The sequence below is a fragment of the Miscanthus floridulus genome, chromosome 8 (genome assembly GCF_019320115.1).
Source record: "Miscanthus floridulus cultivar M001 chromosome 8, ASM1932011v1, whole genome shotgun sequence".
NCBI classification, from domain to species: domain Eukaryota; kingdom Viridiplantae; phylum Streptophyta; class Magnoliopsida; order Poales; family Poaceae; genus Miscanthus; species Miscanthus floridulus.
In genome coordinates, this window is record NC_089587.1 from 83,993,791 (window position 1) to 84,065,879 (window position 72,089).

The 72,089-nt window shown below is 43.9% G+C and overlaps 2 protein-coding genes across 13 annotated transcripts; both read left to right on the forward strand.

Annotated features, from left to right (window-relative positions):
- The first annotated feature begins 36,211 nt into the window (after nt 1–36,211).
- Nucleotides 36,212–52,014, forward strand: LOC136472798 (uncharacterized). Of its 11 annotated transcripts, none has more exons than XR_010762425.1 (6): nt 36,212–36,491; nt 36,570–36,689; nt 36,811–36,878; nt 37,290–37,440; nt 38,455–38,554; nt 39,528–39,710. XR_010762425.1 is itself a non-coding variant. In XM_066470504.1 (4 exons), the coding sequence occupies exons 1-4, from the start codon at nt 36,352–36,354 to the stop codon at nt 38,492–38,494; spliced, it is 363 nt and encodes a 120-aa protein (XP_066326601.1). In that variant the 5' UTR covers nt 36,212–36,351; the 3' UTR covers nt 38,495–39,510. The 11 variants fall into 11 exon arrangements, 1 of the variants encoding a protein (XP_066326601.1); XR_010762422.1 differs by having other exon boundaries at nt 36,570–36,684; nt 36,769–36,878; XR_010762420.1 differs by having other exon boundaries at nt 36,570–36,684.
- A 7,975-nt stretch (nt 52,015–59,989) lies between these two features.
- On the forward strand, nt 59,990–68,725 carry LOC136476851 (wall-associated receptor kinase 3-like). Of its 2 annotated transcripts, XM_066474818.1 has the most exons (4): nt 59,990–61,298; nt 61,631–62,071; nt 66,972–67,124; nt 67,193–68,725. In XM_066474818.1, exons 1-4 carry the CDS (start codon nt 60,344–60,346, stop codon nt 68,437–68,439), a joined length of 2,796 nt encoding a protein of 931 aa, XP_066330915.1. In that variant the 5' UTR covers nt 59,990–60,343; the 3' UTR covers nt 68,440–68,725. The 2 variants fall into 2 exon arrangements, with proteins under 2 accessions (XP_066330915.1, XP_066330916.1); XM_066474819.1 differs by lacking the exon at nt 61,631–62,071 and having other exon boundaries at nt 59,991–61,298.
- Nucleotides 68,726–72,089: the final 3,364 nt, after the last annotated feature.

A 72,089-nucleotide genomic window follows, 5' to 3' on the forward strand; every position in this document is an offset into this window, starting at 1 on the left:
GACATAGTTTTAGAAAGTCTATGAGATTCAAGAAGTTGTGACTAGTGTTTGATAAAAATTTCTCAAATGGGAAAATGAGCTATGTAACAATTGTAGATCTTGCTGAGATGATCAAACTTGGTATTCAGAGTTTTTTCATCTGAGGTCATTTAGTGTCTCATTTGAGCAAGTTTGACCAAGTCAAAGTTGGTCAAATAAAAAAACAACACTTTGACTCTAGTATTATGAACTCTAAATGACTTCAAATTGAAAAGTTTTGAATACCAAGTTTGTTAAACTCAAAAAGATCTACAATTGTTGTTTTGGTCAACTTTCCATTTGAGAAAGTTTGGATGGTACAAATTTATGATTTTTAAATTTCAACGCCTACAAACTAGTTTTCGGGACCCTAGATTGTCTCAAATTGAAAAGTTTTGAATACCAAGTTTGTTAAGCTCATCAATATCTACAATCCTTATATAGGCCATTTTTTCATTTGAGAAAGCTTGAACAAAATGTAGTTCAAATTTCACAAGTGTGTGACATAGTTTTAGAAAGTCTATATGAGATTCAAGAAGTTGTGACTAGTGTTTGATAAAAATTTCTCAAATAGGAAAATGAGCTATGTAACAATTGTAGATCTTGCTGAGATGATCAAACTTGGTATTCAGAGTTTTTTCATCTGAGGTCATTTAGTGTCTCATTTGAGCAAGTTTGACCAAGTCAAATTTGGTCAAATGAAAAAACAACACTTTGACTCTAGTATTATGAACTCTAAATGACTTCAAATTGAAAAGTTTTGAATACCAAGTTTGTTAAACTCAAAAAGATCTACAATTGTTGTTTTGGTCAACTTTCCATTTGAGAAAGTTTGGACGGTTCAAATTTGTGATTTTTAAATTTCAACGCCTACAAACTAGTTTTCGGGACCCTAGATTGTCTCAAATTGAAAAGTTTTGAATACCAAGTTTGTTAAGCTCATCAATATCTACAATCCTTATATAGGCCATTTTTTCATTTGAGAAAGCTTGAACAAAATGTAGTTCAAATTTCACAAGTGTGTGACATAGTTTTAGAAAGTCTATATGAGATTCAAGAAGTTGTGACTAGTGTTTGATAAAAATTTCTCAAATGGGAAAATGAGCTATGTAACAATTGTAGATCTTGCTGAGATGATCAAACTTGGTATTCAGAGTTTTTTCATCTGAGGTCATTTAGTGTCTCATTTGAGCAAGTTTGACCAAGTCAAATTTGATCAAATGAAAAAACAACACTTTGACTCTAGTATTATGAACTCTAAATGACTTCAAATTGAAAAGTTTTGAATACCAAGTTTGTTAAACTCAAAAAGATCTACAATTGTTGTTTTGGTCAACTTTCCATTTGAGAAAGTTTGGACGGTTCAAATTTGTGATTTTTAAATTTCAACGCCTACAAACTAGTTTTCGGAACCCTAGATTGTCTCAAATTGAAAAGTTTTGAATACCAAGTTTGTTAAGCTCATCAATATCTACAATCCATATATAGGACATTTTTTCATTTGATAAAGCTTGAATAAAATGTAGTTCAAATTTCACAAGTGTGTGACATAGTTTTAGAAAGTCTATATAAGATTCAAGAAGTTGTGACTAGTGTTTGATAAAAATTTCTCAAATGGGAAAATAAGCTATGTAACAATTGTAGATCTTGCTGAGATGATCAAACTTGGTATTCAGAGTTTTTTCATCTGAGGTCATTTAGTGTCTTATTTGAGCAAGTTTGACCAAGTCAAATTTGGTCAAATGAAAAAACAACACTTTGACTCTAGTATTATGAACTCTAAATGACTTCAAATTAAAAAGTTTTGAATACCAAGTTTGTTAAACTCAAAAAGATCTACAATTGTTGTTTTGGTCAACTTTCCATTTGAGAAAGTTTGGATGGTACAAATTTATGATTTTTAAATTTCAACGCCTACAAACTAGTTTTCGGGACCCTAGATTGTCTCAAATTGAAAAGTTTTGAATACCAAGTTTGTTAAGCTCATCAATATATACAATCCTTATATAGGCTATTTTTTCATTTGAGAAAGCTTGAATAAAATGTAGTTTAAATTTCACAAGTGTGTGACATAGTTTTAGAAAGTCTATATGAGATTCAAGAAGTTGTGACTAATGTTTGATAAAAATTTCTCAAATGGGAAAATGAGCTATGTAACAATTATAGATCTTGCTGAGATGATCAAACTTGGTATTCAGAGTTTTTTCATCTGAGGTCATTTAGTGTCTCATTTGAGCAAGTTTGACCAAGTCAAATTTGGTCAAATGGAAAAAACAACACTTTGACTCTAGTATTATGAACTCTAAATTACTTCAAATTGAAAAGTTTTGAATACCAAATTTGTTAAACTCAAAAAGATCTACAATTGTTGTTTTGGTCAACTTTCCATTTGAGAAAGTTTGGATGGTACAAATTTATGATTTTTAAATTTCAACGCCTACAAACTAGTTTTCGGGACCCTAGATTGTCTCAAATTGAAAAGTTTTGAATACCAAGTTTGTTAAGCTCATCAATATATACAATCCTTATATAGGCCATTTTTTCATTTGAGAAAGCTGTAAAACAAAAAATACTATATTTTCTTTATTTTTATAGGTTCAACAAAAATTTCCTATCAATTTTGGTCAAAAACCGAGACAAAATTGAAACATTGACGTTACAATAATGGGATAATAAATTTCCTATCGAATAATATTAGTTTTATTAATTTTAACTTATAAATATATTTTTGCATTAACAAAATACTTAGTATTAGTAACATTTATATTCTATATTCATAAAAGAAATAAAAAACTTTAGGTTACAAAATTTTCCTATTTACAATAAATAATTAGTTAATCAATAGTATTTTTAAAATAAATATTGCAAAGTATTGAAGTTGCTATGGAATTAATTGATTAACCTAGTATTAAACAAAATCAAAATCCCAGGCCTTTCCAATTACGCTGGCGGGTTGCCAAAATTTTCAGGCCTTCAGTCCCGGCCCAACCAAGAATCGGGACTAAAGGGTTGGCGGCAATTTCGGTGCCCGCCCAAAAATACCTTTAGTCCCGGCTGGTAACACTAGCCGGGACTAAAGGTCCAACCCTTTAGTCCCGGTTGGTCTTACCAGCCGGGACTAAATGTCCTTTAGTCCCGGCTGGTGTTACCAGCCGGGACTAAAGGGTCCCAGCCTATATATATCGAACGTCTGTTCTGTTTATCTTCGATCTCGCCTCCGTCGCTCAGCCCCGCCCGGCCGCGCCATCCGCCGTCGTTGAGCTCATCTGTGCCGCGCCGCCGTTGTCTACCCCCGCCCGGCCACGCCATTCTCCCGGCCCGCAACGCCGCATCCTGTCTCCGCCGCCGCACCCGACCACACCCTCCATCGCCGACGCTTCCCACGCGCCCACCGTATGGCCTCCGTCGAGTACTCTGCTTGATCTGCTGCATGCTCTCGATCGGCCATGCTTTTTAGATTTTTTTACAAAGTCTCGGCTGTATGTTAGATTAAAATGTATTAAATTTTAATTAGTAGTTTATTATTGTTAGTTTTTTAGTTATTTCTTAGGTGGTTTTTGATATATTAGATTAAATGTATTAAAATTTAATTAGTATTTTATTTAGATAGTTTTTTTAGATAGTTTTTTATTATAGTTTTTGATATATGTTAGATTAAAATGTATTATCTATTACTAGTTTATCTAATTTCATGTTAAATTTATTTAATTGGATTTAGTAATTATATATTCTATATATCTCTCTATATATATTATATCTAGAGAGATTCTATATGTATACATATGTACTTAATTATTTCTATATGTATATATACATGTACTTATTTTCATGTGTTGAGAGAGAGAGAAAATTGTATCTAGAGAGACATTCTATGTGTATCACATGCATATCTAGAGATATAGACATATGCACTTATTTCTATGTGTTGAGAGAGAGAGAAAATATATTGTATCATTATATGTGTATATATATACATGTACTTATTTCCATATTTTTGGATCGAAAGTGTTTTTGATTCGATTCCAAAGCCTATACCTTATTATTGTTTATCCTTATGAAATATTATGTGTTATTATATTTAATTGGATTTAGTAATTCTATATGTGTTATCACATGTACTTATGTTATGTACCATAGTAATTCTATCTATGTGTTATCTTGAAGATACAAATGGCTGCTCCGGATGATAACTTGAGTGATGACATAATGGCGGATATTATCAACGCCGGCACCAATGTGGATGTAGATGACACGAGTCAGTACTTTGCTGATTATGAGGATATCCTAAATATGCCGGTGGTTGAAGATCAACAAATTGTCGCGCAAGAAAATACTGGCGAGGTATATTCGATTATCTATCATCTCTTATAGATGCATGCGTACGTATATTTGTTGTTAATCATTGTGTTTCTACTCATGTAGCCGGTCTCTGGATCTACATCAACCACCGACAAAAGTAGGAAAGTCCGAGGGCCAAAAAAGCCATTAGAGGGCCGTTTCATAATATCAGAATTCGACACCGACACCGGCAAACCATTGGGACCACATGCTCAGACATATGTCAATCAATGTGGGTTCATTGTAAGGGATAGGATCCTAGTTAGTGCTCGTGAATGGAAGCAGAAGATATCCGCTCCTAATGTTAGTTTTGTATCTGATCGTGACAAGAACCTAGCTTGGAGAGATATCACTCAGCATTTCACATTACAAGCAGATGATGCTTTGAAGGAGCTAGTGAGGGATTGGACAATGAAGAAGATGGCAACATTGTTCCAGAGTTGGAAGAAGACATTGTATAAAAAGTTTATCTTGAAGAATGCTACGCCAAATTTCAATGCTAAGGCATTTGTCAAGTTGGAGTCCTATTGGGATGCCTTCGTAGAATACAAGACATCTCAAGATAGTGAAGAACGTGTGATGAGGAATCGGTAGAATGCCCGATAGAAGCAATACCATCATCGCATGGGATCAGGTGGTTATAGGAGTGATATTCCCAAGTGGCAGAACCTAGAAGCAGAGATTACTGCCAAGGGAATCATACCTGAAACAATAGAGAAGAACTGGCCTCAACGCGCGAAGAATTGGTTCTACGCTCATGGGGGAAGCCTAGACCCAGACACTGGCAAGCTAATTTTTGGCCAAAAAATTGAGAGAGCAACACAGAGACTAGCTCATGCTAGGGAAGAAGCTGATAGTGGTGTTTTCAAGCCCAACAGAGAAAAGGATGAATTGACATATGCCCTAGAGAATCCCGAACACAGTGGTCGAATAAGAGGCTATGGGGCGGTTCCGTGGCTACACGCATTCCTAGCAGATAAGGATACCTACAGAAGCCGCCAGAGAAAGAAGGATGAGGAGGCAGAACGAATTCATGCATTGGAGCAATTTGTTGATGAGTCACGACAAGCATTGCTTGAATCACGTGAACGAGAAAAATCTCTTGAGGCAAGAATGCAGGAGGAGATCAAGAGGCAAGTGCAGCTAGCAATGAGTCAAATGCAATCGCAATCAACGCCGGGAGTCACCATTAGCCCCGTTGGTCAGATGAAAAGCAGTTATGCTTCTACGGAGCTGCCAATTATTCAAGACGACGCTGGGTTGCGCTTCCCTGTTGATGACATTACCGAGCCTCTAACAACATGTGAGCTGCACATTCCATATGGTAATAATGCATCAATCATGGTGGCTGTCGGGGTTGTATCTCCAATAGACCGAACGAAGACACCAAGAATCCATTGGTTAGTTATTCAACCTGGATATGCTAGCGTCTAGGTCGATAGAGTGCTCAAAGGTTACAGCAATGTTCCTCTTGACATTGAAGGCGGTGATGGGGAGAAGACACTAGGAGAAGCAGAGAAGACATTTATTCAATGGCGCAAACGCTTCATCATCATTCCTGGGGCGCCACCGCTTCCCCTACCTCACCCTAGGTACGAATGAAAGTGAATGAAATATTATTTTTCATTAATTTTCTATTGGCTTCAAAAATAATTGACACACAACTTGTTTTTGTAGCAGGGTCTCCCCCAGCCTAGCCTAATCATGCATTCCCCATCTCATCACAGCGTTGCGGGGGGCGAGATGACTTCATCCCCACGGCGATCGCCAACTCCTACACCAGCCCCATCGCCTCCACAACGATCTCCAACTCCTACACCGGCCCCACTGCCTCCACAACGATCTCCAACGCCTCCACGCCGATCTCCACCAACACCGGCCACATCGCCTCCACGCCGGTCTCCAACACCGCCCCCACCCCCTCCACAGCGACGCACTACAAAGACGTCTAAGGTCCCGGTGGCAAAGAAGACCCCGAGAAAAAGAGTTATTTCTCAAGAAATACTTCCTGAAAAGACTGATGAGCAAATAGCAGCTGAAGAAGACAAAAAAGTGAAAGATTTTTTTATAGATACCAAAAACAAGAGTCAAGCGAAGCTTAAGGAGAAGCCGTACTTTTACGTACCACAAGAGGTGCTGAGGCAGAAGGTCGATGCTCACAAGAAAAAGATGATTGAACTTCGTAAGCCTTCGCCACTATCAGACTATGACCGCTCCCTCGTGAAGTCACATGATGCAGGTAAGAAAAGGAAAAGAGCATTAGGGAAGGATGTCCCACAGCTCGAACAACAGAAGCAACCAATGCAAAATCTTGTTGTTGCTAATAAATATGGTTTCAACATAGAAGTCTATCGACCAGACAACTTTAGAGAAGTGTCGGTTCAAGCCCTTAATGCTTTTTTAAAGATACTGGTTTAACCTTGGATCAATTGACGGGCAAAGCTCCAATCCAGAACCTGGAAGTTGATACCTGGAAGACTTATAAATATGGCAAAAGTCTGTACAACCCTGCGGCTCTGAATGAATTGGGTACGCAAATGTACTTGCTCAACAAGTGGTACATGCAGGCGTATGGCAGGGGTGAGCAGTGGATCTTTGTTAGATTTAGAGACCATCATTACTTCCGTGGCGATGACATCTTACATATTAGTTTCGAAGAATTGCATCAACTATTCCACTTGGACGCTCTGGACAAATCAATCATTAGCTCCTTTTGTTTGTAAGTGATTCTTACTTTTATTTAATAAACTCACTTCCATGCGTACGTGTATATAATTATCCTCACATGTAACTTATATTTATATACAGATTTCAGATGTCAGAGCTCCAAAGAATACAAGACACCAGTGTTGGCTTCATTGATCCTTATATCGTATTCAAAACCGGTATTATTGTAAGGAGCGGTGGGTATCTGAAGCACAGGAGAATATCATGATGTTCTTCGTGAAGCAGCACGACAAGACAACAATACTTTTCCCGTATAACTTTGAGTAAGTGTTAATAATAATATAGTCTACACATTTTATGTAATATCAATACAACTTATATGCATGTACGTGTGTGTATAAACCAATGCAGGTTTCACTGGATACTCATTGTTATTGAGTTAAACTCAAGTCGGTTAGTAATCTTTGACTCATTGAGAAAAGAGTGGGCACTATACCAAGATATGATAGACATTATCCAGGGGTAATTTCGATCTCTCGCGCACAACTATTATTGAATAGACTTTGCCATAATTTATTAACGATCGTACATTATTGGTCGCACAGGGTTTGGAAAGAGTTTATTCGGCAACATCGCAAGGATTGCAAGGCACCACTTAATGTAGTTGAAATACCAGTAAGTTATACTATATATACTTCCCCACGTGTTTAATTACTATATCATACTTCAATTTACGTGTGAGATGATGAGAATAATCTTCTTCTCGTACAGTGGTGTTTGCGGCAGGAACCAGGTAATAACTTGTGTGGATACTATATTTGTGAATTTATCACTGTACACATAAGAAGAACTCCTAAAGATGTCCTCAGAGTACGTATATATCAATTTTTATTTATTTTTAAATGAATATATATATATATATATATATATGTATTAATACTTTTCCTTTTATTTCAAATGCAAGACTGAATGGTTGAAACGAAGGGTCATGCAAAAAGACCATCTGAAAGCAGTTCAAGAGTCAATAGCAGGATATCTTCTAGAAAAAATGCTAAATCCCAACGACGAGTTCTACTTTGATCCTAAGGAATAAATGATGTAAATTAAATGTTTATTGATATCGTTATTTTTGAGAACAAGATTATGAAAGTGTTGTATATATACATATATATATCTATAATATATATAGGTTCATACTTTATTCGAATATAATAATGCTCGAGATGAGAATTAGATGTAATTATATGCGTGCGTGTATTTATATTAGCAGCGTAGAATACGTACATAAAAACATATTATATATTAAACAAATACGTGTAACTGAACTGAAAACAAATTAAAAAAAAAGAAAAAGAAAAGGAACCTTTAGTCCCGGTTGGGGTTACCAACCCAGACTAAAGGGTGCGGCCACGTTTGCTCGTCTGGAGGGCCTTTAGTCCCGGTTGGTAACACCAACCGGGACTAAATGTCCCTCTTTAGTCCTGGCTCGATGACCCGGGACTAAAGGTGGCACCTTTAGTCCTGGGATCGTTGTCCCGGCGCGGTAACCGGGATTAAAGGCCATTACCGCCCGGGACAACAAGTCCATTCTGTAGTAGTGGATGAAAGAATTCAAGATATAACTAGAAGCTGCATTGATATTCATTGAGGGCTACCGGCTTTAAATTATAAATGCTCATAGCCAATAAGATCATCTCATGACTGACGAAAATAATGGCAATATACCCACCATTAACTTAACATTATATTTAATGCTTCCGTAATTAACTTGGCATCGGATCCAATTGAATAACATGCAGTCAATACTTATCGGCATCTCAAAGTACTATCACCAATTTTCCAAAAATGGAATCTTGCAACTTCTACTGCTGGGAATTCTGTTAACAGCAGCCCTGGCAATATATTTTCAGAAGACATTGGTTAATATTCTTGCATGATTGATCACATTGGCCGTGCGTACGCCAAACTGTAAATAGCCGATGCGCTGATATTAGCTGGCATCTCTTTAGACCACCTTTGTAGAAGTATCGGCTGCCTAGATGATTGTTGTGGACTTCTGCTGCCGATATTCGCCAAGCCGATATCCCTCTTCAGGCTTTTAAGAACAATCCAATTACTCCACTAAAACGCTTTCTACTCAAACCTTTCACATAAGCTGCTTGCTCTGTGTTGATTTTTGTCAAGTCTTGTTGACCCTTGTTGAGAGATTTATGATGTCCCAACCGATGCTTTCTACTCAAGCCGATATCCCAGGATGGCCTTTTGCCATCCCATGCTTGTTGCACAGTGAGACCCTCTAGCTTGTTCTTCGAGGTGCATTTCGGTGATGATATACTCGTGTGGTCACCGTACTTGCCAAGACTAGTTCTGAAATCTGAATCCCTTGTTAGTTTCTTCTGTATTGGTAGCTTTATCAACAGTAGCCGATGAAACTAAGCCAATAGCCGATTCTTCTCCTGAACAGCCGATTCCTTGTACCAAAATTATAACAATTATTAATCTGATTTTTTTTATGGACGAATTGACGTGCCGCTCCTGGACCTTTATCTCTATACTGAAGATCAACAATATGAAGTCCTCGATGCCTAGAAGAGAATAGCCAATAAGTCATTCAACAAAGATATTTCTAAGTAAAGAAAAACCAATCAGCTTTGGACGAATGATGCAAAACAAATGACATTTAGAAGTTGAAGGAGGCCAAGTTGATGAAGCAGCATGAAGTCATTCGCCAATAAATTTATTGGCTCTTTTTCTATCCGATCTGATCACAACATGGAAATCGACTCTCTGCGGCTGCATCGACTTGGCAAGCAAGGCTTTGGACACTAGCCGATTCCACTTTCAGATAGCCAATCTTCATCATTAAGCTTCCATAAATATCACTTTTTTACACTGCTTTCCCAGTGAAAGATTCCATCTAGGAGTTTCTCCAACATGTGCCTGAGCTCTTCCATATATAATTTGACATACTTCTGTGTATTTTCCATCGGCTGCTTCTGCCTCTGAAGCCGATACCCAACAGCTCAGGTTAATATTCATATTTCTTATACGGCTACCAGATCAATGTTATTTAAATATGTTCCGAGCACTTTCCAATATATGTAGCCGATACTATCTTTTTCCATGATCCATTAGTGAATGCCGGCTCCTGATGGCGAACTTCTTCAATCCACACGCTGACGCAGCAAGAAAAAACTCTGATCTCCACCGCTTTGGATATCTCTTCGCCTCGGGGTAGCAAAAGTGATAAATTCTAGTAAAATCTTTCCCCGTGCTTGACGTAGATTCCAGCAGCACATCCCGAATCTTATTGAGGCTCCCGAGCAGCAGCACGTGGCCTGGAGGTGGCAAAGTTGATATCTTGCTTTCCTTGGCCCGGCGCACAAAATCTTGAGTTTTTGACACATATGTATGCTTGGTTGTTACTCTTCATTGCTTCTCTTGGCTGATCCTTGCTGAAACATAAGCCGATCAACATTTTTTCAACACCAACGTCGGCAGTAGTAGTCTTTTCTGGTGCAATCAGCTCATCATGGCTAATGAAGTATCTTGGTGAATGGCCGAATCAGTAGTATTATCGGCCTCTTATTCCTCGACAAAGATTTTAATAATAATAAATCTGTCGGCTCAATATTTCTTTGGACAATTTCTTCCAAGCCGAGTGCTGACATCCTAGAAAAAAATAAGCTGACATATTAGGCAATGAAAATTAGTCTGAGCTTTGAAAATGTAATTGTCCGCAACTTCAGAAATAAATTTGCAATCTTCTGTCTTCACACTTGGATTTGTCGAATAATCTAATTTATCATGGTGAATCACCCAATACTTCCAACAATATCGGCTCCTACTTTTAATGTCAAAGTTCCTTTAGAACACATTTGCTTGTTCCCTAAAGTCACGTGGTGACTGAGCCGATACGTGGAGACAACTGAATTTGCTTCTCCTTTAATTTGGTGTAGCATGATGGCAATGCAGCACCTTGGTACCCATCCATGTGATGCTGCTTGATCATTTATCCAGCTATCTCTGTATGCTTTAGCCGAACAGTACAATAATTCTTTGAGCGGTGGGGTGCAGGAGCAGCAGCTTTTGGTCTTCTTGAGCTTTTCATCTAGAGTGTCAACGTGTTGACTCATGCCACGACCAGCCCTATGCAGATGACACATACAGCAAGATTGGCTTGCAAGCTTCGTGTGGTGGCAAATCTTGGTACTATGGATGATGTTCTCATAATAGATCCGAAAGCTCATCTCAAACAATAAACTGAATTAATTAATCCCATTGACTTCTGATCAAATAATGTGGTCCCATCGGGCGTACCAAAAAGTGTGTTGACACAAAAATGTGGTAATGTGATCAATACACAACAAGACGAATGATCTTGACAGAGTGAACCCGAAGATCTGCTTAGCTTCAATACAAGAACGGTCGGTTTCAGGACCAAAGGCGTGCCAGTTAATTTGACCTTATAATTGATAAGGAGAGAATAATCAGTAGTTTAAGGTGGAACATGTCGGTGTTGCACCAGACAGTTCCAATATGTGGCCAAATAGCCGATTGATATGGCCATCGACTACAGAGTCGACATCCAGCAATACAGCAATATAAGAAAACATTATCGGCTAAATAGAACATGATCAGTATAAAACATTGAGCTGATAGGTTTGATGAAAAGAGTATAACACGCGAACAATCGACTGTTTATCATAAATGAATCCATAAACAATCTGAATCTAATCTATTATCATCAACAGTGAGGTTTGACCGGATCGATGCAACTATGATAATAATAACAAACTAAAGCCAAAGAATCTATAAAACCATCTATATGTCAACAAATTCATGAAAATATGCTATATGTGTGAGAGCATAGGCAATCGGCTAAAACAACCGATGTAGGCATAGCAAACAAACAGAGTACATATCTCGATCATGAACAAAACCACTAATCAATAATTTCTAATCTAAAGTCTTACAAGTGAGGTTCGACCGGATCGATGCAGCTATGGTAGTGTCATTAGATTAGATCGCATTAACTAGTGAGTTTATTCAAGATTGAAACATATCTTCGGATGCATACTATGTTTGATTGGAATAGAGATAAAACAGCCGATCTAGCGGAATTAAGTCATCAATTATGAGATTTAAAGTGTGACTAGATCAAAGGACGACCAATTAAGATGATATGATGCCGATCTATCTCTATCTCAATCAAGTGATTTGTTATAATTAATAAAACATTAATTATAACAAGATCGATAACTGGTGAATCAACCAAAAACAGCAAGGAAAATCTTACTAATCTTAGCAGATTTGATAACTGGTGATATTGTATTAAACAACAAGTTATTTAACACAAGATCGATAACTTTGATCTATATTATGATTCGTAAGAGATCAATCAACTGATGCAGTCTTACAAACAACGATACAGATCGATAACTAACTTATATTATGGCTCATAAAAGATCAATAAGCTGATGCAGCTTTACATGCACAATACAAGTCATGACGGTACTCACAAGCAAGCTGGAGGTCGATCAGTCAATGTAGTCCTATTTGCTGAAGAACTCACCGAAAAGCTATAATACTCCTACTCCTAACGGTTAGAGTGAAGCCGAAAAAGTAAAGACTGATTTTGATTGATGTGTGTATGTCTCGTTACAATGGCCAAGGTAAATATTTATATCCTAGACTAATGACTCATGACAAGCCTTGTATGTAACTTCCCTGACAAAATAACTAGACGAAAAGAAATACTAAAATACATGGACTCTAATTTTCTTTTTGTAGAATCCTTGATAATAAAGCTTCTTCCTTGGCGGACGTGTCTTCTCTTGTTTAATTCAACCGGCAACGATCATGTATGCAAACATACCACCTTGCCGAGCACGTATATGAATATGACACCTAGCCGGCCATGTGCATGCACATACATGGTATACATGATACGTGTCCTTGCTTCCTTGTGTGCGCCTGGACGTCGTGCTTATCCCAAATAATATTCCTTTCCTTCCATGCATGGACTCCATTACTTGCAGTATATATCCATGAAATAAATAGGAATAACCATGGCCAAATATGTTAACTGGTCGTACTTGTATGCCTCCTCCTAATAGCTGAACATGCAAGTCTGCATATGCATGTATATCTCCTTTGCTTTAATCGTGAAGTTGGTCTTTGTTTCGGTTACGACGAAGTAGCTAACCTTCCATCTGCATATACACATGTAGGCACCACGTGTCTTAATTAATCAAGCAGGCCTCCCTTCTTTCCCTTGGACACATGAACTCCGATCTGCATGTATCTTTATCTATCTATATCTTCTCTTCACACACGTGCAAACCAACTCATGATCTGCTCCATCTCGTTAAGATATCTTGGACGTGAGGTTTCTCCCAGATTAAATAATATTTTCTGGCCGAATCACAAATATCCCTAAATTAGGAGATTTTCTTATTTTGACACTATCGGCCGATTCCCTCCTTTCGGGAAAGCTTACCAAATTTTGGTGTCAACACCTGCCCACTGGTCTACACTATGCTTTCCTAAATGGTGATAAAAACACTCCTGTAATCATTAGCGATAAGCTTTCTGATGAGGAGACATCCAGACCCATTGCCATTTTAGAGAAACATAGGTCGGTCTTCGGGTATTCCTTACAAGACCTCAAGGGGATTAGCCCAACTCTCTATACCCATCGCATTCCGATTAACCCTGAGAGTACACCATCTAGAGAGCCTTAGCGTAGGCTGAACAATGCGATGCGGGAAGTCATGAAGAACGAAGTCCTCAAACTTCTTCACACCGGGATTATTTATCCTGTACCACATAGCTACTGGGTTAGTCCCGTCCAAGTGGTTTCAAAGAAAGGAGGCATGACGGTCGTTGAAAACAATAAAAATGAGTTAATTCCACAACGTACCATCACAGGGTGGAGAATGTGCATTGATTACCGGAAACTCAACGCGGCAACATAGAAAGACCACTTTCCACAGCCTTTCATTGATGAAATGTTAGAGCGGTTGGTGAAGCATTCTTTCTTCTGTTTCCTCGATGGGTATTCGGGGTATCATTAGATTCCCATCCACCCCGATGATCAGAGCAAGGCGACATTTACATGCCCGTATGGAACATACGCTTATCGTAGAATGTCGTTCGGGTTGTGTAATGCGCCCACGTCTTTTCAACGATGCATGATGTCTATTTTCTCAGACATGATTAATGAAATCATGGAGGTTTTCATGGACAATTTTTTGTTCTATGGCAAAACCTTTGATCATTGTCTGGAAAATTTAGACAATGTCTTGCAGAGATGCCAAGAGAAGGACCTGGTACTTAATTGGGAAAAGTGCCACTTCATGGTCCGTGAATTCATCGTTCTTGGGCACCTTGTGTCCGAGAGGGGGATAGAGGTAGATAAGGCCAAGATAGAAGTTGTCGAGCAGCTACCACCCCCCGTGAATGTCAAAGGGATCCGTAGCTTCCTAGGTCATGCAGGGTTCTATAGGCGGTTTATCAAAGATTTTTCACAAATCGCTAGACCCCTCATGAATCTGTTAGCTAAAGATGCACCTTTTGAGTTCACAGATGAGTGCTTATCTGCTTTTCACACTCTCAAGAAAGCACTCATCTCAGCACCAGTCATCCAACCACCCGATTGATCGTTGCCGTTCGAGATCATGTGTGATGCTAGTGACTATGCTGTTGGTGCGGTCCTTGGCCAAACCAAAGATCAGAAGCATCACGCAATTGCATACGCTAGCAAAACACTGACGGGATCACAACTTAACTACGCTACCACAAAAAAAGAACTCTTAGCAGCCGTTTTTGCTATCGACAAGTTTAGGTCTTACTTAGTGGGTGCAAAAGTTATCATTTATACTGATTATGCTGCACTTAAATATTTGCTCACTAATAAAGATGCTAAACCTAGGTTAATAAGATGGGTTCTCTTACTCCAAGAATTTGACCTTGAGATAAAAGATAAAACGGGAGTAGAGAACACTATCGCCGATCATCTATCACGTTTGCAAGTCACTAACATGCAGGAACTCCCAATAAATGACTTCCTACGCGACGACATGCTACTCAAGGTGACGAACACAAACCCATGGTATGTAAACATCGTGAACTTCATGGTTTCATGATATGTACCACTGGGCGAAAACAAAAGGAAGCTGCAAGCAGAAAGCAGACGTCACCTTTGGGATGACCCATACCTATACAGAGTATGCTCTAACTGCCTATTGAGGAGATGTGCGCCAATGGCAGAAGGATTGCAAATCATTGAGAAATGCCATGCACCACTACAAATCTTCTATTTTCTTCGATGTTTGGGGCATTGACTTCATGGGGCCATTCCAAAAGTCCCATGCCAGGCGAGTACATCCTCATCGCCGTTGATACGTGTCAAAATGGATGGAAGCTTTACCCTGCAGAGCTGCTGACGCCAGGCATGCAAGGAAGATGTTTCATGAAGTGATCTTCCCTCGCTTTGGAACACCACGAATGGTGATAAGCGATGGAGGATCTCACTTCATTGACAAAACCTTTAGAACCTTCTTGAAAGAGCTTGGGGCAAAGCACAACATTGCCACCCCATACCATCTTCAAACAAGCGGTCAGGCAGAAACTTCAAATAAATAGATCAAGAATATCCTACAGAAACAAGCTGGGATACATTGATTCATGAATCACCATTTCTCTGAGACGGTACTGATTTGGCTATGGTCTATCACCGTAGTAAGAACTAGAATATGAAAGATGGTAAAATGGTTCTGATTGCGTACCACCTGCTTGAAAGTAGCATAGGTGCTTACATAGAATGTTTAGTTAAGGAACTAACGATGACTGCTAATAAAATTGAATATAAGGATGCACATTTAGTAATGCTTCCACAGGTGCAATAACCCACAAGCCAAATAAGCCTTACATATACTTGGAGTCTTTTATTTTCCTCCTATCGGGTAAGTCTTGCTGACTACAATCGAGTACTCAAGGTTTTATTCCCCCTATTACCTATTGCAGGTGACCGATGGATGGTAGATGACTTTTGTGTGTGGAAACCTCCTGGTGGGCTCAGCGAGGATTTCCTTCTGTTGCTGACATAGAGTTTAATCAAATTGTCACAAAATGTTTTTGCAAAGGAAAAGACTTACCGTCTGTTACCATTCCATATATATAAATGTTCCTCATGTTAGCGCTTAAACTTGTCGTTATATACATTTCCTCTGAAAGCTTTGATAACATTATTATATTCCGCTATTATAATCAATTGAGGTAATATTCTGCTATGGTAATTAAGTGATGTAAGAAATGGCTAAATATGTTGTAAGCTTTATTCTCTCATTTATGATCCTGATAGAAAATTATGGATTTTTGAGTTCTCCCCTTGAGGTGTGCTCGATGGAACGACACGATTTAATGCACTCTCTTGGGTAGTTCGTGTCTAATGGAAGACAAGTACTCTTGAGATGGCATTAGATTAGGCGGTTTTGCCACAATAAACCACCCCCATGGTCTCTCCTCTCCTCACACCAAGCTACAAGCTTTCTTCTCTCCCTCCACTTAGCACTCAAAGCTCTAAGCTCAGCAATGGCTGGCCACGCTCTCACCTTGTACAAGGGCTCTTGCTCCACCTACAACCTTGATGGCATTCTGGCATCCATTAACTTAGTGCCCGAGAGCTCCTTTGTGAGGGAAGCAGCACGGCTCATCACCGAGGCACCGCTCGCTATCATAGCACCACCTAGCTATGCCATGAGCGGTGGCTCAAGTCTCAAGACCATGGTTCATTCCAAGGTGCCCCAAGGTGGCACCAAGGAGAAGAAGGTGATGCCAACACGCCCAACCACCAGTGCCCTCGGCCTCAAGCAGAAGGTTTCCGACGTTAGCAGACCCAACAAGCGCCCTGTTGTAATGCCTTCGGGCAATACGGTCTCTCATGCTAGTTCATCCTTTCAAACCGCTAGGCCTAGCCTCTCCTATACCATTGTAGGAGTGCGCAAAACCAAAGGAGGGTATGGCAAGGCTCTCATGCGCAAACCGGCTAAAAAGTTGGTGAGCAAGCCGGCTCCATCAGGGAAAGAGTCGAAATCCTCGGGTGCACCCCTCAGGTTCACGAGGATGATGAAGCCTCAAATTAGGGGTCAGCCCGCTGGTTTTTTCAGCAATAGTGAGGATGACCAGCCATCCAAAAGCCCTATGCTCCCTCACTTAGCTCTAGCAGCAAAAGCCTGTGCGAGAGTGTTAGAAAGGCTAATGATCGTCTCGCCGAGAGTCTGCTGAAAATCAAGGACCTCGACGATGAGATCAATGAGCTCTGATGCGGCTTTGGAGAGAAGGTTGCTAGGGTAGCGAAGGTGGCAGGAGTAGAGCATGCTTTGAATCAGCCTTTCTAGGCCACTCCCACTGCAACAATAAATTAGACACATTTTCTTTATATTTCAAGTCTTTCATTCCTATCATTTGAATTCCATCATGTAATGCGCCTAGATTTTATTATTGAATAAAGTTTTATTGTTAGAAATATTTTGTTGCACTTGTTTTCTTGTTCTTTTTGTTATCATAATAAAAACAGGAATGAAAACAAGTGTGGGGGAGGAACCACACTCACCTCCGACTCAGTTGCACAAAAGACGGTCAAATTCAAACTCGGTTTGTGTAACTCTCTTTCTCTCATTCCATACTTAAATAAGAAGCTTTAAAATTGAATAAATTTTAAAAATAAACTAAAAAGAATATGCTCCATCTCCATGTCTTCCTATGATTAAGAAGTTTGCATACTTTTTATTCCTTGCTAAAATTCCTAAAAACTTGTGAACACTTATTATAGGGAACCCATTTTATCTAAGTAATTGACAAATGAGATATAGTAGGATGACATGACTCTTGCTTATTTCTCGCAAAGTACTTGGGATTTATTTTATAAATCAAAAAGCATGTTCCTTGAATGACATTCAAATACCTACCAAGGCCATATATGATCTTGCATGACAAAACCTTCCATATATGCCTCTTACTTTGTGTTGAGTTCGGTCAAGTTTTGTGACCTAGTTGAGAGATATTTCATGCTCCCAAGATCAAAACTCACATACACACCACAAATAAATAGCTATTCCTACACTAGGAATACGCTAAAACATGTTTTCCATCACCACCAACATAAATACTCTATGCTCTAAAATATGATCTCTCTAGCATATTTTTAGAAAGAGACAGCAAGGCTATGCAAAAAGATTGAAAAAGAATGGGACACATGAAGGTCTCAAAGTATAGAAAAGAGGTAAGGACACAATGAAGGTCCTAGAAGCATTGAAAAAAATGATGAGCACATGAAGGCCCATAAAGAGAAAATAAGCTAGCCATGTCTCGAAATAAAAAGCTAGAAAAAGAGATCATATCCAATAGAGGAGTATAATTCCACCAAAAATTCCACACACTGTTTTGATCTAAGAGTATGATGCTTCTCTCTGATGCGGTCCGAGATTTGACTTTACAACAAATGCAAGGTAAGTGTGCCTCACAATTTTCATCCCTACCCAAAGCTCCAAATAAGCTTTTTAGAAGTAGGAAGATCAAAAGAGTAGGCAAAACTTCAAAATATGCCTTGGTGAGGAATCACTTACAAAATTTGAGTGACCCGAGAGAATCATTCAAGGAACAAATAGCTATCTTTATGTTTTTAAAAACATACAAAAACCCAAGTTTCTGAGCAGGGATAGAGTAAGAAGATTTCATTCCAAGCTATTCCATTTTTTAATTGCCCAAGATATTTTGGTAGACACTTGGAAGTTCACAGGTTCAGGTGAAGCTCGGAATAACCTGTATGCAAATTTTCATATCAAGGAGATGAACCCGCTTAGTCCTTAGAACTTTACTTGAGGACGAGCAAAGGACTAAGTGTGGGAGAGCTTGTTGGCGGTCCTTAACTCACTTTTCTACCGCCAACATTGAAACAAAATGAAACAAATATGAATGACAAAACTTAGAATTAGTTCCAACTCACATTTTCCATGAGTTTTGGTATATACATGTTTTGCAGGACAATATGTGAAAATACACTAAAATGCATAATCAACAAGGCGTATTCATGTAAAACAGAAGCAAAGCCCAACCAAACTACAGAGCTAGGCCAGAACACTAGCGTAGGACCCATCCAGGCCTAGCTAGTAACCCACCAGAGCAAGGCGGTGGTGACTGGGCTGGCCCAGGGTGCGGCCGCACCCATGGTGTGGCCGCACCGCCCCCAGCTCCGCCCGGTCCCACCTTGCTCTGGTGGTGCATTAAATGCTAGGGGAGGCAGTTGCATGTGGCACTTTCCTAAAATACAAGCAAACTGACCTCCTCCAAGCCTATATAAGGAGCCCCTTCCTCACAATCAAGGGGATCATACACATTTGGAGAAGAAGAAGGGCTACACTCATTCCATTAGCTTCTAGCTGGACTAGTTAGGGAGTGAGAGAGGGAAAGAGTTAGAGGAATAGTGGAGTAGCAGTGCCCTCTACTTCTTGTACTCGGTGAGCCTTGTACATTGGGTGGATGGAGTGCCAGACTTGTTGGCTCCCCTCTACACTTGTACCTCTACAAACGTCATGCTACTTGGAGTAAGACATTTGTGTTCTACTTTTGGTTTTGGTCCCTTAAGAAAAGTTATCATTGTTACTACTTACTTGCAGGTTCGCCATCCATCCTCATGGCGGGTGCTCTAGTAGAGGACTCCTAATAAAGATAGAAGTTCCTAGCCAACGCTAGAGTTGTAGCGGTTAGCGTAGACGTGGTGTCTAAGCTACATGTTACCTTCGTTTGCCTTGTATCCCACGGTTGAGGGGTAGGCGGTAGGTGGTGATAGCCCTGTCCATCCCTTGTAATCCCCCATGTTTGGGTATGGCATAGAGCTAGAGGCCGACATCACTTGGCAGACCAAGTGCGATCCGGTGCTCGAAGTGAGTCTGTAGTAGCGAAGTTATCTTCACTTAAGGTTTCTGCCCTTAGAAGAACCTCACTACCCAAGTTACCCTTCATCTTGTTCTCCTAGGTAAACTAGCCAAGCGACTACTTACACCTCCATTCCTCGTGGAAATACGATACCCTGAATACCACAGGGTGAAGGGCTACAATGGTACTTCCGTGCGCTTGCGGACTTTTCTGCTTACGCTAAGAAGCACCAACAATCATCAGGTGCATAGCGCGCTAACTTCATGAATTTCTGAATGTACTGATTCACTTTCATCGGTCCTTGTCTTAGGGAACGAAATTCTTCAACCTTTATCTCCATAATTCCTTCGGGGATGTGATATTCATGAAATGCTTCCACAAATTCATGCCATGTGATAGCGTCTAGCTCATTAGTTGCATCTTGATAATTTTCACACCATTCACTGGCTGCTCCTACCAGTTGATGGGTGGCTAAATTAACCTTCTCTTCATTAGTGGCTTGTATTGCATTTAACTTTTTGGTAATGGCGTGCAACCAATCATCTGCTGAAAGGGGGTCTTCTTCTGCACTATCGAAAGTTGGCGAGTGAAGTCTCATAAAAGCTACCATTTTTCCTTGTCCATTTCCATTATCTGGTCTCCTTGTAAGATTTTCCAATAATCGTGTCTATCGATCCATAACTTCTACTAATGTCGGTGGGGGTGGCGATGGTTCTTCTCCTTGTACCGGATCATTTCTAATATTCTACTCAACTTCATCTTCACCTTCTTCATGAACTTCTTCTATAATTGGGATACTATTTTCCTATGGTTGCTCATGCCCATGCCTTTGATTGTGATGCCCATGATTGACTCTGTTTTGCCTTCCTCAAGGGGGTGGTGCAACTTGTTCCTCTATTTCATGAACCTATCTTCCGGCGGCCCTTAAATCGGCCAGGTCACAATCGCGTAATTAGGACGCTCACCCTAAGAGATCTAACCGATCAGTGGGCAATCGGTACAACATGCCACCTAGTGGTCGGGACCTCAAACCCGAGCTAGATGCGAATTGGAGGCATTGGGATGCCCGATCAGCGCTCAACACCAATCAGGCTCAACATTATGGCACCAATCCCTGAGTATCGATCACCGACTATCGTGCATTCGCTCCAAACCTTTAGAGGGTGGTCTGGCCCCCGAAGTTCAAGCCTAGCTCGATTGAGAAGTACGACGACACTACCAACCCCAAAGAGTGGATCTAGATCTACTCCATGGTTATCGAGGCAGCGTATGGTGATGATTATGTCAAAGACAATCACCTCCTGACTGTCATGTAGGGCTCTGCCCGAACTTGGTTGATGAATCTACCTGAAGGAACCATTCAATCCTAGGCTCATCTTTGCCAAATGTTTGAGGCCAACTTCCATGCCACATACACCCATCCCGGTCAGGAGGATGATCTATTTGCATGCGTCTAGAAACCCAATGAATCTCTTCGGGATTTCATTTGACGGTTCAGTGATATCTACAACAAAATCCCTGACATGGTCGAATATCGGGTGATCATAGCCTTCAAGCAGGCCTACAAGGATGAGAAGACCACTGAGAAGTTAGCATCTAAAAACCCTAAAACGGTGGTAGAGCTCTACAAGATCATCGAGGCAATGGCCAAGGCGGCTGATGCCTGAGCCCGAGTGCATGAACAACTTGATGTCTCCCGATCAGCGGAGAAGAAGGGCAAGGACAAGAAGCGCAAGAATGAAGACGCCGAAGTCCTCACCACCAAAAAAGGGGAAAGCTCTGCCTCAATGCCAAGGTAAGTCCGATGACCTTCCTGTTTATTGTCCTATACATCGATCTACCATGCACTCCTTCATGGAGTGCTCCATGTATAAGAAGCAGAAGCAGGAAGAAGAGAAGCAGCGCAGGGCCGAAGCACCCATACATCAGCAAAGGCAAAATTAGAACATTCATGCGGTAGAAGATGAAGAAGAATTCATCCTTCCTAAGAACAAGATACTCACCATCTACGGTGGCACGGCCACCTCAGCTTCTAAGACCAAGCTAAAATAGGTCCAGTGACACGTAAATAGTACCCAACAATCGGAAAAGGAGGCTCAAGTGGTCAGAAGTCCCTATCTTATACGATATCAGAGATCATCCCCTGAATCTGTATGATGGTCCACTGCTCCCATTGGTAATCAAACCATATATCGGGAATTACAAGGTCGGGTGAACCTTAATCGATAGTGGCAGTGCACTCAATTTGCTCTTCACAAACACCTACGACAACCTCGCATTGCCCATGAAGGCTCTTATTCTATTCTAGGAATGCTTCTACGGGATAATGCCAAGCATGTCAGCTTACCCCCCTTAGAAGAATTGACCTCCAGGTTACCCTTCAAGAAGGCGAGAACCTAAGGTCCGAGTTCCTCACTTTTGAGGTAGCAGATTTTGAGTCTGCACAAAATTGCATTTTGGGACAACCGTTCCTAAAGAAATTCATGGTTGTCGCCCACTTTGCTTACTTGGTGCTCAAAGTACCCGGGCCTCATGGCCCCATCATTATATACGGTGACCAAAAGGGTGTGTTGCTTGTGACATGAAGACTCTTGACTTAATAAAGCAGTTTAGGCTAGTTCCAGTAGACCAAGCTGAGCTGCCATCAAAGCAACAAAAGACAGCAAACCCGACTATCATGACAATGCCAGTAGCAACTCTACCTGTGCCTGTCGTGACAATGCCGCTTCTTGCGGCTGCAACCAAACAGCCAGCTCTCGAGAGCTCTAAAGCAGCAGAAGCCAGACTCAAGGCTCCGACTCTGCTAGAGACCCAGGCTCTGATGCTTCCATAGCCTAAAGCTCTAACACTGCCCCAAACTCAGGCTTTGGCACTCCCATAGCCTCAGACTCCAGGGGTCAATATGGAAGCCTCCAATCAAGTGGTAGTCGTAGACAAACCTGATGACATTCCTCAACCCAAGGAAGACACAACTGGGGACCAGACTACCAAACCTATCACTGTTGATCCAACAAACCCAATAAGGTCACCCATATCAGGACCAACCTTTCTCCTCAATAGGAACTCGAGCTCATTGCTTTCCTCCAGGCGAATAAGGATGTGTTCACTTGGGAACCATCAGATATGCCTAGGATCCCTAGAGAGGTAATGGAGCACAAATTGGGTCTACCAGCTGGCGCCCGACCAATCAAACAAAAACAAAGACGCTACACACCCAAGAAGCAAGCCACCATACGAGATGAAATCAACCGACTATGGAAGGCCAGTTTCATACGAGAGGTCCCTTTCCCGGAGTGGCTAGCCAATCCTGTCATGGTCAAGAAGTCGAATGGCACATGGCGGATGTGTGTGGACTATACTGATCTGAATAAAGCATGCCCTAAGGATGAATATCCCCTTCTGAGGATAGATCAAATTGTAGATTCAACCTCCGGATGCAAATTGCTATGTTTTCTAGATGCCTATTCAGGGTATCACCAAATTAGCATGTGCATAGATAATGAGGAAAAAACTGCATTTGCAACTCCTTTCAGTGTGTATTGTTATATTAAGATGCCTTTTGGCCTTAAGAATGTTGGTTCTACATATCAAAAGTGTGTTCATATTGTTCTTGAAGGCCAAATTGGCCGCAATGTGGAAGCATATATTGATGATATTGCTGATCTAGAAGAAACTTTTAATAACTTACGTAAGACAAGATGATGCTAAATCTTGATAAATGTTCTTTTGGCATTTCCTCGGGTATGCTACTTAGGTATTTAGTGTCTCATCGAGGCATCAAAGCTAACCCAAAAAAGGTCAAGGCTATCGATGACATGCAGTCTCCACGCAACAAGAAAGAAGTCCAAAAGCTAGCTAGCATGATGGTAGCCCTAAGTCGATTCGTATCCAAGTCAGGCAAACAAGGTATGTTGTTTTATAAATTATTAAAGAAGCATGATGGTTTTTTTTTGGAGTGAGCAGGCCGAAGAAGCGTTTCAAGCGTTCAAGCAATACATGAAACAATTACCTATACTTGTTCATCCCAAAGATGGCGAAACCATGCTCCTTTATGTAGCAGCAACTCCAACAGTTGTCAGCGCGGTCCTAGTGGTCGAGCGTCAAGCCGAGAAGTCAGCAAAACAACACCCTGTGTATTTTGTGAGCGAAGTACTACATGATGCCTGATCTAGGTACCCGAATATCCAAAAATTACTCTATGCTGTATTGATGTCTTCTCAAAAGCTTAAGCATTATTTCTTAAGTCACAAGATCAAAGTGATTTCTTCATACCCACTCGGTACCATTGTTCAAAATCAAGACACCATTGGTAGAATCGCTCAATGGTTGGTCGAGTTAGGCCAATACGATATAGAGTTTGTGCCTAGGACTATGATCAAATTGCAGGCTCTAGCAGATTTTGTTGCAGAATGGACAAATCCCGAACCCGAGGAGGCGGCCCAAAACCTCGAGCATTGGCTAATGTACTAAGATGGAGCAAAATGCAAGAATGGCGTAGGGGCTGGGGTCATCCTAATATCTCCAAAAGGGGATGCCATGAGGTACACAATTCAAATTGATTTCAATGATCGTACTCCAACTAACAACATTGCCGAATATGAGGGCCTGTTAACTGGTTTGTGAATCGCCATATCCTTGGGTGTCCAATGACTACTTGTGAAAGGGGATTCAGAAGTAGTCGCTAAACTGACCAGTAAGGACTATCAAACAACAAACAAGAACATGGCCGCATATTTACAGGCATACAAATGACTGGAATCTAAATTTGATGGACTCGAGGTCCAATTTATCCCAAGAAAACTACACTCGGATGCTAACACGCTCGCTAGCCGGGTAGCTGAACAACAGCACCTGTCGGGAGATGTTCTAGTTGAAGTGTTAACAAACCCCTCTATCCCAATGTCAAAGTCGGGTCCAAACCCCATGCTTGATCTGTCAAGCGATGATGCAATACTCAGCAAATTCCTTGGAAGTCTATGCTAGTCGATACAGCTCGTGCTGCCGCTCTAGTTGGAAATGGGGAGAACTGGATGGATCCAATTCGGGTGTACCTCACAAACCAGGCTACTCTGGTCGATGATACGAATATAGAACGAACCAGCCACAAATGGTGGACGGTACCCTCTACAAGCGAGGGCGAAATGGGATTCTTCTCAAGTGTATCACCTAGGCCGAGGGCATTAGTTTGCTCCATAGCATCCATGGAGGAATCTATGGGTCCCATGCCTCTCACAGAACGCTGGTCGGGAAAAGCCTTTCGATAAGGGTTTTACTGGCCTACAGCGCTTGAAGACGCCACTGAGTTGGTTAGAACGTGTGAAGCTTGTCAGTTTTTCAAACGACAGATTCACCAGCCTGCTCAAGCGTTAAATACAATCCCCTTGTCTTGGCCATTTGCCACATGGGGTATCAACATCCTGGGTCCTTTTCCAAGAGCCCAGGGTGGTTACAGATTTCTGATTGTAGCGATCGATACTTTCACAAAATGGGTTGAAGCCAAGCCAGTAGGCCGAATAACCAAACAAAATACAGTCAAAATTTTACGGAGCATTGTAATGCATTTTGGCGTACCGCACCGAATACTCTTGGATAATGGTACACAATTTACAAGCAAAAAGTTTGATTTTTTTGTGAAAGACATGCTATTAAGCATTATCGGTCCTCAGTCTACCACCCGATGACCAATGGTCAAGTAGAGCGTGCTAACAGCATAATTCTGCAAGGGATCAAGACCTGTATTTTTTACAAGCTTAGCACCTACGATAAAAGATGGATCGAAGAACTCCCCACAGTTTTATGGGCAGTGCGTACTACAGCTAACCGGGCCACGGGTGAAACCCCATTTTTCCTTGTGTATGGGGCCGAAGCTGTCCTTCCCCCAAAGTCCGACTACACTCGCCCCGAGTAGCGATGTTTTCCGAAGAAGAGCAAGTTGACCGTCGTTATTTTGACCTAGAACTCCTCGAAGAGAAGCGTGATATAGCCGCAATTTCAAGTAGAGAAATATCAGGAAGACCTTTGGAAATATCACAGCCAGCGTGTACGCGGCCGGGCACTTAGCATTAGTGATCTGGTCCTCAAACGAGACCAGCGCACAAAGGATAAAACTAAGCTGACACCCTCTTGGCAGGATCCATACATTGTAGTTGATATAGCCCGACCAGGCGCATACCGAATAGCAGAGATAGATAGGGATATGCTCCTGAATACATGGAACATGGATCAGCTACAACGCTTTTATGCATAATAAACTGCGTTCCTCGTGTTTTGTTTCTCAGCATACTACCCAGATAAGTATATTATTTCTGATTTAATTCTATTTCTCTGTTAGTAGTAATTTTTGCCGAGCATACACGCTTGGGGGCTGGGGCTGGGGCAGTCAAATTCCAATATTTTTTTCAACTAGTCTTCTACTCTTTATTTGCATAAGTTACTCATATACAAATGAAGAGTCGGGGGCTATCATACTACTATTCACTAATCTACAAAAATTCTCAATCACGCTTAGCCTAAATCATGCAAACGGCATCAACTTATAGTACACAAACCGCTCGAGTTTAGCTACCGTAAGTCTTAATGTTCGCATAATGAAGGATTCAAATAGCAAAAGAAAGAAGAATTATGTGAGATTAACAAAGTGGTTTAATATACTACATCTTACAACGTTGCATGGACAGGTAAATGTTTTCATTTTCTCATCACAAATTAACGGGTTCAGCTTTGTCAGCCTACTCAAGTGTCAAATATCGTTCGATAGCTGTAATGTAAGTTATTCACAAGGAAAACTATCACCTTTTTTATTCCCAGAATAGAATTGGCGATCCGGTGCCCTGTGAATAATTTACATTTAAGATATTCTTATGCCCGAGTTATGATTAAAGCTCCAACCCGACTAAGACGTTCAGGGTGTGAGTAAACTCAGTACTTAGGACGACACTGCTAAAAGTTATCCCGACTTTGGATTGTGCCCACGTGCAAAGTGCGTTACGACTTTGCTCACGGCGACTCGAACATGGAACGGTTTAAAAGATGCGGATAAAAGCAAAATAAGCACCTATATCGGGAACTAGTCATTTCATTAATATAATTCATTAACGTGGATTTACAAATGATTAAACTTGGACCCTAATCTAAGATAAGCAGGAGCAGGCACTTCCACCGATTGTCACCAAGCTCCTCAGAGGGCTGGCTGACAAGATGCGAGTAGCCTAGCTCCTCGACAGCGACACGCCGCCCGCGGGCTTGTCCTTCTCCTCCTCCTCATCGCCGTCCTCCTCGGCGACCTCTTCCTCACTGCCGCTGCTGAGGATCGCCAGGCAACCGTCTCCTAGGATGCCGATGGCCTCGCGGTTCAGCTCGACAAAGAGCCGCCTCGCGATCTCCTCATCACGGCTCATGTCCGGCGAGCCAGCGGCGCAAGGAGCGGAGGGGCCGGGGGATGTTGAGGGCGGCCGAGGCGACGGAGACGGGAGCGGTGGGACTAGGAACCACCGACAGAGCCGAGTCTTCTGGCTTGTCCTCGTTGGAGAGCTCAATCACCACCTCCGGTGCTAACGGCACCGGCTGGGTCTAGGGCCCGGCCGGAGATCCCAGCGGCGCAATTTCATCAACCCCAGCTTCTCCTCTTGGGACCGCAGGGGCTAGAGCCATGGGATGCACGGTGATGAGATCCTAACCAGGGCCGGTCCTAAGATTTTTTAGACCTAGAACAAAACTAAAACTTTGGGCCTTTTTATATATTTATATAAACACATAATACTACTACTAGTACTATTCATTGGTAGTATATATACACACATATACGAAATGTAGTTATCTAAATGCAAAGATATACATATAAAATATTTTATACACATTAAATTACCTTAAAATTTTCTATTCGCTTAAGAAACTTATGAAGAGCCCCTCTTTGTGATTGTATCAAATCATCTATTCTCTTTTTCTTCTTTCTATTACTTTCTTGATCGATAACATGGTACTATTCAAATTTAGAATAACAATTAGTTAAAGATTAAACAATTATATAAAGAGAAAATTCACTATTAGGGATCGTTGTCACAGGACAGGGATTCGTACCTGGTTGCTGTCGCATTTGCCCAATACGGTAAGAGATCACGAGCGGACACTTGTCGTCGGCAATTTTCCACTAAAGCAAAGCAAGAAAAAGATTTTTATTCTTTGACAGTCACATCAGGCAAGGATTACACGAACAGATGCAGATTGGTGTGTGGTGGAGCGGTGATGCACCTAGTTGGAGAGTAGGCCTAAGGGTGCATAGATCCAGGCCTAGACCTACATGATAAGGCAACAAGCAGCAGTTGCCGCTGCCGCCGCCGATGCAGACACACAGTAGAAGATGAAGCGTATAGTCACGAGGACCGATGAGGAGACGAGTCGATGTGCCTGCACGGTTGCACCCTACCGTCCTGCGTACGTATGGGCTGAGATACGCATCATATGCTAAATAGTATTGTACTACCTAGGGAGGGGCCTACTGGGTCTTTGGGCCTAGGATGGTTGCATCTCTCGCCCTGCCCCAAGGCCGGGCCTGATCCTAATATATGAGTATGTTAAGCCTCGGGTCCAATGGTTCCCGAATGAAGAAGACCCATCGACCAACCCCTTCAGGATCGCCCGGGGGCTCAGGGGCTAGGCCCATCGGGCACACTCGCGTGCACCCTCTGGCAAGGAGACCGGCCAAGCCTGACTCAGCAGTAGCTTCCGCCTAGGGCTCGGGGGCTTCCTCGAGCCTTGGGCTCCCGATCAATGGCAAGTCCTGGGCACAAGAAGACAAGCCCTAGGCCACCAATGCCCAGGGGCTCCCTGGCGTCATTCCCTAGGCATGCCCCTGCTGGCTGCTCCTTCGACAGGGTCACGTCCAGGGCGTGACATAAGAAGACAAAGCTTTCCGTGGCCTCTGGGGCTCGAGGGCTTCTGGGCCCGCACGTCAGCCCCTAGAGCCAACCTTCTTCACCACCAAGAAGACTCCAAATGGTCTCACCCGGGGGAGGTCGGTCCAAGACAACACCCTCTGACACGCAGAGTGTCAGAACAGAGCAGCCAAATGATGCACATGCTTCTTCAGCTCCAAGACACCTTGACAGTCCACGGTGCACCGCTGCAAGCCCCTCCTAGACTCTGGCGCAAGCAGACCATAGACTAGAACCCCAAACCGCCTTGTACCCGACCTATCTCGTTATATAAGGGATAAGGTCGGACCTAGAGGGGAGAGGATCCTAGTTCGATCATCAGACACTCCATTCCATTCCATCTACCTCCGCTCTGCACCGAGAGCAAGGCAACCCAGAGAGGGGCACCGAGAGCCTCTCCTCCGCCACAACCCATTGTCTCCTTCCTCTCCGACGAGGGGGAGACTCCACCGGTGGGAGGCAACCTTAGGATTAGCACCGAGCTAACCCCCTACTACATCTTCTTTCTTTACACTCTGTTGTACCCCCCCAGATTTTGGGTGCTCTTGAGTATAAAGATTATCAGCTGTTGGATGTAGGGACCGAATTGGCCCGAACTAGGATAAACTGTTGCATCTTCTCTATGTGATTCTTGTGTTCTTGAGTCCACCCGAGCCACCGGAGACCCTATACTCTGACACCGAGTCGAACAACATTCTTGCCACGGTTTCAACCCCACGACAGCTGGCGCGCCAGGTAGGGGGCAGCATCAAGTGCTATTCTGTCTCTACGGTGGCCGGAGCCACCCGCCTTGTCACCAGAGCAAGCGGCGCCACCCCAGACAACGGTGTGCACTTCCCCGGTGAGTTCACTGTCACTGCCAGTGCCTATGCTCTGTGCTAGGTTCTCCGCTTCGGGAGCCTAATCTACATCACCGATTGCCATGACGAGCTTTGTCTACTTCATGGGGCTGTGCCGGTGGGCAGCGAGTCCTCGGCGTCACCTCCTCCTATAGGGCCCTCAGAGCGAGTCTCGAGGTCCTAGCCCAATAGATCTGGCATAGCTTGGGCATAGATCCCACTATGTCATACCGCCGCCGGATGTTCTACATGCTGGCTAACATTCATCACCAGGTCACCGCAAGCGAGGCGCTCCTGCCGCCCATTCACTTCTAGTACAACCTCTCGGATTTGCCCTCAGGAGTCTAGAGCGTGGCAGAATCCTTCTAGATGGAGTTACAGCACCTCATCATCTGTGAGGCTCCCCAAAGTCCCATCCTCTTCGATGTGGTAGGGGCCGATGCCCCCTCGCTATGCGCCTTCTTCATGACCCTCCAAGGAAGCAATCTAGAGCACCACTCCGGTGACGCCGAGTATGATATGATGCCTTGTGAATGGCATCGCGTCAACGACAAGGCTCCCATTGAGGCAGCACAAGGACTCGCATTACCGAAACGAAGTCCCAACTACCACGTGGACCGTACCCAGGAGGGGTGGCCCGATAGCAAGCAGGGCAGGAATGCTAGGAAACCCCCACGATTGAGCACAAGCTTTGAAAGCAGAAGCTTGAACAACAACACCACATGGGCCCCCCCACGGGCAGCGACAACGACTACACCGAGGCCCCCATGGGCCTAAGTCGACAGACAGAGAAGAAAAGGCAACGATGACACCTGGTCCGTCCAGCTCCTAGAGCACGTCCGATGCACCCAGCAATAGCAACACCTTGGCATGTCCTTCCACCCAGGCGCCTGGTCCCCAAGAGGGGCCAGCCCAGTCAAGGGAAGCCCTAGCCCTTCCCCATTATGGAAGACCCTCGCCATGCTAATCCCTCAGAGTGCCAAGGTCTGATCCAAACCAGGACACCCCTGCCTCTACCTCCCGTCAAGCATCCAAGAGAACGGCAGGAAGCTACATAACTCTTCCTCTTTATTTCCTACATTTCATTTCCTAGGCTAAATATTAAGCTTGCTTCCTATTTTCCACTTTCCCCCTCCTTCCGGAAAGCACAAAGTGCTGTCCGTGCACCGCTCACCTAGCCAACTCGGCCTCCTTCTCTTGGTCTATTTGCGTCCCTCAGCTCCCCGACCTAGCACCCATGCCTGTGCACCATCGAAAGGGGTCATGAACCCTAGCCACCCATGGCACGGCCAAGGATCTTGAGGGAAATGAGGACCCAAATACCGACCAAAAGGGGAGTGCGCACCGATGGCACCCTAGAAGCAGAAAAATAGGGGCGGTAAAGAAACGATAAATAAATGAACTTAATATTTACAAAAGACATTAGATTGTTTTGGGGACTTCACCCCATTGTTCATCCATAGAGCACATGCTTGTTGATCCTTCTTCCTTCATAGGCATGGGCAGGGAGGCACAGCGCGCGACCATCACCTTTCATGGTACGACGAGGGACCATGGAGGACCACGTCTAGCAGAGCAATCCTCAGAACGATGTTGGCGGCTTCTTCCAGCTAGGGCATGAGGAGCGCCATGTTGGTGTCATCAGTGTTCCTAGGGAGACCCTCCACCACCTCATGAACATCCACTAGGTCAGGGAAGTGGAATTGTACCATGGCCAATGCGAAGGCCGCCCCCCTGTCGGATGCCATCCTCCATGGCCTCATGGAAGCACATCGGCACAGCACAGAGGTGCTCGTTCACCTCCCTGGTGTTGTCATGCACACCTCGTGGGAAGAGGGCGCGGCAAGCACCTAGGGCCATGACACGAAGCTCCCTCGACTCCTTGTCTCGATACTCGAGGAGGGCTCGCAGCCTGCCCTCCTCCTCCTAGGACCTCTAAAGCTGCTCCGCCAAGCGGTGGACCTCTTCCCTCGCCCCTACACCAACAAAGATGAGAGGCATCAAGGCTGAACGCCGTAAGCGCAGCCTGTGGGCCGGGATCAGCGGAAAGCGAGAAGGGAAGGGAACGACCCATACCTTCGAGCTCCTCCCTCAAACGGGCTGCCTCCGCTTATGCCACGTCATGAATGTTATCTACCCTCTCCATCACCAGCCGCTCCTCCTCGACCTCCCTCCGAGTGTCCTCGGTGGCCTCGAGGGCATCCTCCCGCTCCTTCTGTAGCACCTCGACCGCTGCCACTAGGAGAGTGATCGAGGCATTACGGGAAAGCACTCCCACTGATGGAGCGCGCCCAAATGATCCTATCACCAATGGAGAAGGCGGCAGTAGGTGAGCTCGATGTCGGGTAGGCTCAATGCTGCTCGAAGAACCAACCTCGATGAACATCCTCCTAGGGAATCCCCTGTGCGTAGCAAAAACAACAACATCAGAAGCAACGACAAGGATGAAGAAATGCGAAGACAACTTGTACCTATTCCTCCGAGGAGACGATCGGAGGGGTGGGCTCCGTCCATGTCCGATGGAACTCCTCCGGCACCTTCGGGACCCACCGCCGACCTCTGCCATGTGGATCGCCGGAGCTGGGATCACCACCGGAGCCAGAACCGCCGCCGGAGCCCGAACCACCGCCGGGAGAGGACCAAAGATTAACGCGGGCGGCGCTAGGGGCCCTGATGGGGGCACCGCCATCCACGTCCACTACACCTCAGAAGGCGGAGCCGGGGCTCTGACACCATCGCAGTGAACGGATGACCAGCCGGAGGAGGAGGATTGGCGCTGAAGGGGGAGGGCCGACACCTGCCCTCGGGTAGTTCACGCTGATGGCCTTGAGCATCAGCACCCAAAGCAGTGAGTCTGAGATGGGGTAAGGGAACTCCATCATTGGGTCGGAGATTCCTTGGTGTAGCCATAGCAGATGCGCCCGCTCCCTCAGCGGGAGGATCCAGCGATGGAGGAACGTGTGCACCACCACCGGCCCGGTCAGCCCCTACGCTCTCAGGGCCTTGATAGCCCTTATGAGAGGAGGGACATCCATGGCCTCTTCTACCAAGGGGTACAGCCACCACGACACTAGACTGATGCCTCCTGGCCTTACCGCCATGAAGGAAGGCAGCACCGGGGCCGTGTTGGGGAGCTAGAACTAGTTCTCCCACTAGTTCGCTTGACCGTCGAGTCCCGACGGATGAGCAAGGGTGAGGTACTGGCCAGCAGCATGCGGATGCACCTCCCATCACCAAGAACGTGCCGCTAGGGAATGACGGCACCACCTGGAACACCCACCTCTAGAGCATGAAATGGGGACAGATCCCTAGGAATGCCTCGCACAGCATGATGAAGGTCACGATGTGGAGGATCCCCTCCAGCGTTAGGTCGTGAAGCCAGAGGCCGTAGAACAACAGAAGGCCCTACACAAAGGGGTGCAGGGGAAGGCCGAGCCCCAGTCGGTGGAAGGTGGTGAAGGAGATGATCTCCCCGTTCCCAAGTGTGGGCGCCAGTTCACCAATGCCAAGGGGGTGCCAGCCAACCACCAGAACCTCCTCCGGTGCCAACACATTCTCCTCCATCCTCCTGATCTCCACCTCGGTGACCCTGGACGGTCTCCATTCCACCATGGGGATGAAGGCAGGGGCAATGGGTTAGCAAGCAAATGCACGGGAGCGGTAGGAAGTAGAGGTCGCAGGAAGAGGAAAGGTTTTGCCAGAAGCAGAAGGTAACTGCCCCTCTCCACCTTTCCATCTCCGCTTTTGTACTCCGAGAGCAGTGGCAACCACGCCTCAATGATCCCATGCATGATCGTGCTATGCGGCAGCAGTTGCCAGACCCAAGGCAGAGGCGAACCACAGCCTCCCTATTGGCCTGACCTTGTTGGGCTGAACCACGCGCCGCCCACTTCACGCACGCCTCCTGGTGGGACTTGAGGGGATCCACCTCGTCTTAGGCCCACCGGCTATCGTCGATGGCTCAGATCCATGCGCACCAAGTGTCGTGGCTCCTCCTCCACTAGATGGTGCTCCACCATGTGACCCTGACATCCCAACTCCCAAATGAGATGGGAAGGCACAGCGGCGCGTGCGCGTCATAACTACTCCACCAGGCATGATAGCCCAGATGCCATCAAACCGCATGCGCAAGGCATTAGCAGATGGGATGCGCCCAGAAGCCGCCCCCTTTGCTGGCAAGGAGGCCACACAATGGCCTTAGGGGCTGCGCCGACACTACAGACAGAGTAGCCTGACCCCCCAATCAACGGGCGCTCGGGTGGTGCATCCCCTAAAAACCAACCAACTCACCAGAGTTGGGTCAGGAGCCACTGAGTAGTGGGCCCAACAAGGGCCTCCGTCTGAGCCTCAGCGTGCACCCACTTTCCCCATCTATGTCTGTAGAGGGTTGGCCCCAGAAGGCTGGCTTGAGAGGATCGGGACCTGTTATTGCAGCCCTCAGAAGGGCGTCGAGCTTCGGATGATCAGATGGCCTCGAGCCAGAGCCCAGTACTCTTGATCACCCGGCCCACGGTAGGTTCCAATCAGAAAGGAGAGCGCCCCAAGGCCTACAGTCGGTGACTCCTAGATGAGTCTGCTGAGCTCTCACTCAAGTCGAAGACCCATGCGACATGGACTCGTGAAGGGATAAACATCATCTTTGCTCGGTCTCGATAGCCGAGCACCATCCATCACACTGGAGAAGAAGGCCCCAAGCAGGGCACAGCACTCTCGCCAGCGGAAGCCGTCCCCACCAAGGAGGGTTCGGTCACCAGAAGATCGAATTCAGCCCTTCGTCGCCATTGCGCCAGGTGAGGCCACGAAGGGCTCGGGGGCTCCTAATGAGATCCTAACATATGGGTATGATAAGCCTTGGCTCCAATGGTTCCCGAACGAAGAAGACCCCCGACCAACCCCTTCAGGATCGCCCGCGGGCTCGGGGGCTATGCCCATCGGGCACGCTCGCGCACAAGCTCTAGCAAGGAGACCAGCTTCCGCCTGGGGCTCAGGGGCTTCCCCGAGCCTTGGGCTCCCGATCTACAGCATGACCAAGCTCGGTCCTTAACTCCTGCCCAGCTAACGATGCCAGCCAAGGCCCGGGCACAAGCAGACAAGCTCCAGGCCACTGATGCCCGGGGGCTCCCTGGCGCCGCTCCCTAGGCGTGCCCCTGCCAACTACTCCTTCGACAGGGTCCTGTCCGGATGTCACACCCCAAAATTTCCATTTTGCGATGTGACTAGAGAGCACTAAAAATAAAACAAAAGGTTTTTACTATTTGATAAAATTTTCCAACTTTATTTTAGTTGTTGATATTTTAGATAGTGGAAAAATGTGAGTTTCTAAAATTTTTGGAATACAATTGAATTGTATGTTGCATTTCATGCTATTGCTAATGTATTATGGTTGAAAAATGAATTTAATTGTTTTCAAGATACGCTTAGGATTTGATCCCAACCTTATCTTTCCAAACATTATGTCGAATCTCTAAAACCCTAATCAAGTCTTTTGTCAACATCCTACAAAACCATAGCCTGACCCATTATCTCTTTCTCTTCTTCTCTCGAGCTCTCAGTCCATTTGGTGTCCATGAGTTCTTTGGGCCAAACTTTTCTCCTCTCTTATCCGTTCATACAAATGGATCTCAAATTGAGTTGAAGTCCGGACTTTCACCTAGCCCATCATGGAAGCCCGCACTTCATCTTTCTTTCACTAATAGACCAAACACAATCCATGCTTTGCTATCTCCCGTCTCATGCAAAATTCACAATCTTATCCCACATCACAAACAGCTCGGCACCTCCTCCTTTCGCTAATAGATCAAAGATAGGCATCCTTTCTTGCTTGGGCCAACTCCAAACCAGCCCAAACCGCCTCTCACCTCTCTCCCATGCCATCTCCTCTTTTTCCACCGGCCCTCCCCTTCCTTACCTGCAGAAACAACTACATTAGTTCTCCGCTTAATCACATGGTGCCATCTCTCCCTAAATTTCCTCTTTACTCCATCGGATTCCACCTTCTCTCAAATATAGGAGTAAAGGACAGACATGCATCTTCACGTGCTTTTGCCCCACGCCAATCTCTTATCCTCATGCAAAAATATGTGCACCTATTCATTCCTCTCTTAATCGCCTAGACACACCATGCTCCTTTACTCCATTAGTTTCTCTCTTGCTCTTCAATTGCATGAAGAAAATAGCCATGGCCCTCCCTCTTCTTCATTTCATCAGGACGCCCTCTCTTCCTCCTTGCACAAGCTCCCTTCTCTCATGCAGAAAAAACAGCCCTTAATGTTTATTATTCCTCCTTAATCCCCTCCCTAATTGTATGAGTAAAGGGCAGAAGTACTCCACCCTCTCCCTTCGGTTTCTGCATGTATACATGCAACAGAGGTGCACCTATCTTCTCTTCCCTCCCTCACGTGAGTAGACCAGCTCCTCTCCTCCTTATTATGACGCCTTCTCCCCATTCCATCATGCAAAACAGCAGCATTTGTTCTCTCCTTTAATCCCTTGCCCACCTCTCTCAAATACAGTGCACCTGGACACCTCTTCTCCCTCCCCTAATCACACCCACTCCCCGTTCCTTCTCATTCTGCATACACACAACAGAAGGACTCCCCAACTGCTCCACTCCCACCTCCATGGACGCCCCCTCCTCTTCCTCTACCTCCCTCTCCCACCTCCCCATCAAATTGGAGTGCCCTCGCTGTGATGAATCCGTTTTGCTGCTGCACGTCTCGTTCCATGGACGGAATTCTGGAACCCTTCGCATCATGCTGCGGTAAGGGTCATGGTCTTCTCTGTTCTTCACTGAGAAACTCATGTTCATCATGTCCCTTCTCTGTTGTGACATCTCAAGGAAAACCATGGTGCTGCAGCGCTTCATGGAGGTCACCCCGGTGTGCGTTGCCGTCTCCCCGACCTGCAGCAGAACCCCGCCGACCACCATCGCCGCTGCTTCTGTACAAAACATGGTGAGGTCGTCCATCTCTCTTCCCTCTCTGATCTTTCTGCTCAAGCCCCTTTCATCCATCGCTTTGATCTTTCATGTGGCTTAGATCATCTATGAAGTGGAATTGGCGCTGTCCCGTTGATTGCAGACCCTGTCATCACCCATCGTCGATGCGAGCCATCGTCAACTTCATCTCCTGCTACAGCTAACCCTGATGTGAGGACCACCATCATGTTCCCCATCGTGTTTATATGTTACTCATTGTAGAACACGTGCTATAATTTAGGCGTGGTCGAATTCTGGCGAAGTTTCCTCACAATCATGTCTCTGTCCCTTGCGGACAGCAGCGCTGTTGCCAATTGGCATGCATGTTCCTTGAGATCCTGCCCTCCAATCATCAAATCCTTTGACTGCAGCATATCTACCATCCTTGAACACACCTATGTAAGACGGTTTTGTCATAGGAGTTGAGACACTAGAGATATCATCATTTTCGTGAACGCTACCCCTGCTGTCCAGGCAGCTAGGCTGCCCTGAATTGTATTGGCGTTCCCCAATAATCCAGAAGTCCAATCCTCAAACCCTTCAAGCATCACGTGCCTCTTATCCTTGCATATGTTTCTGCAGGCTGGTTTATCCATAGCAGCAGCAGTGGCCGAGATATCGATTCCATAGTAGCTGCTACCACCAGCTGTTCCGTGTATGCGGCACCACCACCTCTGTCTCTCTTGTTGTTGCTACCGCTGTTGGTTTTATCCTCACCACCATGAACCCCAATGTGAGCATCCAACATCTCCTTCTATCTTATATGTTGATCGCTATTGCAATTTATGCACCATAGACCATGATTTCGTTGATTTCAGTGATGTTTCCCTTTTGAGCATGTTGCTGTCCCATGCAAACAGCCACTGCATGGCCGGTTGGCATGCATATTCCTGGCAATCCACACCTCCCTTTGTCAATTCCTTTGAACCACATGAGTATCATATACTTGCACACGTCCCTACAAAATTGTTTGGCTAGAGAACGCAAGACAAAAGAGATATAACGGTTTTTGTGCTTGCTACCCCTGCAGCCTCGCAGGCAGACTGCTACTAGTTAACATGTGCATTCCCGCTGTTTCATCACCCCAGTGGCCATGCCCTTCAACCACAATATGTATAATATCTCTCCACATGTCTACAAAATATGGATCGGCCATATGATCTTTAACATTGGAGATATTAATGTTCTTATGCTTGCTGCCCTTGTCCAGTTACGTCAGTCCTTTATGAACTAATCATCAACTTATCAACCCAACCTATGCAAGCCAAAATCAAATCTCCTAAACCACATCATCACCACTGAAGCACAACATTCCAGTTATCGATTTTGATGCCTCACCTCAGTTTAGTCATCATTATACCATCTCACTCTTGCATAGTCAATGCCATGTATATGTGTTCCCTCTCTCATCAAGCTTTCATAGTCATCTCGTGTGATCTAGCTCTTTAATATTCATATGCTCACTTCATGCTTCATAATGTCCTACCCATCTTGTATACAATCCTCTAATCATTTGCCGTTCATCAATAAATCCTTATGTTCTCTAAATCTTTCAAGTTAGCCCACATACATCATGTCGGTTCTATCCCTATCATTTATCAAACCTTCTAGCTTTTACCTTCGATCTTTCATGTCTTTTAATCATAGCTCCGTTTAGTTGTTTTTGCGCTCAGTGATCGTAGTTCTAAGTCCTACGTGTTTAAAACTTCTATATCTTGTTTTATAATGATTGATGTATTGTTTCTAGGTTTGCCTATGATGCCTGTGATGGTTGCTTCTATCGTTAGAAGAAGCTATGCAAGGATGATCCAGAAAAGTTGGAAAGTTGGATGGCAAGCTTTTGGAAGGCAAGTGTAACATGAGGACCCTTGTTACCTAATAACTATATATTCGTCTTTCATGTGCATGTGTCTAATATGATGAACCCCTAAGGACATTACCTAGCATCTTTGTACCTTGATTCCTTGTTACCTTTGGGTTATGCATATGTGTAGTTCTGCTTAGCTTGCAATCACCAAATGTTACAATTTTAATATTGATTAATGATTTATGGAATCAATGTTAAAATGATGCTTTTTAGCAACATGGGGGCTAGAGCATTGGGCCTTTTTGGGTGCTCTAGTCTGCCCATAAGGAATGAATCTTAAAGTGGCAACCTAGGACTTACAGTACAACCGCAAGAACTACATGGCTCTGGTCTTAGCCTAGTATCTTGATCTGTTCTAGTTCGTCAGCAGCTTATCGAAAGGGCAAGAGGGGGGTGCCAGCTCTGGTATAGCTCTTGTCCTGGCATGGTGTGTGCTGGGCTGTGGTCATAAGTGTGCCACTCTCAGAGGAGAGCATCTATATCTGCCTGGTCAATCCGAAACCTTAGCGGCTGCTACTTATTAGAACGACTGGTGAAAAGCTTCGTAGTGATCCCTATCGACTTACCTTGAAAGTGGGTCAAGAGGTTGGCCGCCTCGGGCAAAGAGCAATCACGACTCATGGTGAAAGTGTACAAACTCTGCAGAGTTGTTTTAAAACTGATATATCAGTCGTGCTTACGGACACAAGCGGCCTGGATCCTTTTCGAGATAGATGGTTCTATGGATGGTTTGGGTGATGATTAATCTTGATCTTAATTATACTTTTCACTTGGGAGCTTAAGCATAACCTAGAAACATAGGTTTAATAAATAAAATATGACCAACTAAAAGTGCTTACCGTAGTTCAACCGTGTCCAACCTTTTGAGTCTTGCATCCCCTCATGTTATACTTGTTGAGTATGGTGCGCTCACAGTTGCTTTACAATCAATAAAAATCCCGGATGGGTACCAGATGGTGGTTCAAGCGATGAGTTTACCAAAGGAGTTCCAAGAGTACTAGGCGAGTGCTCCCCCAGTCAACCATCCCTGCGGAGTATGGAGTCCCAAAGAGAAGATTAAGAATAGTTTCCGCTATGCTTTGTAATAGTTGTAAGTCTTATTGTAACTATGTTTCGATATATAATAATGCATTATTCTTGATATTCTCCATATTTGTCGCTATATATGTCATGTGGACATCCTGGGCACACATATAGTTAGCGCTTGGTATTGTTTGGAAAACCGGGTGTGACACCGGGGCGTGACACAAGAAGATAAAGCTTCCTGTGGCCTCCGGGGGCTCAAGGGCTTCCGGGCCCGCACATCAGCCCCTAGAGCCGACCTCCTTCGCCACCAAGAAGACTCCAGAAGGTCTCACCCAAGGGAGGCCGGTCCAAGCCGACAACCTCTGACACGTAGAGTTTCAGAACAGAGCAGCCGGATGATGCCTAGGCTTCTTCGGCGCCAAGACACCTCGATGGTCCATGGCGCACTACTGCAAGCCCCTCCTAGACTCCGGCACACGTAGACCATAGACTAAAACCCCCCAAACCACCTTATACTTGACCTATCTCGTTATATAAGGGATAAGGTCGGATCTAAAGAGGAGAAGATCCTAGTTTGATCACCAAACACTCCATTCCATTCCATCTACCTCCGCTCTGCACTGAGAGCAAGGCAACCAGGAGAGGGGCACCGAGATCCTCTCCTCCACCGCATCCCACCATCTCCTTCCTCTCTGACAAGGGGGAGACTCCACCGGCGATGAGGCAACCTTAGGATTAGCACCGAGCTAACCCCCTACCAAATCTTCTTCCTTTACACTCTATTGTAACCCCGTAGATTTTGGGTGCTTTTGAGTATAAGGATCATCAGCTGCTGGACGTAGAGACCGAATTGGCCCAAACCAGGATAAATCGTTGCATCTTCTCTACGTGATTCTTGTGTTCCTGAGTCCACCCGAGCCACCAGAGACCCCCGTACTCTAACACTGACTCAAACAACATGCTTGCCACGGTTTCGACCACGTGACACACGGCCAGCGGCAATGCCGCTGCTGGTGTTGGGGATCCAGAAGATGTCAGAGATGTAGGCATAGACGGTGGAGGTGACGACAAACTGCTCAGAGATGCCACCGTGGCCGATTGGCCGGGCGACTACGTGAGCAGCAGGTGCGGCACTTTGTGGGGACGTTTGCGGCCGGCGGTCTTCTTCCTCATCTTTGCTATGGGATTTGGGAATGGATGTTGCAGATTCACCATGAGTAGGCCTGATTAAATAGGACCAAGCCACCTTTCTAGGAATTTCAACCGCCGTCTCAATTAAAAAGGAATTAAATCTCCACCATGCGCATGGGAAACTAAGCCGATGCAGCGCTTCGACTGACAAATGACTACGCACCACCTAGCTTGTGTGTGAAATGGGATTGACAAGACAGGACGACCCAGGGATGGCACTAGAACAAGCTCATCTCCCAATAGCGCACTTTTATCGGTTCGCACGTAATCGGGACTTAAGTCGCTAGTGGAAACCCAGGTTACCTCACGGTACTCGAGCAACAATCCACCCGGCTAAGACGATCCTAACTACTTGTAGGCGATCAAGTTATGTTTGACAGACAAGCTTGGGGGCTTATGTCGATGCTATAACCCCAGGTACTTTGACTTCCATATTGCCGACTACCGACTCCGGATCAAAGACGACCCGAAGGCCCACGATGACCCAATTCAAGGAAGGATATCTCCGGATTGCGCCAAGACTCTGACTAGGGCACGACTCCTTAGCTTTTAGGGCAAGTTGAACATGGATATAAATAGCTAGCAACATCCCTCGTTGTAATCATCCAATCTCTCATAGGCATAACTACATTGTAACAACAATCTCGCCGAATACAAGCAATACAAGAGTAGCAACTAGACGTAAGGCTTTTACTCACTTCCCAAGGGGCCGAACCAATATAAATCTCGTCTCCATCTGTGATTATTCTTCACACCAAGCGGGGTTCCCCAAGAACTAAATATCTACTGGTAAAAAACACCGACACATAGTGTGGGTGCTGTGGGTCGTAGACTGGTATTCCACTTCATGTGCCTATGGTTGTAGATCGTATGGTCTAGTTTCTTCCCTTCTTCATCTTCTTTACACACTTCCAGATGTGCGGATCCTGTAAGAGTGTGTCCATTTCCTGGTGACTTTCAGTCAACTTGCGCCTTAGAATTACCCTTTCTTGATTTGCTAGATATAACTCCATGGTGGTGTGGCGTAACTCGTCTCTAATCTCTGTGACCTTGGTGATCCATCCTGCTAATTCCTTCTATTGATTCTCATAGATGGTGTCGAGTGCATGCATGTATCTGACATTGAATACTTACTCTGGTGCTTGGGGGGTGATTTTTCCCAAATCCCGAACCTTTCCACACCACATGGGAGTGGTCTGGTTCGGCACAGGAAAGAATCTGGTCGGAGTGTGCTCAATATCTTCTTTGAATATTTGACAAAATTCTACAAGAGCCTGGCGTGCTGCTTTTTGGGTTGTATCATGATATTCTCATCCAAATACTATGATATACCGGGGCTGGAATGCGGGACATGATGGATGCTTTGGGATATGCAGGTGTATTTCACAATTGAGTACACCCTCCTCATCGTACTCACGACAGTAGTACATGGGAGGCTTAGTGTATCCCAAGTGCTGGAGTGTCTCCCATAGGAGCGGTGGAAATCCACAAATGATCAAGCAGTCTGAACATTCCCATTCGTCGTCCATTGCTGCAAAATTTCACCACATGGGTTAGAAACATTTTACAACATAAAAGAAGCAATAATAGGAAAAGTTCATTCATTATAGTATTACCAGGTGGGGTGTTATTAATCCTACTATAACTACTGTTATTATACGCGTTCCAAACCTAGGGCTTCGTCCTATGATCAAGCTCAGCTCTGATACCACTCTATCAGCCCCTCATTTCTAAGAGTCCTAGGTGTATCTATACTTGCGCCAGGATCATGCACAAGTATGCACAAAATCAATAGAATTGGTACACAGCTGAAAAGAAAGGTTCCAAGCTTTATTGATATCTAAAAAGGGTTCTACAATAGTAGCCCTAAGGGCATAGTCATAGGCTTACAGGGCTAGCAGAAAACTAATACCATGGAGCGGCACTTATTCATGGTGGTCTCTAGTATGATGATATTCTACAGCGTAGCGATAACCTATTCCATAGGCAAGCTTGAGCGTGGTTGAAACCCTAGCTTCGATGTCATCTCCTACAATTAGACTCTTCGCATAACTCCTAATCTTTGAGGCGTGCTTCCTCATTGTAGTCTTGGTCTTCCTTAGTGCTGAAGTCTGTGAGTCAACAACGGGTGAGTACTTACGTACTTAGCAAGCCCTAACCATAGGGTGGAAATAGAGGCGTGGTGGTGGTTATAATTAAGGGTTGGGTCCTAGTGGACTATTACCATTCCAACTAGTCCCCGGGTTAGAGTCAAGTTACATTACCAGTTTCATTACACATAAAATTAAGCTAATCATAGTATCCCATCCTAGCATCTGCCCATTCCAAGGATGTGGCTATTCGAATAGATTTAAATAACTCTGTAGAGGTGTACACATTTCCCCACATGATAGGCACAATCCCTTCCATGATCAGTGGTTGAAATAGGATGAACGAGACCCCGTACCCACTTGGGTGCTACCCTAGACTTCCATATAACTCTACCGTGGCTTCTCAGGGGTTGGAAAACACACTAAACTTAGGAGGATACCTTATCGTCCCATCTCATAATCCCAGATGATACCACATCATCCCTTCAAATATCTCGGACGATACCACATCATCCCAACATAATAGTGCCGATGATACCAAATCATCAAAATAAACAATAATAAAAATGGGCTCGAACGTGGCCAAGGTCAAGGGGTTTAACATGTAAGATCACATAGCAACCACGCCAACCAGACCACGGAAGATCACATAGCATCCGTGTTGGCTCCTGATATTCTACTGCCAACACTGGCCTCCTAGTAGATATTATACTTCTATCTAATGGGGTGTGAGATCAAATCTACCCATATAGACATGTGGCTATACGTAACATCTTACTAGGCGAGAGGGGCTACGAACTGGTCCTTATGTGACCGAGGCGAGCATCTCCTGGGAATCCTATCTAGGCATCCCCGCCAAGATAACTTCTCCCGCATAAGCTATCCCCACTCACCCCCTGTCGGTGTTTAGTTTTAGGTTTACCAAGTTTTAAGTTCCATTAATTATTATCCCTAAATTTATCTATATTGTGGAGCTCATAAATCAACAAGATAACCATTTATCTTAATTCAACATTAATCATTTCACCATAACCGAGCTCATAATCCAAGATAATAATTAAGCAAGTTATTCATTTAGTGATAGTTAAGCAAGATGGTAGAGGGAGGGGGGAGCTAGGACTTGCCTTCGCTGTTGGCTACTTCTGGCATGTTCTCGTAGTCGGGGTCTTCGCTCTCCTGGTAGTCACCGTCGTCTATCGGCGTAGCTATTGAATAAGACTACCGCCGGACACAAAATAAAAGAGGAAAAGCAAACATAGAACAATATGGTGGTACTAGAATGAATGCATAGTGCCAGATTTTAGATGAATTCTAGAAGTGGTTTCACCTAAAAAGGAGATAGGATGGAAAAGTTATGTATTTTATAAGTTTATTCTATAGCTAATTAACTAGATGGAATTTTACATGTATTTTCTGGTGCATGAAAATAGGTGTAAACTATATGATTATATTCCCTAATACATCTAGTTTATTTACAAATTTTCTAGGATTTTTTCTAAGCTAGGAAAGTGGATTTATAGCCTTCTATGTACATTAACCGGGTGTAGCTAGTATTTTCCTAAGCGTACCCAGTGCTATGTGTGCATGGCGTGTGTGTGTGTGTGTGATTGTCACACCCCAAAATTCATGTTTTGGGATGTGACTAGAAAACTCTAAAAACAAAACAAAAGATTTTACTATTTTCTAAAATTTTCCAACTTTAGTTAAGTTGTTGACATCTTAGATAGCGGAAAAACGTGAGTTTCTAAAAATTTTGGGAATACAATTTAACTGTATGTTGCATTTCTTGTTGTTGCATAATGTCTTATGGTTGAAAATGAATTTCAATGTTTCCAAATGCGCTTAGGGTTTGATGTCAAACTTGTTTTCCAAAATCCCAACCCAAACATCATTGTATCTACTCCTAGTCATCACATGTCTAATCTTTCCTTCCTCTTCCATTCTTTTACCGTACTCTAAACCAATCTTAATTTGGTATAAAGTTTGATCTTTGTTCTTTCTTTTTCTTTGTTGTTTTGTTTTCTAACCCAAATTCATCTCAATTTGGGTTATGCCGACCCACTCTCTCTTTCTATCATGAATAATAGCAGCCCCACTTGCTCTTTTTCGCTAATGGACTTAGTCCTCTCTCTTCCTCTTGTTTTGGGTCAAGCATAACACAACCCAACACCAATCTCTCCTTCTCCCACTCCTTGGTCGAGCCCTCTCTCTTTCTCCAGTGAAAACATGCGCCATCTCCTATAACAGAACCGTCCAATTTATAAGAGCACAAGTACAATAGCAATTACCGAAGTGATCAAACCATCATACTTGAACCCATATAAACCCGGTAGTCCGATAAAATCACGAGGGATCTCAAACAAACCAATGTACAAACCAAGATCGTCCAAAATTCAACACAACCAGTCACATGTTACAATAGGTTCACAAATAGTTTTCATACATCGGAGTTTCAACAGTGTTATTACAACTCAAATTTAGAAGTAGCGGAAGCAACATAGTTTTGAAACAACATCACGATAGTTCAAATACATAGCCAGTTTAGGATCATCTCCAACAAAAGAACATAGAGGAGATGATATAGAATGACCATGCCCTTGGTCTTACTCTCCATCAATAGTAGGAGTTATGCAGTGCTTGCAATAACCATGGTACATCACGTCATCTGCAACAAATGGGAATAAACCCTGAGTACGAGAATGTACTCAGCTAGACTTACCCTTCATAAACCAAAATAATAAGACACCAAGGAGTATGCATGGCTTTAAGAGGTGGAGTTAGCTTGACAACATTTTGCATAAAAGCTTAAGTAATATAACTTGGAGATTTAGTACCTCTAGCATCAATTTGGATACCTATTCAATTAAGCATCTCTAGATTAGTACCTATACTAGAGCAATCACTTGATTAAGCTAACAAGCATTAGTAACCATATCCAGTATAAGAGTAATTTGAGCATCATCATAACCATCAAGTTTCAATTAGTGCTTCTACGTTGCCGTTGCTCAGTCAAATTCTCACTATCCGAGAGAGACGGTGATTCGAATCAATTTCTACCCAGCTAGGGAAATTATTCCTAACACAAACTGAGGCACACCCCATGAAGGTAGCCTTAGGTCACCTTTGGTACAATTCAGGACTAACTCACGGGTCTGATCAGCGCCGCACCCTCAGAGATTCTACTAATCTACCAGGAAGATCGGGACACGGTCCCACCCTTAGACTCACACCATTGGCTCTCTACACATCCTTACTACCTCTAGTGTGCGCACTTTCACTTATCGGAGACTGGCCTAAATTGAGCAACTCGGCTTCACAGTCGTATCATCGGATCCAGCCAACTAAGTGCTAGGCATGCATTCAACATGACATGAGGACGTACAGCGAATCGATCCTTAACCGACAATGATGGGGATAAATAGGCACCCAAGACCTCCATGCTTTGTTGCTTCTTTATCACGATCCCACCTGGTCTCCATTATTCATTAACACATGGTTATATTCCACGCTAGCACATATAGCCAACCGTGATTAGTTATCCGCCTATATTATGCAGGTGACAGGTAATCACCCAGCTTCTACCAACTAAGCATGGCTAAGCACATATTCAATCATGAACCTATATAGGATACAAGATATATATATATATATGTATATATATATATATATGGACAAGGAAGATGTATGCAGCAAGTGGTTCCAATCAACTCCTAGTACTTAATGCATCAACATAAAAGGACTCAAGTTGATAGTTCGAAAACATAGGAGGCTTAAAATGCTCCAGGGCTTGCCTTTCACAAAGGTTGAGAGCTGGTCATCTGGGCACTCGGGCAGCTATTCACCATCGGGTTTGCCTTCTCCTGGGATCACCTATTGCTGCACTTCCTGATGCTCTTCCTGGGGATCGGCTTCGTACTCCAACACGGTAATTTCTTCCATCGCATCTATTGCATGCATATGCAAAAAGTGAGAATCATGAATGCATAAGAAGGGTCACGGATGATATGTCATGATAATGCGCATGGTTAAATGATGACTATCATATTAGGTCATTAGGATGATAACAAGGTTAAATTCTTATTTACTGAGTAGGTGCATATCTCTTCTCTAGAAATTTCAAGAATCCACACTAAGTCTATTTCTGGACCACAACACAACAGCTACAAGTTTAGACCATAATTGGAGTTCTACTCAACCAAATGCTATGATCCTACACTTTCTAGAAATCTTATAAAATTGTCTACAACTTTCATTTAATCACCAAAAGCTGATTCAACTACTATCCAAGCCAAAATAGGTAAACTTCCCAGGTCTCTCCAGAAATTCCAGAGAGTAAGTATTTTGGAAGACCAAATTCTAACAGCTATAACTCTCAAACTACTTGGCCTATTACCCTAAAATTTTTAAACAAGCTAGATAAAGAAATTCCCTACAACTTTGTTATTAACCATTTTTACAACAAACTACATTTTACCTATGCAAAACACCTAGAAATAGAATCTATCCAAAACAACTTCTATAATTGAATTTTAGAGCCATAATATTTTACTGCATACAAGAAATCAAAATTGGGCACAATCAAAGGTACCAACCGTTCATAGGCATCATACACACTCTAGAAAATATGATGGTCAAGCCCAAATAAATTATTTAAATACCTTTATTAATTTATTTGGACACTAAGGTGAAATAATAAAAATATATCAAAATTGCACAATAACTTCTGACAAAATTACAGTGATTCATATATGATCCCCATAGTCTATTGTACAAATTTCATGCCATTTGGATAAGTACAACACCCTCCACATAAATGACAAGTTATAAGGGCCAATTTTAGTGAAAATAGTTATCCCTATTGAAAGTGTCAAATAATCGATTTCATATTTTTCTTAGCTTCCCTAAAACCCACTAACACTGTACAAAAATTTGCATGGCAATATGTTACTTATTTTTATCCTTATGAATTTCCTCAAAAAACACAATTTATTAAAATATAAATTGCAAGACCCTACTCCAATCAAGTTTACTACAAGTTCAACATTTTTTCGAACTAGAGCAAGTCAACATAAGATTAGCAAAATTGAAATCACAATTTTATCAGTTTCCTAGCTCAAGTTATGCATTTTACAAGATTACAAACAATTTAAAAGCACTTATCTTGCTCCATTTAATTCTCCTATAAAAACATGCCAAACAGTAAGTTTCATATTTTTATCAAATACTACACTTCATGATGAATCCAACAAAATTTGGTTCACTCCATTTGGACACTCCTAGCTCTAGATATGAATTTTTGAAGTTGGTATTCAAATCTATGAAAAATAAGAAAATCAAAGCAAACACAGTGACTGACAAATGGGGCCCACTTATCAGCAGGACCCACGCATCAGCAAACCAGAACAAAGGCGGCGTTTGACCGGCGACAGCTCGTCGATGGCGAGGTCTCTGGTGGTAGCATCACCATGGTTGCACTCCCCGCACTCCCTCGCACCCAGTGGTGCCCCTCGTTGGACTGGCGGTGCACTAGACCACCCTCGTCGGTGGCAATGGCGGACAGCAGAGGGGGTGTCGCGGGACACCGGTGTTCTCCGGCCATCACGGGCTCTGGTGAGGTGTGCTACGGCTTCGTGGAATCCTAGCAAAGCTATCTCAGGTGGTTAGGGTTCCGGTGAGGCGGCGGTGAGCTACGACCACGTGTATGCCGCGGCAGCGGTGCACAGAGCACGGTGGTGCTCTTGGTGTTCTGGCTAGACAACGGCGAGAGGCAGATCTCCATCATGCCATCCGCTAGGTCTAGGTTTACTCAACCTAATGCGCATGAAAGAGAAGGGAGGCGATGGATCAGCTCGGCAATGGCGAGATCGAGTGCCATGGCGGCCACGGCGAAAGCGATGGTGCGTTCCCACAAGACCAAGCAGTAGCATCTAACCTAGTTCTTGCCTAAGCACAAGGATCACAAGGAGACTCTAGACCAAAGAAGAGAAGGACAGGAGGTGCGATGCAACGGTGTGACCACGGTAAGCTGAGCGTGCGGTAGAGCTCTAACGAGATCGTGGTGACGGCGATGCAAAATACACGATTACCAAGGCTCAGCAAGTGGGACAAGCGGGTCGAGGTGGAAGAGGTGACTACAGCGGAGCTACTGGCGAGCTGAATTAGATGGTGGTGCAGCAATGACAGCATGCGAGCGGTTGGAGCATGGTGGTAGCAATGACGAGCGCGGTCGCTTCGGTGCGGCGTGGAGAAGAGGGAAGCGAGCGAGTTACGAAATGGGAGTAGCAGCAGCACGTCGTTGGGTTCCTCTACTTCAGAACGGCGTTGCGGGGCCAATGGTAGAGTATAGGCGCCACACGGTGGGCGCGCACTATGCATGATCTGCCATGACCGACGCCAGTTTGAATCAGGTCAGCCGATTCAGTTCCCCTCTTGGCCCAACTGACAGCATGAGTTTGCAATCAAATAACTCCAAATCTGTGGCAATTCAGCAAAAACTATAAGAATCAAAGTTGTAGAGCTACATGAGTACTCCAACTTTGCTTAAATGAGTTTTGTCTAGATCAGCCTAGTGAATGAGCTACAGCACGTCAAACACAGGTACATTGAAACTGTAAACCAATTCTAGACTTAGAAAAAATTTCAAGTGCTAGAACAGTATTTTATTGCTACTTGAGAGCTGTTTTTGAGCATGCTACTCACTGAATTAGGTCTTGACCCAAAAATAAAAGTTGTTACTCTAGTCAAGTACTACAACTTTGCTTAAGGGTGCACTGCCATGCAAGCACCTTATGCTATAGTTCAACTTAGGTCAAACATACAACTTGAAAATGGTAAGTTACACTTTACCAGGCCAAATTGGTTCAAGTCATGAATACCAAAGTTGTTCCATATGACATTATAAACATGTTTAGGGTAACCCAAAGGTCCCACAAGCATATTATACATTGGTCACATGTAAACCCTAGCATATGTAAAGCATTTAGTGACAACCCATGTTATATAAGCAATCATAGAGATACAATTTGAGATGCTCATGCTCATGAATGATCAATGATGCTTGTGCTCATGTAATACCAATGCCAAATGCATGCTTAACACTAGGGTGTTACACCTCTTCTCTGATCATGCATGGAATCAGCACCATAACTCCCTTCAATTTCTCTATTGAATAGTGCAAGTTAAAGATAAGTAGCAGCCAGCATATTCCCTCCCTATACCGCATTCTCCTCTTCCTCTCATGCAAAAATAGCCTCATCTAATGCCTACTCTCTTAACTCCCTAGCCTTGCATGCATCTCTTCAATTTCTCTTTAATCCTCTCTTGATAGCATCCCTTTACAGCAATGTTTCCTCTACTCTCCCTCACGCACAACCAGATGGATGTCTACTCTCCACTCTTCCTCTCTTCTCCCATGGTGCCTCCTCTCTCTCATCCAAAATAACAGCAACAATTAGTTTTTCCCTTAATCACCTTGTCTCACATCTCCCTTAATCCCCCCCTTTACTCAATCAGGTTCCACATCCTCTCAAATAAATAACTAAAGGACAGCCATGTCTCTTCTCTTCCTCCTCCCATTCCGCCATGGACGCCTCTCCCTTCTCCTTGTGCAGAAATATATGCACACATTCATTCTTCTGTTTATTTCCTAGACCCACCTCTCTTATCTCTATTGCATTACTCCATCTTCAATTGCATGCATGCACATAACAGCTAACCACATTTCCTCCTCCCTCTCTCACGCACAAGAAGATGGACACCACTTCACTTCATCTCCCTCTTTGCTCTCCTATAAATAGGAAAGCCACTGCTGCTGCAATTCCATTCTGCTACTGTAGTGATCATCCCCAAGACCGAGCAAGCTATCTACGAAGACCACCACCGCTAATCTCACCTATAGTAATGTCGCTCCTCTTCCCCTATGTCTCTGTGCAGTGCCTTCTTCATCCCTCACCCCTTTCTTGATCTCTCTCTTGCAACACAGGAAGGCCCCAAATTGAAGGATCGCAGCCCGTTTGTCGACATCCCACCGGAGCACACAAGCTGTCAACGGCGATCCCCATGGTCACTTCATCCCATGCCCCAGGCCATGGTGAGGTCACCCTCCCTTTTCCCCTCTGATCTAGCTTTCTATGACCCTCTTATCCATATCTTGATCTCTCATGTGGTGCATGATACTCAACGGTCAGTGGCCCTATCGTCACCCGTTGCTGCTACCGACTACCGTCAACCGGATCACCAGCTGTTGCAATTCCCCAATGTGAGAACCCACACATTCCCCTCTGCCTCATATGTTGTTGTCTATTGCAATTCAAACTTTATAGTTCATGATTCGGTCAACTTTGATGAAGTTTCCACATGATCATGCCACTGTCCCTCGCTAGCAGCCACCGCATGGCTTGTTGTCATGCATGCTCCTAGAAATCCACAATTTAGTTTCTCAATCCCTTTAACACACACGTGCATAATATACTTATGCACGCCTCTAGAAAATTTCGTGTCCATAAGTTACAAGAAGACAGAGATATCATCATTTTCGTCTGGCTGCCCTGGCCCTGCCGTGTCACAGCAGTGCTGCTGCCAGTTAGCGGCTGCTACTTATTAGAACAACTAGTGAAAGGCTTCATAGTGATCCCTGCTAACTTACCTTGGAAGTGAGTCAAGAGGTTGGCCGCCTTGGGAAATGGGCAATCATGACTTGTGGTGAAAGTGTACAAACTCTGCAGAGTTGTTTTAAAACTGATATATCAGCCATGCTCATGGACACGAGCGGCCTAGTTCCTTTTCGAGATAGATGGTTTGATGGATGGTTTGGGTGATGATTAATCTTGATGTTAATTATACTTTCACCTTGGAAGCTTAATCATAACCTAGCAACATAGGTTTCATAAATAAAATATGGCCAACTAAAAGTGTTTACTGTAGTTCAGCCGTGTCTAGCCTTTTGAGCCTTGCATCCCCTCATGTTATACTTGTTGAGTATGGTCCGCTCACACTTGCTTTACAATCAACAAAAATCCCCAATGGGTACCAGATGGTGGATCATGTGATGAGTATACCAAAGGAGTTCTAGGAGTACTAGGAGAGTGCTCCCCTAGTCAACCGTCCCTATGGAGTATGGAGACCCGAAGAGAAGATGTAGAATAGTTTCCGCTATGCCTTGTAATAGATGTAAGTCATGTTGTAACTATGTTTCGATATGTAATAAAGCATTGTCTTTGATAATCTCCATATTTGTCACTATATGTGTCGTGTGGACATCCTGGGCACACATATAGTTAGCGCCTAGTATTCTTTGGAAAACCGGTTGTGACAATGATAGGTGGGCCAGCCGGCCAGTCAGCAGCTGACGGCGGCGGCGGCGTTATGGCCTCGAGCCCACACGACAGAGAGAAAGGGGAAGGGAGGGGATCGGATGGGGACGAAACGGTGATGGCAACACCGTTGCCTTCTGTAGGATCTCTGGTACGCCTAGAGGGGGGTGAATAGGCCTGTAAAAATTCTACTCAAATCAAAGTCAAATTCACCCATGGCACTGCCGCTCTGTGAGCGTGGCACTACCGCACCTACAGGAGAGATTAGTTCACTGTTCAAAATCTTCCCAACAAAATTTAGATTGGGTAAATTTCTTAGCTTCCTGTAGAGTAGTAGATCACATATCGACAGCTGAAAGTGGTGGGAACACCACACACAAGTAGATTGGCCTCAATCCTAGAAATCACCTCAACAACAACAAGAAAACAAGTGTAGCAACACAAGCACAAGATGACACAAGGATTTATCCTATGGTTCATCTCACCACCAAGGCTTGCCTAAGTCCACGTTGTTGAGGTATACCACTAAGGTGTTAGGGCTGTGCAACCCTACCTCGTTCTCAAGTCAAGAGAGTGAACTCTTGAGATAAGGGGTGATTTTACTTGCTGCAAGAGGTGGTTACAAACCTCCCAGGGCTGCCACACAAGTTGGCAAGCTCCACAGGCGACGCTCTAGCCAGCTAGGAGCCAAGGTCCAAGAGTAACAAACATAACCGCCAGCTAAAACGTGAACCAAGTGCTCTTTAGAATTTGGGAATCAATGGAGTTGCTCTCTAATCAAGTTTTGGCCCCTTGTTCCCTCAAGGATTGATAGGGAAATCAAGGGATTTGCTTGGGGGCTTTAGGTCAACAATGGAGTGAGAGAGAGAGAGAGCTCCTGCTCAGTTTTGGGCATGCTAGAGTGAGGAAGAGAGCAGGTTTTTTTTGGAAGGAAGGCGAAAGGTATATATACCCCCAGCCCCCAACGATTACTTAAATCACAGATAGCCGTTGGGAAGGAAAGGGAAATGTATATATACCCCCAGCCCTCAATGGACACTGCACCCAAGAGGTTGGGTGAGACGAGGCCTCGACCAAAGGGTTCAGCGAGCCGGAGCCCGCGACCTTAGGGTCGGGTGAGATGGAGCCCGCGACCAAAGGGTCGGGCGAGCCAGAGCCCACGACCTTGGGGTCAGGTGAGACAGAGCCTGTGACATTGGGGTCGGGCGAGTCGGAGCTCGCACCCAAGGGGTCGGGCGAGTCAGAGCTCGCATCTCGCAAGACAGCAAGGGTAATAGAAAAGTGTAGACTGTCTTGGCTATAAATCTGAGGATGCTTGTGGTTGTTTGAGTACTTGGTAGCACATATTAGCTTAAGCATTGTGCCCCCCTTTATAGTATGGCTTTTCCTATACTCAAATTCAATATATAAAAGAATTTAAACCTCCTTTGAGTTTGAAACCATCTACATTTATAATTGGGGGCTCCTCCATTTCGTATAGCATCCTCGAATATAAATTCCCTGCTTGTCATGTCGATAAATTTCATTAGATCTCTAATTGCGTGGTCATTATCACCAAAACCCACAATTAGGGCTTGATTGCACTTTCACCTTCCGGTCCCACACAACAGCGAGAGGAGAGGGGAAGGGGAGGAACGGTGATGGACGGGGACGGCCACGCCGGCGACGGAATAGGGGAGGGAGGCACCGAGCTCGCCGGCAATGTCGGGACTCAGAAGTGATGGACGAGTGGTCGACAGTGTCCGCGGGGTCACGCCGCGGCCGGTGGTGAGGTCACCAACGGCAGCGGGCACCCATGGTGGTGGCGGCGGCTCACCAGAGTGAATGCAGTGGCGCCATGCGACGGAAATGGTCCTAGAGGCCCTAAACCTATGAACTATCTACGTGAGCATGTACGTGGGTGAGTGGTGAGTGTAGTGGCGGTGATGTAGTGCCCAGCCAAATCTTGGTCGACGATGGTCGTCGGCCATATCGGCTCGACAGGCATGGTGCTCGGTGGCAGCGTGCCACAGAGGCTTAAATGACTAACTAGCTATAGCAAAAGGAAGAGGAGGAGTTCATGGACTCACCTGTTAGCCCAATCGACCAATGGCGCAGCAGAGGGGAAGAAGAGAGAGGTGGCTTCAATGGCGTCGGTGACTCCCAATTTGGGGGAAGTCAAAGCAGAGCAAGGAGGAGAAGGGGAAAGGGGAAATGGAGGGGGAGATGGGGTGTTCAAGCTCGTGCCAGAGCTGGTGGTGGAGAGGGTGAGGTCGGATCGGCAATGGCCAGGCTATTTATAGGTCGGCCATGTCGGTTCCGACAACGAGATATTTCTTGCCCGCCGAGCTCACCCGGGGCACGCAACACGTGCCTATTTCCACTAGGTCGGTTCACCACAGGGCAAGCTTGCCCACGCGTGCGGCTGAGAGAGCTCGAGCTCGCTAATGGTGGTACGGCGGGGTGGGATCGCCGTCGCGTGTCGGGGAAGGAGCAGTGAGGGAGAGAGAAGAGGGGAGAGGTGAAGGTGGGGTCGACAAAAGATCTCGTGAGGGCGTCCCGATGTCCATAACACTGCCATGGTGAGGTGGTGGCGGCAGGGCTAGGCCACTCCGGCGGCGATGCGGTATTCGCATCATCGGCCCGAGGTAGACGACGGGCCTGATGGCCGAGACCCACACGCCAGTGAGAGAGAGGGAGAAGGGAGAGAAGGCGGGTGCGAGCTGGGCTGAGGCGCGGCAACGGGCCAGCCTAGTCACGGGAGAGGGAGGGAAGGGAGGAGTGGGCTACTGTTGCCGTGGACCAAGGGGATGGAAATGAGCCCAGTGCTCATTTCTCTATTTCCTTTTCTTTTTTCTTTTTCTCAGATTTCCCATGCTATGTTTAAATGCATTTTGAATTCAAATTTGAATATGAATGCATGCAAGGTGTACCACCATATGTTCAACAAGCAAGCAAACATTCAAGCACACAATTCTATATCTATAGTTTTTTACTCCTATGTTGATCTATTTATATTAATTCCTACATTAATTAACTATGAGTGTGGGTTATTATGCAAAGTTTTAAAAAGTTCAAATTTTTAGTGGTTTTTAAATTAGGTCAAAATTTAGGGTGTTACAAAGGGAAGGCAGAGTGGCATAAGTAATCGTCCAGAGATTAGGAGCTCACTAGTGTTAGTAATTGTTCCACATTTTGTTTCATAATGCTTGCTGCGAACATATGGTTGATATGTGCCCATGTTTGTCGATTGATGATGAGTGATTGTCAGGAGATGATCAAGCTTTGGTTGAGTTTGGATACAAACCATGGCATGAGTGTGGTGTTTGCGCAACATATTTCTTGGCTTATGGTGCGCAGGTGTAGAGCACAGAGACGGTCGATGGCTATGGAGAAGGTTAGGACGGACGAGAGGCTTAGACCGAGGGACCAAGGACTGGGAGGCTGACCATGGGTGGCTAAGACCTGGGGACATCAACAAGCAAGTGTACATGTGGAGGAGCAGATTGTGTTCACCAAGTCAAGATTGCGGTTGACCAAGTCAAGCGGAGGCGTTAGAGAACTTGGTGATCGGGTGGTCAAGGACGGACGGTGATACACATCGAGATCATGGGGGAGGCGTAGTGGATACGCTTCTCCAGAGGAGTTTGGTGGTTTGGGCCTCCAAACCACTGGTGGATGGTTTACGAGATTGGGCCTCAAAACCCGAGATAGAGTTTGGGATGACACATGGCGTCATCATGAAGCTTGTGTCGAGGCAAAGCAAAGTCGTGAAGAGCTCGTGGCCATCAGATGCTTGATCTCAAGTTGGATCATTTTGCCCCTTGGGCTCAGTGGTTCAGCTAAGTATCTAAGGGCAAGTTTGGGGATTGTGTAATAGCTCTATAGATAAGAGGGGAGGCTGCCCCAACTAGCCATCTCTCCAGCTTTAGGTTCCCCGGTCTCTAGTTTTCAGTTTCTAGTCCAGAGTCTTGAGAGAGATCCGCAGATGCGAGTTTAAGTCCCTCTATATGTGTAATCCTTCATCTGTGTAACTTGGCAAAGTGTCTGACCTTGTTCAAGAAGGAAATAAAGCAATCATTCCTCTGAAATTCGTGGCCAAATTCTTGTGTTCGTTTTCGAATCGGTTTTTCCCTTCTCGAACCCTTTTTTTTTAGTTTTGATGCATTTCGTTTTTCTGATGGTTTGAGACTGATTGGGATGGATAGAAACGTGGTAGGACCCTTGAGGAACACATCTATCAACTGGTTTGGTCAGGTTCCTCACGAGCACGAGTTTGTGGGATTTTGAGCAAAGTTGAGAAAACCCCAATTCGGTCGATGAGATTCTAGATCCCCGGAGTTTCTTTGATATTTTGGAGTTAAAATTTTGTGGACACCTTCATAACATCCTAGAGAAGGTGTGTGCAAAATTTCAGCTCAATCAGACTTCGTTTGATCTAGTTTTGGCTTTTTCTCCGTTGGTTCGGGCTGCTAAAAACAGCCCGCGCGAAACTTTCGCGCGCGCTGAACTTCTACGTTCGTGTGCTGAACTTCCGCGTTCCGTGGGCAGAAATTTGACTTCTAAGGTTTCTGAGGCTTTTTCTTGTTTTGCACTTGCTTTCGCTTGTTTGTTTGAGCTTCCTAGCACTTTCCAAGTCCTATAGCCTTGTCAATGACTACCGGGACTTGATTTTGCTAGAAGAGAGAAATTTTTGGATGGTGTTGGGATAGCGGCCGAAATCAAAAGAAAATTGGATTAGGCTCCCATTCACCCCCCCTGTTCACCTTGCACGGTCCTTCACTTGAGTCAATAGATGTTGGTGTGATGACGAAGCCGGCTATAGCGGCTGTACAAGGCAACAGTGGCTCCAATAGATATGCGCAGCATTGTGATGAATCCGGTAACGTTTTAGGTGTAGAAAGGTAGCCGCATATCTGTAAATAACATACAAGATGATTTAAATTTTAAATTTGCAAGAGGGACAAAGATTAGGAAATTTTGTGAGAGACTTGGACACTAATTTTATCGAGCTCATCAAAGAATTAAAGGCTGCATAGACTTAGCCTCGGCAAAAAATACACAACAGTAGAATAAAAAGAAAGGCAAGAGGCATTTAAGCAAAGGAATTGGTCGATGATAATTGCACAGAGGTCGTGTAAGTGACTAATTAAGTTAGGGAGCATCGAGAGATATGACAATTATAGTTAAACTTTTTTTTCAAATGTCGTTTTCAAGTGAAAAGAGAGCTTAATTCTTACAATGAAAAAGATTGTTACTAGTGCAGGTTATCTTACTAGTTTTTAAAACAAAATAGCATGTGTCCTCTGCCCTTTCTTCTTTTTTCTCGAACCACCGATCAAACACAAATGAAAAAAGACAGTGCACTTCAAAATTCGCTTCGGCTCACATCACGGGTGGTAACTCGTGAGAAGACTTAACACCGGTCAAGCTCCACTACTTTTGAGCAAGTTATGAAATACTTCTGGCGGCTATCTTACATGTGGCTCAGGTGGTTTCCAGCCTTTCCGTGATACAACAAATTCTTCCTGTTACGGTGTTACCTCGAGCTATACCTTGCGATATTAGTAGACTTACTCAACAAAGCAATAGCTTCCGGAGTAGACTTCTTTATATTCTAAAAAATAGATATAGGATTTTTTTCTATATATATCATATATCTCGTGAGTTAACTTGGAAGGTGTAGCCCATGACTTATCCCATTTTTAGGCACGGGGATTGGAGAACAAGGCCACATCGTTGTTTCCATCAATGAAAGAGGTAGGAGGAATACTCCAGTCCACATCTCATTTGGCAAGTCATCTTGGCCCCAGCGGCGACCATAACATCAGATGGGACACTTGCCCTGAAATTCAAGTCCAGGTCGTCCTTCCACTGATACCATCGCTACCAGCTGGAATGCTTGTCCAATGCAAGAGAGATTTTTATTGTTCTTTGTGGAGCTACCAGTTGTTACAGTCTCAGCAGAAATTTGACTTCCAAGGTTTCTGAGGCTTTTCCTTGTTTTGCACTTGCTTTCGCTAAAGGGTCGGGCGAGCCAGAGCCTGTGACCAAAGGGTCGGGTGAGCCAAAGCCCGCGACCTTGGGGTCGGACGAGACGGAGCCCACGACCTTGGGGTCCGACGAGACGGAGCCCGCGCCCAAGGGGTCCGACGAGTCGGAGCTCGCACCCCGCAAGACAGCAAGGGTAATAGTGAAGTGTAAACTGTCTTGGCTGTAAATCTGAGGATGCTTGTGGTTGTTTGAGCACTTGGTAGCACATATTAGCTTAAGCATTGTGCCCCCCATTATAGTATGACTTTTCCTATATTTAAATTCAATATATAAAAGAATTTAAATCTCCTTTGAGTTTGAAGCCATCTACATTTATAATTGGTGGCTCCTCTGTTTCGTGTAGCATCCTTGAATATAAATTTCCTGCTTGTCATCTCGATAAATTTCATTAGATCTCTAGTTGCGTGGTCATTATCACCAAAACCCTTAATTAGGGCTTGATTGCATTTTCAATCTCCCCATTTTTGGTGATTGATGACAACTCAATTAGTGCTTACAAAAGATATGAAATAAATACTAAGATTTTCGAGCCATGGGTCATTATTACCAGCATTTCATTAAGAAGATCTTCTCACGCGGATCAAAAAAAATCCCCAAACCTCAGCCCCACCCATACAGCGATGCCGCATCCCCGAGAGACGGGACGATCACAGACGTGTACTTTGGCGTGGGACGGACGAGGGAATTTTTTTTACCCTCAAGCCTGAAATTCTCCCTAGAGGGGAATCGAACTCAGGACGGGTGCCATAGGAAGTGCTCGACCAACCGGTCTAGCATCCATCCATGAACCTAAGGTAGACTCCGAGTTTGACACTGTAGCAGCAGGGGAATTCCTTAATAAAATTTAACTGGCACTTTGCGATTCCTTTCCGCCCAAATGCACCAGCATAAAAGAATGAAGAAGTCCATGAAGAATGGGATGTTGAAATGGACTTTGAACAATTCCAGAGCTTAAAATCTTGAGCACAAACTTGTGGGAAGTGAAAATTGGTAATGCTCAACTAGGAGCTTCTAGCAAAGGAGCGTGCATGTAGAGGTGCTCCAGAATTTCTTCAGTGCAAATTGTGCATAGGGCACAATCAAAGTTGTCCAAGTACATATTTTCTACAGTGTGCTCTACCTTTTCGTTAGAGTAGAAAAAAGTACCAAGGTCACACACTTGCCCCTTCAACCCGACCCTCTCCGATTAAACAAAAAGCACAGAACATCTTAAAAATCGATTCAGATCACATCACGGATGGTAACTCGTGAGAAGACTTATATAACGTCGGTCAAGCAAGCCCCACTAGTTTTTGCTACAGAACGAGCGAGCTATAAAAATGAATTACTTCCGAGGTTTTTGCTGACGGCTACCTTACCAGTGCCTGCGGAAACATGTAAGCCCTGGCGGTGGTTTCCAGTCTTTTCATGATATAAATTCTTCCCGTTATCGCTAGTTGTACCTGTAAGGATTGCAATATATGTAGACTCAACGAGCAATAGCTTTCTTAGTACATTTCTTTGTTTATTAATTTTTCTATAAAAATAGATATAAGATTATCAAACAGCTCAGTTGCTGGCATCTTTTATGGTAACTCGAGAGAAGACTTTACAGTTCAACACCGATAACAATAGCTAGACATTTCTAACTTTGGTGAGAATTTGTAGAATTTATCCTTTCTAGCGCATGTCTTAAGCGAATCGACACGACGTATCTTGTGATAGTTGCGTGAAGGAATCTTCCTGTTAGTAACAGTAACTCTAAACTCATGACTTTTCTCTCATTTTTAGGCACGGAGATCCGAGAACAAGGACATCATTGTTTCCATTAATACATACAAAAAAGACAGGAGGAATAGTGGAGTACTCCACATCTCCCTCGGCAAGTCTTCTTGGTCCAGCGACGACCGTAACATCAGATGCGACACTTGCGCTGAAATTCCAAGTCCAGGTCGTCCTTCCACTAATACTAGCTACCGCTAGCTGGACTGCTTGCCCAACGCACGCGAGATTTTTGTAACTTTTTCTAGAGCCAGTTATTGTTAGTCTCAGTATAAAACTGTGTTGTCCTCATAAACAAGCCTTACAGACACCTCCATCTGCTTAATTAAACAAGCCTTACAGACCTCCGATACAACCATGTGCTCCACCGGAGTGCTACTAGTTCGCACATGCGTTTTGCTCTTGTGTTTGGCCGCCGCGGCGCGAGCGCCGCCGGCCAAGGTCCATGCCGCCGGCACCGGGAATGGGCTCCTTGGTATCCCTACCAAAGCATCCCTGGCGCACTGCCCCTCCCACTGCGGGGATGTCGAAATCTCGTACCCCTTTGGGATAGGGCCGGGCTGCTTCCGGCAAGGCTTCGAGCTCACCTGCGGCAACACAACTGGTTCCCCCAGGCTCATCTTCCAGCTGGGAAACAACTCGACTCAGGTGATTTTTATAGATGTCGGCAGAAACCAGGCTTATGCTTCTGCTCTTGGCTACAACATCACCATTAGCTTAGGTGCGGACACTTACATCACCAAGTCCTGGGAGGCCCCTACTGGTGTTATTATTGCTCCTGAAAACCGCTTGTATGTTGTTGGTTGTGGTGTCGACGTCTACATGTTCGGTGATAATATGACAGATCCCATTGGGTCTTGCATGAGTATTTGCACAGATAACACAGAGATCATGGAGAGGACAAGCATGGGCTACGTTGCCTGTGGAGGGTTAGGCTGCTGCCGCATCTTCTTGTCGTTAGCGGGCCGGCAAGCATTTACTCTCAAGCTTGGCCGCCGCAATAGTACGATTGCACTGTTAGATGAGGCGCTCTCTAGTATCAAGGTCATCTTTTCGGGATACTATCACTTCGTTGTAGGTGATCTTTATGCAAGTTGGGTGAATACAAGCAATGTTGAAGGTATGGTACTTGACATTGCAATCACGGACCAACAAAGCTGCGCAAGTGCCCAATCCCAAGAGAACAAGGATACCTATGCATGTAATAGTGAAAGCATCTGCAAGGATCTACCAGTACCTCGAGGAGGCTACAATTGCTTCTGCCCAGGTCAAATTGAAGGCAACCCCTATGTTGTAGATGGCTGCGGCATAGGTTCGTGTGCCTCTCTCTGCTTCTTTTTTCGCATGACTTAATATTTTAAAGTGGCATGTAGACATTTTCTATATTTATTGCATTATCTCTATTATTACCAATCTGAAAGCACCCACAAATTTTGTCACACATGCATGTGGATTATATTGTTGTGTTACTCAAGATTAAAATAATGTGCTGATCCCTGCACTTGCAGTATTTATTGTCATACATATCAAATGCCTTTGCTGCTGAACTAATTAAACTGGCTAGTTTATTCGTCTCAAATAATAAATGACTTACTACTTTCCTTGGATTAATCCTAATTCCTCACTTTGTGTACCATGAAGCAGATTACAATCCAAAGGCACCCAATGACAACTGTAAGAGATTATGTGGAAACATAACCATTCCATTTCCTTTTGGGATTGCAGAAGGCTGTTTCGCAAATGATAACCTACGACTCAACTGCACAAGTAACACCACTACTATTCTAGATCGAGGGTACGCACAATATCGTGTGACCAATTTATCACTCGATGATGGGCTTATGACGGTTACAAACATGACGGTTGTGGATGATAATTTTGATTTCTCTCAGGAGAATGTAGTAATAAAATGGGCTATAGCAAATATAACTTGTCTGAAAGCTATGTTGAATACTTCTACATATGCGTGCATAAGTGACAACAGTTTCTGCATAGAAGTCATGCGAGGCAAAACACGTGATGGGTACCGCTGCAAGTGTTCCGATGGCTTTCAAGGAAATCCGTACCTTAAAAATAGTTGTACAGGTTATATTTCTCTCTTATATAAACTTATTTGCACTAAGTTTCCTGTTTCTCTAATACTAATTTATCTAATCGTGCTATTACACATGCTAAATTTTAAGAGACAAAAATATTACAAGTTATGGATAGGATCGTCAACTAATTGCTTATTTTTTCTCTCTATGGTTGTGATACACTTGGGGCGTACCTGCCATAGAAAATGGGGACTGGCCCACCGAACTGAACCAACCAACTCAGCCCACCTTCCCTCATGGGTGTAATTGGTTATAACCGGTTGTAGTTGGTCATGACTCACAATTGGGGCCTGGTTGCAACTAGTCACAAGTCGCGACTGGAGTCTAGTTACAACTGAGCTATGACTGGCTTAGGGTCTGTTTGGATGGACTAGAACTAGTGATTAGCTGACTAGTGATTAGCCCAGCCCTATTTGGATCCACTCGCTAATAAGTAGTACCGTCTCAATACAGAGTCTGTTATGCCCCTAAGTTCGTCTTCTCCAATGTTTCCCGGATCTAGCTAGAGGCGTCCGCGAGCTGGGGGACCTCGGCGGCTGGCCGGCTAGAGGCCATAGGTGTGGGGGCTACACCGGACGGCCTGCTGGAGGTGGCGAGTAGCGGTCGGAGAAGAGCAGGTAGTGGGCGGCAACCGGAGAAGAGGGAGAGGTGCGGGTCGAGGTAGGGGGCAGCGCCGGCCATGTGTCCTCGCACGCACCGGCCATGTGTCATGGGTCCTCGTGCACACCGGAAAAGAGGGAGAGGAGGAGCGGGTCGCCACGGAGCCTCGCACGCGCCGGAGAAGAGGGACTGGCGCTAGTCATCGGGGCCGAATGGAGCAGCGACCGGTGAGCAGGGCCATAGCAGAGCACCGAGACCGCGGGGATGACTACGGGACAAAGGGGAATGGGTATGGTGCGTTGCAGATAGGGTACGCGTGGGAGTATCGGTGTCTTTTTTCCACGGCAGGTGAAACTTTGGCCCCTAGTAGTTGGACCCTATGGACTAGTGAGCTAACAACTAGTTGGGGCTTTGGCTAAACTTTAGCCCACCCATTAGTCCACATGTTTAGATCCTCAAGGGATAAAGTTTAGCAACTAGTTGTTAGCCCAAGGGATCAAACAGGGCCTCAGTTGGTTACGATTCGTGACTAAGCCTACTTGCAACTGAGTTGTGATTGGTTGCAGCTAATTGCAACTAGCTCAAAAGTCAAAACCTAAAAGAATAGAAGGTGTGGGTTACGTAAGCCACCTGGGGGCACACGGTTGGAATGCGTGGATGGAGTGCTGGTTATGGTGGGCGCATCCACTATCCACAATGTATCCGGGCTCATTTAGCCTTACTATATAGTTTGCATTGTATTCTCTAGTAGTCATGATAGTTACTATATAGCCTTACTATATAGTTTACATTGTAGTTACCAATTAATTGTTTTTCCATCCATATTCATATTTCCCATGTTCATCACACCTTAGGTGAATTTTAATGTGATTAGTTGTAACTTTAGCTTGAGTTATGCTAGGTCTGGTTGTATCCCACATGTCATGACTCTAATGCTTATCAAAATTCGCTTAGTTGCTTCAAATTTTTGTATCCTCATGTTAGATTGAAATTGTCAGTGTTTCATCCCACTGACAAGTAAAGTTTTGTGTCACACATGAGTTCTGATGGGGAGAGACAAAGTATTATATTGGTTTTGGTGATTGAGCCCTACATCCAGTGTGGGAAGGAGAGTTCTATTGTTGTGCCCAACTGCTTGGAGTTCGGGTAGCACTATCACAGAACAATTTTTTTAGAGATGGGCATAATAGATTTTTGGAGGCAAACTACCCACCTGCCTCTGCTAAGGGTCACAATCAGTTAGTAATTACAGAGGTGGTGGTTATGCTCATCTCTACAAAACGAAGGAAAAATAAAAAATCAGCCTTCGGGCTTAGTCCAAGCCCGGAGATCCGCCACTGCCAGACCACCGCCGTCCATCAAGGTCGTCCTCGGAAATTCGCCGCCTGAGCCTGTCGACCGTCCTTAGAGATCCAAAGTTGCCAAGCTCACCCGGCATCCTTGCCACCATCCGTGGAGATCCACTGTTCATCCTCACCTTCGTCTCCTGATATTGAAAGCATAGATATAGCTATTATCAGGCCTCATCCTTCCCTCTATGAGCCCAATCGACCTCCCTACTCATTCTCCCTACTTGTCCTCCCAGCCATCCTCCTAATCCATCCTCCCCACTAATCACCCCAGGTCATCCTCGCCATTGTCAATTCCCACTGTTGAGACCATTACAAAGAAAGTGACGGAGACAGAGATAGAGTATGAGGGTTGGAGGGAGAGAGGTCATCACTCATACCTTGAATATGGTGGCAGCGCTTGATCCATCATGCACTTTGCCCAGATCCGCATGGCCATGACCTCCGCCTCCTAAGTTCTCGTTGTCGCCCGTATCCTTGTATTCAATGCATGATCAAGCCTCCATGGGTGGATCGTCGCCCCCTCCGCTTAGATCCACATAGCCATGAGCCCCATACGCCGCCGCAATCACAAGCATAACCATGGAGCACAGGCGGTCATGAGCTCCGACCATCACCGCAAGCATAAGTGCTCAGATCAAAGAAGGTGGAGGGGCATTGGTGAGAGGAGAGAGCCAAGAAATGAGAGAGAGGCGACCGTGGGAGAACGATGAGAGGTGGTTATGGGAGCATCCAACCCCTAAGTTTGGTGTGTGTGTGTATATATACATGCAAACAAAGTAATGGGCCTAGCTTTTAGGCTTTCGGCCTATTTCCTAAGGTGGACCTCGTATCCTTTGAAAATGTTATCTAGTTTTAGAAGCGGTCCTTTTAAGAGGCCTGCCTCTAGAAATAGATGTATAGAGAAATTTCTTTTTTCTACCTCTATAAATGGTTTGACTACCTCTGTAAATCACTTGGTTCGTTGGGAGATCAGAACACTTTATGCCCACCTCTGTTAATCAAGAGGCCAGTCTCCCAAAATAATTTTTGTAGTAGGTAGGGATGTGTTACAAGAGGTTGTGTGTAACCTATGTGTATTGCTCCTCATTGCCTCTGGTTGGGCTCCCCAACCCCCTTTATATAGTCAAGGGGATGTGGTTTACATGTACAGTGAGTTGGCAGTGATCTCCCCATGCTTGGTGCGGTCTTATTGGACTAGCGGCCCCATGTGTCACTCGTCTGACTTGTGTTCTGGGTGATGTTCTTCTTGACAAGCAGAACAATTGGGGGCTATTTATTTCCTTTGTCAACTCGTATGGAAGATGTCCATGGTTGTTTTGTTGGATTCAACAAATAGGCATAGTATTTTCCCCATAGAGGTTAGGTGGGTGGCGACAAGGTTTGTACAAGTGTGTTGCACACTCTTCACCGTCTGATATTGTGCCCAATGTACACCGTACTAGGTCAAGCAGAGAGGGGTGTTGTATCCCTTTAAGGATGTCATCAACTCTGTCCTTTGGTTTTGTCCTTTGTGCTCCTAGCTTGTTCGAGTATCGCATAGTGTTTCACTCGGACCCTTAGTCAGGCTGATGTCTGAGGAGCCCTAGATCCCTTTAGCTTCTAATGCACAGTCCTTAATTCATTTGGCCAAATGAATTACCCAGAGGCATCAGGGACAATCGCTTAGACACTAATTGTGTTGGTATGGACACCCAGAGTACATACCTTCATCAAAATCTCTAGTGCTTATTGTTGTGCCATTTTATTCAAAATGTTCCTTTCATATTTGGTTCAATTATGGATTGAAGGTTTTAAATTGAACTTTCTAAGTATGTCTATCAATAACTCTAGCTTGGGCCCTCTATTTGCCTGAGAGAGGACTTCCTTGATTTCTGGTGGCCTGGTTGTATTGTTACTCCAATAATATCCTAAATCTCAATGCTCATTTTATTTGTGACCTTTTTTTGTTTCCAACCCTCACATTTAGGGTAGGGTTGTGTTTAGTGGACCCGCTAGAGATGCTCTAGGTTTCTCCAATAATACATACAATTGTTCAGCGTGCCTTCAACAATAGCATATACAATTATTTAGCCTATTGCTCAAATAGCATATACAATTGTTCAGCCTACTGCTCAACGCTTAAGATGTTGAATTTTTTCTAAGGATTATGTGTTGAGTAGTATACCTTTTTAAATAACAAATGCTTACAATTGGACTATAAATGTATATATGTCATAATTTTTTAGTTGAGATGTATGAATTGTCTAATGTAGCAACTCACATAATTTAATTTTGTAAATTATTAATATAATTTAACTACATTATTAGTGTCACTGTGTTGATAAGGAATTTTTTTTTGTACTTGTTAAACTGTGGAAATGTTTGCTTGTATATTGCTTTGTGCATGTCTATATGGTGGGACATAACATGTATGGATATTTAGAGTAGTATTTTATATATACCTATAGCGGTAGGAATGGATATTTTAGAAGAGTATTAGGGGTTACAATATCTCTTTTCACAAAACATATTTAGATAATGTATACATGGATTTAAGGGATTATTTTAGTTTATTTTATGTAATGAAACATATAGGTAATTAGATGCAAATTTGTGGAAGGTTAATTTATGATATCTTACAAAATGGTAGAGGTAAGTACTTGTATGAAAATTTAGGGTCTACTTTATATTAATTTTTGGGCAAAAGCGGATAACTTAGATATAGATTTGTAGGGTTATTGACTATTTGTTAATGACATATAAAGGGGGTGATTTTATTTATAAATAGAACAAATCCAATGACTATTGTTTTCGACAAATCACAACAAATAAAGGGTCTGACAAGCACCACCAACGGTTCTACATGATCACACATCCCATTACTTTTCTTTAAATGACAATAAATGCATGCATGCTTTACTTGCATCACCAAACTTTATAACCATCTTACTGATACAGATATTGATGAGTGCGCTATTCCAAACAAATGCAATGGAATATGCCACAACTTTGATGGAGGCTTCAATTGTACAAGTTGTCGTCATTGGAAAGAGTATGATCCAAAAAAACACAAATGTGTCATGTCAGCTAAGCAGCGTAATCTAATTCTCGGTGAGTCATGTATTTATCTATCAAAATTAAAAACATGAAATATTCACATTCACATTTAATGGATGTAGGGATTGCAATTGGGCTTGCTTGTGGCCTTGGATCTATAAGTTTTGCACTTGGTGCGATTGTACTCACCGGTAGGTGGAAAAAAGATATCCAAAGGAAAATCCGAAGAGCATACTTCAAAAAAAATCAAGGTCTGCTCTTGGAGCAACTAATATCAGATGAAAGTGCTGCAAACAAAACAAAGATATTCACTTTGGATGAACTAGAGGAAGCAACCAACAACTTTGATGCTACTCGTGTTCTAGGTCATGGAGGGCATGGCACAGTTTATAAAGGGATTTTGTCTGACCAACGTGTTGTGGCCATAAAAAAATCCAAAATAGTGGAGCAAACAGAGATAGATCAGTTTATCAATGAGGTTGCTATTTTGTCTCAAATCATTCACCGCAATGTGGTGAAACTTTTTGGTTGTTGCCTAGAAGATGAGGTACCCTTGCTAGTCTATGAATACATATCGAATGGCACTCTATATGGCATTCTTCATGAAAATATTGCAGTAAAATGCTTGCTATCATGGGATGATCGAATTAGGATTGCACTGGAAGCAGCAGGAGCACTTGCTTATCTACACTCAGCTGCCGCAATACCAATTTTCCATAGAGATGTGAAGTCTTCCAATATACTCTTGGACGACAACTTCACTGTAAAGGTTTCTGATTTTGGTGCTTCAAGATCTCTTTCACTTGATGAAACACATGTGGTGACAATTGTCCAAGGAACATTTGGTTACTTAGACCCAGAGTATTATCATACAGGTCAACTAACTGAGAAGAGTGATGTGTATAGTTTAGGAGTGATACTTGTGGAACTTTTGACAAGAAAGAAGCCAATTTTTATCAATGAATCAGGCGCAAAACAAAGCTTAGCACATTACTTCGTTGAAGGACTGCAGGAAGGGGATCTCATGGAAATAATAGATTCTCAAGTTATGGAAGAGGCAGACCAAGAAGAGATTAATGATATTGCCTCAATTATAGAAGCGTGCTTAAGATCCAATGGAGGGCATAGACCAAGTATGAAAGAAGTAGATATGAGATTACAATTTCTAAGAACAAAGAGGCTAAGGAAGAAAACACATCTTTTAATTGAAAAGGATGGAGAAATAGAACCTTTGTTACGCTCAGGAACTCAACACACACATGAACACATTGATGTGCCTGTCAATGATACACATTTAATAGTTCCAATGATGTCTGGGTGCTACAGCTTGGAGCAAGAATTTGCGGCATCATCTAGTATGGCTCGTTAACTTAGTGTTTGCTTAGATGTTGAACACATCTATAGTAACCATCTATTTTAGTGAGGAACTATGGTGCATTTTGTCCCTCCACGTGATATTGTGCCACATAGATTATGTGTATATATATACAATGTATTCTAGAGTGTATTGAACACATCTATAGTAACCATCTATTTTTAGTGAGGAACATGGTACATTTTGTTCCCTCACATGATATTGTGCTACATAGATGATCTGTATATGTATACAGTGTATTCTAGAGTGTATTTTACTACCTAAACATACACCATTACCATGTTTACACGTAACATGTTCCCTCTATTACAAAATGTAATGTGTTTAAGTTTCATCATAAGTCAAACTTTTCTAGCTTTGACTAAGTTTTAGAAAATGCACAAACATCTTTAACGTCAAATTAGTTCTATTAAAATCTACTATAAAATATATCTTGATAGTGCATTTATTTGGTATTAAAGATGTTAATTATAATATATTCTAAACTAGTAGTGTATGACCTGACACCGTGTTGGTATAAACTAATGCACACAGAATAATCTGCAAGCGCACGGATATTATACCGATGTAGCACTTCACCGAGAGTAACCCAGTTTTATATCGAACCCAAAGGAACGGGTGTGAGAATAACCAAATCTAATGTATCCCAACTTCACAATCAAGGCTAGATAATAGGAGCGTAGAGGAGACTACTAAGGTCTTTTAGTTCTAACTTCGGTAAGCTTTGTCTTCTATTGTTCAATTTTGGGGATAATACTAGAGAAAACACAGACATAGTATGTTTCCTATAGCAATAATGTCCTGCTAGTCCTATTAACGAAAGGTGGACTACAAAGGATTCAATAAGGCTATAAAAGTCACCCTCGCGAGCTACCACCGATCCGTAAAATTGGGTACATCTATAAGTAACCGAGTCTAAGCACCACGCTTACACTATGAATACTATTTTAACCCAGGAGCTACAAGGATTAAAGTACTCAAAAGAGAGTTGCAAACCTCAAGAACAATATGAACAAGATGCTTACTTAAATTAGAAGTCGATTACCAGAGAAATCTCAGAAGCAAGCTCAAGAAGAACTTGATTCCGCCAGGTACAAGCTGTAGAGAGAGCATCGACAGGCCAGGACTCCTCCAGAACTCTTCCCTCACACTCTATCTCTCTATTTCTAGAACTAGACTAGATCCTATGGAGGACTAATCTTCTCTTTATTGCTAGCTCTGATCCTGGTGGACATATGAATTAGGGTTCCTGGCTTCTCAGCTCTTAGGATCAAATGAGCAGTATGCCTGGGGGGAGAGGCTGGGGCTGGATTATATAGCCCTGAGGGTGTAATGTGAGCCTTTGGATCAAATCGACTTAAGCAACTGCTTAGATGCATCCTCAAAGGCGGTGGGAAACCGATGTAGGAAGCTGGCTGATAGGTGGGCCACCAGGGGCCGAGCGGCCTAACAATGGGGTCGGGTGGCCCCACATGTCAGCCACTTGGGCTTCTCTTCGATGACGTGGCTTTCGGATCCTTCTAGAGTCTTCCCACATAGGTACCACGATGGGATTTCGTATTTTCCTTTGACGATTAGGTCCTCCTTGGCGGTTTTATGATTAAATCCTACTGGAAACACAGATTCACCAAAACTCATGGAATTTGTCAGTTTGAACCCCTAAGTCTACTTTAGTGATTCATTAATACCCTTATGCATGTTTAATTGCTGGATAAAATATGTATGATAACTACCATCAACAACTCCCCCACGCTTAGGCTTATACTCGTCCTCGATAAAAGGTTGGATTACTCAAGACATAACCTTAGGACAAGATATCAACATAAAACCATTCCTAGTTATGCATGTACCATAGGATTCAAAGTGTCTACCATGAAACTTTGGGCGATTGAAGAATGGAATAGCTTGAAACAGATCACCATCTTCCGTCAGTCAAGTCAATTGGAGAAACATTTTAAGATTTTTTAAAACAAAACATAGCTTACCTTCTCCTTTTGTAGTACTCTCAAATCACTTTGTATATGTGGTATTTTTGGATCCTCACCAAGGCATTGATGATTTTGCCTTCTTTTTGTCTACTTCTAAAAGCTTATGTGGAGCTCAGGTAGGGATGAATATGAAAACATACTTGCATTGCATATATTGTAAAGTCAAAACAAGGATCCAAAGAGAAAGATGTCATACTCTTAGATCAAGATGGGCATGTGTGTGGCTATATATATGGTGGCTAACCTAATTCTACTATGCTCCTTAAAACATATCTCTCTTGATTAAAACTTTGAAAAAACACTTTGCAAGGAAACATGGGCTATCTTATTCATCTCTTTTTTCAGGCGGCCATCTGAGTACCCATTGTTTTCAATATCTTGGACACTTGTCCATTTTTTCAATACTTTTTCTTTGAATAACTTTTGCATAACCACATGCCTCTTTTCTGCAATTGAAACTTTTCAAGAAAGATTTTTACAAGAACTTGGAGCATTTATCCTATCAAACTTATTTTTGTGTCAATTCCCAGTATAGGAGTAGAACATTTTTGGGTGGATGAAAAATATGGTGTTGCGTACACCCAGTGTAGGAGCAGCAGATATATGTGGACTGTACGTGATCTTGATCTTGGGAGCATGATAAGTTTCTCTACAAGGGTCACAAGGCTTGACCAAACTCAATACAATGACAAGTAGTATATGTAGAAGGTTTTCCTAGTCTATATATCATGTATGGCTCTAGTGGGATATTGCTTACCACAAAGGTGAGGTGTAGCTATTCATTTTACTTTTTGAAATAAAATTCTCCAATAACAAGACATCAAGAATCAAGTTCTCATTATTCTACTATATCTCATTCCACAACAACTTAAGTAACATGGGGTCCCTAATAATAAGTTCCCAACAGTAGCATGACTTTCAGGAAAAGTATTATGTGAGTCTATCCTTAAGTCATGACTGAAATAACCTTTCCTCATGTTTATGTTGTTTTATCAAGTGATTTTCAATTCGGTTCAAAACAGAAAGCAAAACATATGAAAATAGAGTGTATGGGCTGCAAACCTGACCGTGGACAAAGCGCGAGGTGAGGCGGCATAGTGATGGGCTGGGCGGCCCATGTAGGAGGCCGAGCGGCCCGATCTCAGGCCCGTCTCGGTCCAACTTTGGCGAGCGTGGTTCTTGGTCCATTACTTCTCGAATTTCATGATCTTCGCGATTGGATCTCATCTTTGTTGTCGCGGTGTGTCTCCCCCACACTTGTTTCCCTGTATACCTTTATGCACAACATGTGGAGACAAACACATATCCAAAAGAATTAGCAAGCATATAAGATTTCATTAATACAAGGCACTTTATTACACAAGCACACATTAAGCACACACTTTTATCTGGCTAACACAAACTTTTAACTATCTGAGCTAAGAGACAAACCTAAACATTAAACAAGATCACACTTAACCTAACACTTGTGCCTTATTAATCGATCTATTACTTAGTTTTGCTTCTTATCCCCAAGATAGCGGGAAAGGATAGAGATTTTGCTTTTCAAATTCTTCCGTTGGAGATGTTCTAATTCCATCCTATTATGCATGGCTTCAATAGTCCTAGTGAGGAGATGGGTCTTTTCTTAGAGGGTTGTGACGGCCTGAGTAAAGA

What these genes read in the sequence shown, in the direction of transcription:
- LOC136476851 (XM_066474818.1), top strand. Translation starts at nt 60,344, where the DNA reads ATGTGCTCCACCGGAGTGCTACTAGTTCGCACATGCGTTTTGCTCTTG. An exon ending in TGTAGATGGCTGCGGCATAG is followed by an intron (nt 61,299 to 61,630) that starts GTTCGTGTGCCT and finishes ACCATGAAGCAG; the next exon opens with ATTACAATCCAAAGGCACCC. An exon ending in CCTTAAAAATAGTTGTACAG is followed by an intron (nt 62,072 to 66,971) that starts GTTATATTTCTC and finishes TTACTGATACAG; the next exon opens with ATATTGATGAGTGCGCTATT.
- LOC136472798 (XM_066470504.1), top strand. Translation starts at nt 36,352, where the DNA reads ATGGACGCCCCCTCCTCTTCCTCTACCTCCCTCTCCCACCTCCCCATC. An exon ending in ACCCTTCGCATCATGCTGCG is followed by an intron (nt 36,492 to 36,569) that starts GTAAGGGTCATG and finishes TGACATCTCAAG; the next exon opens with GAAAACCATGGTGCTGCAGC. An exon ending in CTGCTTCTGTACAAAACATG is followed by an intron (nt 36,685 to 36,810) that starts GTGAGGTCGTCC and finishes CGTTGATTGCAG; the next exon opens with ACCCTGTCATCACCCATCGT.